Raw genomic sequence first — 68,106 nt, 5'->3', positions numbered from 1 at the left:
TTGTTGTAAGCCATCATGCCTTTGACATTAGTGCAGTAAAACGTATTAACCCATCACTCTCACACTGCCCGCCACACTCTAGCACAGCCAGAGAATAATTTCCCTATCAGTTGCAACATATGTTCATCTGTTAGACAACGATAGCCTTCCGCTGTGAATTGCTGTGGGTGTGTGTGTGTGTGTGTGTGTGTGTGTGTGTGTGTGTGTGTGTGTGTGTGTGTGTGTGTGTGTGTGTGTGTGTGTGTGTGTGTGTGTGTGTGTGTGTGTGTGTGTGTGTGTGTGTGTGTCTGTGTGTGTGTCTGTGTGTTGTCTTCTCACTTCTCTATTTTAAATGACTGCTCAGCCAATTTCACAACAATCACAGGCAGGCAAGAGCACACACAAACATGCATGGATGCACGCACACACACCCCCACACACACACACACACACACACACACACACACACACACACACACACACACACACACACACACACACACACACACACACACACACACACACACACACACACACACACACACCCACACACTCCCTCGTTCTTCAACTTTCAAAGAGGAAACAGTGAGCGAGTCTGCATGCATGCATGCGTGTGTGAATGTGTGTGTGTCTGTGTGTGTGTGTGTGTGTCTGTGTGTGTGTGTGTGTGTGTGTGTGTGTGTGTGTGTGTGTGTGTGTGTGTGTGTGTGTGTGCGTGTTCTCTCCCATCTTCCCTGTATTCTGATGGTCTGGGGTACACCTAATTGTTCAAAATGAAAGTGAACCAGAATCCGACTGCACAGAGATCAGGTATGGGGAGGTCACGGACACACGGAGACTTTAGAGCTGAGAGAAGTAGAAGTGGGGAGATAAGAGGGAGACATAAACTTGACATGAACTGTTCTTCACCTCAAAACAAACAAACTGTCCACTCAACGGAGAGGGGGGGGGGGGGGGGGGGGGGGGCAGACGGGAGCCTGGACTGCTCTGGAGTGTGTGTGTGTGTGTGTGTGTGTGTGTGTGTGTGTGTGTGTGTGTGTGTGTGTGTGTGCGTGCGCGTGCGCGTGTGTGTGTGTGTGTGTGTGTGTGTGTGTGTGTGTGTGTGTGTGTGTGGTACTGCTAGTGGTAGACCACTACCATCAGGATCAGACTACTACCAGGAGTAGACCACTAGGAGTAGACCATTAGGAGTAGACCACTAGGAGTAGACCAGGAGTAGACCACTAGGAGTAGACCACTAGGAGTAGACCAATAGGAGTAGACCAGGAGTAGACCACTAGGAGTATACCACTAGGAGTAGACCACTAGGAGTAGACCACTAGGAGTAAACCACTAGGAGTAGACCAGGAGTAGACCACTAGGAGTAGACCACTAGGAGTAGACCAGGAGTAGCACAACAACAGACATAGCTCAGCAAATGAAGATCTGAAGTTGGGGAGAATTAGACAAAGCATTCTTATTGCTTTCCATAGTGGTTTAACATAAATAAATAAATAGAATAAATAATATAGATAACTTCATACAGACTATATGATGTAACAGATGGTGACTAACCTTGACCTCTGGCTGTATGTTCATGGTTGGATGGACCAAAGCATTGACACAACAACGATAAGGCAGCGAGAATGAGAACAGAAGTCATCAAGCATCAAATATATTTGATTGACCTTTGTTCTGCAGTGGGACTGCAGTAAGGCGCTGGATCGTGCTAATTGAAACAAAGACTGGTTTAACGAATACTACGAGTTTGGACTCACTGATGCCTAGCTGATCTTACAGGCGATTAGAAAATAGAAAAAATAAGAAATACTGTGAATGTGGATGGAATACAGGATAGTTGTTTCCATGGTTGAGGAGAAAAGTTCAGAAAATGACCCACATGCTATTAATGTCTCCCTCTACAGGCTTCTGTGTATATATTATTTATGAGGATTTACAGACGTCTGAAAAATTATGTTGTTTTTAAGCCAGGAATGGCTAGCCTCCCTGACCAAGCCAAGTAAAAGCATTTAAACTCAAATGTCGTTGATTTGAGAATATCTGTCAATGAATACCTGAACAGTAAGGACCTTTCTGACTGTTGACAAGGTGAAAATATATGATTAATATTATAATATAATAATAATCTTTAATTACACAGCGCTTTTCTAAACAGAGTTACAAAGTGCTTTACAGAAAAATTAAAGAAGGCAAAACAACCAAACAAAAATAAATGTCTAAGAACAATTGTATAACAGATCTTTTTCTTTTACAATTATATTAAAAAAGAAGAAAGAAGAAATTAAAAGTGTATCAGGCAAAACATAAAAATAGCATTTTAGGATTTGCGGTACAGGTGAGTCTTAATGAGGAACTTAAAAGATGTCACTGAATCAGCTTACCTTATTTGCTCAGGCAATGCATTCCAAAGCCTTAGGGCTAACACAGAAAAAGACCTGTCCCCTTTAGTAGCAAGCCGGGACTCAGGAATAGTTAGCAAACCTTTGCCTGCAGACCTTCATCTGCGAGTAGGACAATTAGGGCACTAGTATTTCTGAGATGTAACTAGGAGAAAGGCCATGGAGAGCTTTAAAAGTCATTTTAAAATCAATTCTCCAGCAAATGTGGAGCCAGTGAAGGGATGCAAGAATTGCTTGAAGGGGAAGGGGAACCATGTATAAGCAAAATAAAATAGGTCCAAAAACAGACCCCTGTGGTACACCATATTTAACGGAAGAATAAGAAGACATGCAGTTGTTTACAGAAATACCAAAATTTCTATTTGACGAATAAGATGTAAACCATTGCAATGCAGTACCAGATAACCCCACCCACTGCTTCAGCCTGTCTAATAGTCTATTAGTCTTATTAGTAGTAATACTAGTAATAGTATTAGTATTATTATTGCTGTCAATATTTTTATGCTTATTTTATAACATTATTATGGATATTATTAATACCTATGATATTGATAATGAATATTTTCTGAAATTACTATCAATGTCTGCATACTTTAAATACATAATGCTTTTTATTTAATTATATTTATATCAGTAATCTGAAAGGATTTAATTGCCAGGAATTTGGCTTGGTGAATAAGGTGCATACATTAAGACAATAACAATGAACAATGAACAAACAGTGATATATATATAACACCATATAAACAAGCACACAAGCAGGGACATAAGAGATCAATTGAAAATATGATAAAATAGAATAAAATAGAATAGATTAATAAAATAGAATAATATATTACACTATTATTGTATAATTTAGCGTGCATTTTTATTTTTAAAGAGATAAGTATATAGTATGTGTATCCTTTTTATTTCCAAGCTTTACTCTAAGATGTACATAAATAAATCCTATGTATCTGTCCTGGCCTGTCGCACACTCTGTGCAAACAACAATAAGATCTCATTTTCATTTGTCCATTGAGCCGATTGATTAGACATACAGATATAGTTGGTGCTATTACAGTGTTAAAATGAGGATGATGAATAATGATATGATTTAAAAATATAGACTAATTTTAGTGGTACTGAGTTATTTAAAATGACACATCAACAAAGTGAGTGTTGGAATTTTGTGTGTCCATTTTGGATACATTTGTTCCAGTCAGGAGACTTATGAGAAGACAGAAGACATTTGAAACAGCAGGATTATTAACAGCCCAGACCTGCTGATTGCCAGGTGGACTCATATGTAAATGGCCTTTTTTGGGTTGGCCGTAGAAAGTGTTTTTGTTATCCACAGCAGTCGTACTTGCACTGAGTTGCATCATTGTTGCTCTTGAACTTTAGAAAGTGTGGTGGGATTTACTGAAGCACTCTGATATGATATCTACTAAAATCGTTGGAATGCACTACCACTTATACTTTGTATTTTGCTACTGTGCCCCCTGTCCAGTTGTTTTATTAACTATAGTCTGTGCTGCACAATGTGCTTTTTGGTACTTCAATTTCTATCGCCTGCGTTTTTCTGACTTTGTTTCACGACTAAACCAAATGTATTCGCTAGTTAATGCCCTGTGACATGTGACATCAGGACTCCCAATCCTGGCTGTATTTTCTTCAGCCTTTTCACTGACAAAAACAAAGGATGTTCATAAAACATAAAGAGTGGATTTGAAAGAAAGGAGAAAGGCTCCAGTTTCAGCAGGGAGCAGGGGTCGTTTCCAGGTGCCCAGGTCAGCGGGCTGCACATCCAGAGGTTTGAGTCGTCTGGCTTCCTGTGGCCCTGTGGTTACTTCCTGCCTTTCTTTCTGGAGCTGTGTTAAGCTATAGCTGCTGACAGCCAGGGTATCCGCCTGGAGGCTGACCCTCATTGTGTGTGTGTGTGTGTGTGTGTGTGTGTGTGTGTGTGTGTGTGTGTGTGTGTGTGTGTGTGTGTGTGTGTGTGTGTGTGTGTGTGTGTGTGTGTGTGTGTGTGTGCTTGTGTACACAATCTGTCTATCCGTCTGAATATGTGTGTCGGTTGCTTTGTCGTCCTATTGTGTAACTTGTGTTCATCTGCGTATCGGTTCCTGTAAGTCTGACAAATGTCCTGGGCTTCAGTTTGTGTGTGTATATGTGTCCATGTTTATATATTTACAAATACATGTGGAACATTATTTCACCCACCACCAAAATAAGAATTGAGAAACTGCAAATCAAAGGGAATGAGTTAAAGCTCTCTGTCAGCAGACGACGTCGTGCATACTCATCTCAGCCTTCTGAAACATTGCTTTATTTATAGACACATTTCACAACGTCTGATGCTGCAGCACTGACCTTTGATTGACCACATTTGAGATTAGATTGAGTATCAGTTGAGTATCTGTTGAGTATCAACTGAGTATCAATTAAGTATCTGCTGAGTATCAATTAAGTATCAGCTGAGTATCAATTAAGTATCATCTGAGTATATGTTGATCAATAAGGTTATCGAGAACCACATAATCACACATATTAAATTAAGTGTTATCGACTATGAACTGAGTTTCATTATATAATCATCAACATGTCAAGTGATAAGCACCCATCCATTTACGACATGTTTCAGTTGAATATCATGTTGCATGCCTCACATGGGTGAGTTTCATATCTGGTGAGATTTGAAGTGCTATCAACTAATATTTCAAATGCAGGGCTACTGAGTGACATTAAGAATTCAAATAAGTATCATATGATTCTCATCACCATACAACATGACACTGGACAGCAGCATGAGTGAACAGTGCCTGTCTTTGGTCTGTCAGTTGCATATCAACTAACTATCATTTGGACTATACAAATTGAAAGACTCCCTGTAGTTGGGTGTTTATGAAATATCTTTTGATCATCTAAGATAACCAAAGGTAATGTAATTGAGTGTCAAATGCATACTCCACATAAAGTAATCTATAGTTATAAAGGAAAAACAAAGGTTAATTATACCACCTGGTGCGGTGTTGAGTAAAAGGTGTACATTGTCAAGGTGTACCTTCTAGTGACAGATGGGAACATTGACCAAGATGTTTGATGGACAGATCAACCTTCAAATTGGTACAGTCCACTGCAGACTTGTAGGCTGATATATTCATAGCGATCATTAATCATCTACAAATGTATTTCAATGTTTTATAAATTATTACTTCATCATGAATTTGAGGCTTATAAATGACTAATATTACTTGCTTGTATTACTATGTCTGTCATTTATGGCAACAATTGCACCCCTGACCATCCCAGGAAAGAGGGATCCCCCACTCTGCAAATGTAAATGTAATGTACTATAAATGCAATTTGCTATAAAAAACAAAGATAAAACAAAAAACATGTAATGTTCTATAAAAAACAAAGATAAAACAAAAAACAAACAACAAAAAAAAAGTAACAATGATAGATTTGAGACGACGATAATAATAGTAACAATAGCATTAATAATAATAACCCTATACTCTATATACTCTATAAACTCTGTGTTCCTGTGAGACTCTACCTGGGATTGAGGGAAATACAAATACAATACAATTTAATTTAAACTTATGACTGAACATTATTAAAAAAGTATTACCGAAACTTGTATTACTAAAATTGACAAAAAAGGCAAAGGTTAAAAAAAATGTATACATTTATTAATTATAAAGAGTAATACTTTAAGGAAACTTTATAATATTGCCATATTGCCATTTGTCTGATGTGTGGCTATGGCATCTCTGACAACTCAAATGATAGCTCTTGACTGTTAAAGCACCTTGCAACAATGTACCAAGTACTTTTTACCTTCGTTTTCATTGCTTTATTGATAGTCATCAGGGTCTCACATTAATGTATCATAATAATATTGCATCATACCGTGTCGGATGGAGCTCCTAATATTCAGATAAAGATAGGCTATAGGCCTAAAGGTTCTGGGCCACAGCATTCAGCCAATCACTAGAGGCTTATTAATGTAATCCTCTAATAAATCTACATTGATCATTTGAGTGTTCCCAAAATGCATTCAGACTATTAGCTTCGTGAGATCCTGATATTGATGTTGGCCGCCTTAATGCACAGGCTTACCTGGGCTGAAGCCCCAGGGCCTACGACTATCAGGGGGCCTAAGTAATCCCCTCCCACACACACACACACAAATCTTCATTGTAAGATCCCCTCTCAGTGGGCCTGCGAACACTCTCAGCCCCAGGGCCCAATGGCAGTTAATGCACGCCTGATGTTGATCTTCATAGAGAACTACAATAAACTGTGGAGCTCGGGATGGTTTCAGGACGCCAACTATGTTCGGGTACAACGGTTGATTATTTAGGAAAACACCCCCATCTTGTGGCCACCTTTTGTACAATAATTATTGACTAAATTATATTAGTACACGTGTCCCATGATTGAGATCTCAAACTCGGGATATTGTTTTCAACGCGTGACGGGCGTCTCGTTACGCTAATAAAAACAAACAAACCGCTAATAATCCCACTGTAGTGGGCCCAGCTACTAAATTATTGGTGGAGCTATTCCCCACCATTCACTTCGCCTTCGGTGAATAATTGCTAAATATATGAATAAAGAATCGTCAGAATGACGTATGTATTTTGGTAACATAACAATACTATGAATTAGGCTACATATTATCTATTTATATGGATTTCTAATTAAATATTATTATGAATGACTGATTGATCAATAATATGAATGAAAGCCGATGCAACGATAGATCGCTATTTATTATTTATTTATCATTTATTAAGGAGAAATGGAGTATAATGAAATGAGTGTGACGAACATTGAATTTGTTTTTGTACTTGACCATCTTTGACCTCAGAGTGCTGTTTTCAAAGTTCTGTTGGTCACAAGTTCTCTGTTTCCTGTTGCTGCCACTCGTTCTGCTGACAGAAGCAGGTGTCCTGCCCTGGAATTTAAAATACACACACACACACACACACACACACACACACACACACACACACACACACACACACACACACACACACACACACACACACACACACACACACACACACACACACACACACACATCGAGGAGTTCCTTTCGTCTTACTGAATCATTTAGCAGCAGAGTTGTAGTTCTCTGCGGTATAAGCCACCACAGACAGAAGTCCCACAGCGGGCATGGAGACGGAGGGAGGGAACACAGTCTTACCTGATCCCCCAACTCAAAGGGAAAAGGACATCAAAGAAGAAGATGAGAAGGCATATGGAAATATATTCACTGAGCTGGAGTCTGTTGATCTGCCACTTGGAACCACCTTAAGGTAGCATTCACCTGCTCTGTAGTCAGTCATTTATTGGATCAACTGTGGTCACTAGAATCAATGGTTGTTCCTCTCAATTGTGTGTGGAAACAATAACTAGACTAGTTAAAAAATATATTGATACTGACATATATATATATATATATATATATATATATATATATATATATATATATATATATATAACCTATTAAAGTTTAAAAACACAGGCCTTTCTTAATCCAGCATTTAGAGTAGATTTTAACAATTGCATACTTTATACCAGCTAGGAGACATGTATAATTATATTCAGCACTACAGGAATCTCCTCCGGCAGCACTGTCATATGCCCACAACACTACTACTAATGTATACTACTGCTAGTGTATACTACTGCTAATGTATACTACTGCTAATGTATACTACTGCTAGTGTATACTACTGCTAATGTATACTACTGCTAGTGTATAGTACTGCTAGTGTATACTACTTCTAGTGTATGGCCTAATACTACTATGAATGTATACTACTGCTAGTGTATACTACTGCTACTACTAATACTAATGTATACTACTGCTAGCCTACCACTACTTATGTATGCGGATATACCACTACTACTACTACTACTACTACACTAATAATAATAACAACAATATAGTAAATTGAGCAAATTCCAGCCCAGATATTTTCTTGTAAAGGTAAAATACACATCATTATTGAACCTTAAATGACCAAACAACCTGTACTGTGCTAAGAGGTGTTGGTTATTAGATGACTGTTTGGTGTCCTGAACAAATTGGGGACAATTAGGGGACAATTAAGTATTTATTTTTTTAACTTGAATGGAGCCAACCTCAGACCTCCAGGAACTGCAACAAGGCACAAACCCCCGTTACCCTGGGGTCTGAACCCACAGGTCTCTGTTACCCTGGGGTCTGAACCCACAGACAGGTCTCTGTTACCCTGGAGTCTGAACCCACAGACAGGTCTCTGTTACCCTGGGGTCTGAACCCACAGACAGGTCTCTGTTACCCTGGGGTCTGACCCCACAGGTCTCTGTTACCCTGGGGTCTGAACCCACAGACAGGTCTCTGTTACCCTGGTGTCTGGCCCCACAGGTCTCTGTAACCCTGGGGTCTGAACCCACAGGTCTCTGGCCCCACATGTCTCTGCTACCCTGGGGTCTGAACCCACAGTCAGGTCTCTGTTACCCTGGGGTGAACCCACAGACAGGTCACTGTTACCCAGGTGTCTGGCCCCACATGTCTTTGTTACCCTGGGTCTGAACCCACAGACAGGTCTCTGTTACCCTGGGGTCTGAACCCACAGACACGTCTCTGTTACCCTGGTGTCTTCCCCAACAGGTCTCTGTTATTCTGGTGTCTGCCACCATAGATAGGTCTCTGTACTGCGGGTGTCAGCTGCGCCGAGCGGCGGCTTTCCGTACTGCGGGTGTCTGCCCCCAGCGGCGGGTCTCTGTACTGCGGGTGTCTGCTGCAGCTCTTCCAGGTCTGAGGTGAGAGATGCTCACATATACAACCATCATGGCGGACAGTGAGACCCTGGAGTGTGTCACGGAGCACGAACGGATCCTGCAGGAGATCGAGAGCACTGACACGGCGTGTGTTGGTCCAACGCTTCGGTAGGGAATCGAGGCTAACCGCTGAATGTCAGCGGTCGTTCTGTACGTGTCACTGTCTGCGCTCAGTACACTGGAGACCTCTGTTAGCTGCCCACCTAGCAGCGCCTACCTGCACGGTAGCTGGTTTAGCCGAGCAGCTAACAGCCGAGCTAACGGGCAGGTTAGGTTGAATGGGGAAGCTAACTAGCCATCCGGCTAGTTAGCTGTTAGCTGCTCGGCTAAACCAGCTATCAGCCGAGCTAATAGCAGTTTAGGTTGAACGGGGAAGCCAACCAGCCGGATGGCTAACCTCTCTTCGTGACAGCTAACAACAGAAGCGGAACCGTTACATGCATGTCTTGTACGTTTTGTCCGTGAGCAGCAGTCTTTGAGAAGTCTGCTGTCAGGACGGAAGACGTGATGAGTGGTGTGGCTCTAGGTTGTTATTTGTCGCTCAGGTTAACCAACCTCTTTAGCTATATGGGCAAGTGCTGCTGCTCACGTCACAACATTTGCATATCTTATTATACACTCACTGAATGGAGAAATCCTGCATTGTAATTCAATTGTATCACGTTTGTTTGCAGACCAGTAGTTAGTAACGAATAGCTGAAAGGCAGTTTCTAATGCATTAAAGTCATGCGAGGCTGCTGAGGTTAACATCAAGGGGGCCTTCCTGTCAAACCTGGGAGCATGGACTATCTATCATAGGACCTGTCAATCAAGCCTGACTTTAGACATGCCTGCAGGCGGCCTTTTTTTTTTTTTACAGTGATCAGTCAGCCTCTGTTGACGTAGATGAGTTATGAAAGGAATGGAAAACATCTATCTTTGCATTTTTTTTAGGGAACATATTTTTTAGATTTAACGTCTTGTTCGTCGATGTTCACATGGCTCCCATGGATTTAATAGGTTTGTTGTGATTTTGAGAAGCGTGGAAATGAATGCATTTAAACTTGGTTACTCTTGCCTCTGATTCATGCTGACAGGAAAAGTGAGGTCTATCATTGATGAGGTGTGATTCAGTTTAAAATATTACAATACAATTAGTTAAACATTACACACACACACACACACACACACACACACACACACACACACACACACACACACACACACACACACACACACACACGCACGCACACTTTCCTTTGGTTATTACGTGAAGCAGATGTTTATTGGGGGGTTAATGTCAAATGATTGCAGTTGGTTCATTGTGAAAAATAAATATCCTTGATGTAGTGAACTACTGTTGCCATGTTGCATTAGCTCAGCTTGCTACATTTCATCAGTGTAGGGAAGCTTCTTTCAATGTAGAGTAACTGGTTGTCAAATTAAGATGTCCCAACACGGCGATTATCGTTATAACATATTACTAAAGATGGCTTCCCTCATCATTAAGTTGTTACTTTTGATATCCTAGCTATAAAGATGAACTTATTAGTGAGGCCCACAGAGTAAGGGGCGCTAGACCCATTGGGCCCGGTATGGAGAATTCCAACGTCCACCATAAGCTTTGTTTTACCGTTGGGTTTCAGAACGAATATCAAAATATTGGGTTAGGGTCCATTCATAATGCAAATCTTTCACTTCCTGTATGTAAATGCAGCAGGGGATGCGACCGCTGCAGAATTAGGTTTTATCAACTGATCGTTTTCTAAAGTGGTACAATTGGTTAAAAAAATATTATAGTATTAATAATGCCAAATAGCAAAACAACAATATCACGTCAGTCGCTTTGGGATATACAGTCTGAGATTGACCTGGTTTCAGCAGAGCTTCAATGCAGCCTAAAATTGTCCTAGGCCTACTTCATATAATCACAAAGCAAATAGGGGGTTTGTACAGTTTGCAAATACATTTGAAATGAGTTTCCCGGCAGGACGAGTGCTATTTACCCTGTGATAAATCACTTTATCGCCATAACGGAAAAACATCTCTTCCTGTTCTATTCATGTTCACTAAATAACCAACAAGTTAATACTATTACTAAATTATTAATAGTAGGTGGAGCTTTATGGTGTTCTCAGACGTCCAGCGCCATTACATATATTTCATGACTGTGATACTTGGACGACATGTTACTTAGCCTTCTGCCCGACATCCCCAAACATGCATAGACATTAAAAAACATGAATATGTTTTGTATACAATTTTTCCATCGAAACAAAACAAATTTCCGAATACTGAATTGAGATTTGAATAGCGCCCTGACGAACGGACATCCAGATGTTGTATTACTCAGGCTCAGCCCTGGTTGGCCGATGGGTTCTGTGTCAGGGTTGTAAGAAAGTTACTCTTCCACATGATGCTGTAGCCTTGGGACTGCACCAGTCTCACCAGCTCATGTTTCATTGGCTCCTCAGATACGGCTCCCAATACACAAAGATTTCTGACCGGTACGAGATAGACCTAGTAATCACAACCGTTTATCTAGCATGAGGCGGGATAAATCATAGAAGCTGTAGAGGTGTCAACAACAACAAAGATGGCTGCCGCTGTGTAAAATGCTCTGTTGATATGCCATCGAGACAGAATAACTCGACATCGCTTTCCTCTCAAACCAACTCCTCGCCGCCTCCTCCTATATATATTGAATACATGATCTACCTAAACATAAGAGGGGGTAAGGTCATATAGTCCAGTTGTGATCTATTGTTTTCCTTTTCTGGTAATCCGCATTTCAGAATAGTGCATAATATATTATATATATATATGTACATTATTCACCAAGCACCAATTCATTATTTAGGAGTTTGTTGCATTAGAACATAAATCACTGAAGGGGTATCATGGGGTGGAAAAGAGCAGGAGAGAGCGCTTTTCCCTCAGCTCTCCCAGACGGTCATATAAAGGCAGCCATAGCATCAGTTTTAGCACAAATAGATGTTTAACAGCCATCAAACACCAATGTCAAAGCATCTGCAGTTTTGTCAGAGGAAAAGTGATGCAGTGCAAGTTGGCTTGGGGCTACATGCTGCCATGTACGAGTTATCTCCCTGAGTGCGTATCGTGATGGCTGGTTTAACCCGTTGCACACTTATTAAGCGCCTTAGAGTACTATATTAAGCGCTATATAAATTTCATTTATTATTATTATTATTATTATTACTCGATGTACAACCGGTGTGGAGCCTCACCTAGCCCCAGGGTCCAATCAGACTCAGCCAGGTGAGGCTGATTAAGCCAGCCATCATCCACACACACTCCCACACGCAAAATGTGTGCTGGTGAAAGTGCCAGATGTTCTCATGTGACATGAATGTTGGATTCCAGGGGCTACTCTGGAGAGTGGCATCATTTCCTGTGTCCCTAGGAAGCAGGAAGACTCTGACCTATTGGTTGCAGCTGCTAGCTGCTTCATAGTGATAATAACAGGAAATAGGAAGCTCATAAGGGAGTATGCAGGCTGCAGATTTCTTTATCCCTCTCCCCTTTGTTATGTGTGTGTCTGATGTGTTGTCTATAGCACTGGTTCCAATCTGAGCTTATCAAATACCAGTCCCCTCCTCAACTACATGCAATATGACCGTAACTTTCCTTTTCATGCAAATATTAACGGAAGAATCACTATTGTTAAAGAATCACTTTCACTGCGGCAGCTATTGGCTCATGATATGAGAAATCAGTGGGAGTATTGTTGATGAGTAATACCCTAATTACGACCTCATGAGTTACAACCGCACAGTAGAGAACACCACGCTCATCACAGTAGAGAACACCACGGTCATCACATTAGAGAACACCACGCTCATCAGAGTAGAGAACACCACGCTCATCAGAGTAGAGAACACCACGCTCATCACAGTAGAGAACACCACGCTCATCACAGTAGAGAACACCACACTCATCAGAGTAGAGAACACCACGCTCATCACAGTAGAGAACACCACGCTCATCACAGAGGAGGAAGGAGGAGGCTGCTGTAATGAAGTGTTGCTCAAATGAAGCCTTATATGTTGGGTACCGTTCACATTTGAACCCACCGGAACCAGGGGACCCACCGGTACCAGAACCCAACGGAATCTCTTGGGTGGTTTGCTCTCTTGGGTGGGAAGAACTAAAATGTAACTTTAGTTTTTTGATAATACAATTTCAACATCTCTCCTTCCCAAACCCTCCAAACATCAGCCTTCTCTCTACTGGCGGTCCGTACACGTTAGATCATGTGTCCCGGTCACTTCACTGACCGTGTTCAACATCTGTTCAAACACAGCTTTTAAATCAGGAAGTGTTTTCTGTTGCTGAAAGTGAAGTACATGGAAATGCATGATGGGAGGAGCCATGCAAATATGCAGCGTATTTCCATAAAGGTGCATTGGTCTTACTGCCATTCCCCGTGGTTCAGCCCTCTGCTGGTGGAACCAGAACCAGAACATATCTGCAAAGATCCACACGGGGCCCACAAAATCAACCTGCATTTCTCTGTCGCATTAATGTGTACACAAGGGGGCAGTATAGCGCTTCTTGCCCCGAATGTACGACCCGGTAGTGGAATCGTGAGTCTCTCGTACTGCCCCATTGAAAAATAACCTTGAATATTATCTTATAATCAGATTATGGTTTATATTTGACCTAACACTACTTTTAAGACGGTTGGTGGGTAGGCTCTCTGTTGTTTACTCGTTGGTACCCTTACTATGAGCAGTGTGTGAGTAGTATATAAACTTCATACAGGTCTAGTGGGGACATTAGAAGTGTGTGAGTAGTATCTACACCTCATACAGGTCTAGTGGGTGTTTCCATTTCTCAATGGAAAACAACCATTTGCCTGACCCATGTAACTTATGATTCTTTGCATGGTTTTATTGTATCTCTCGCTAACATGGGGGATTTCAACTAACCAATTCCACTGTGATCCAATTTAAAACACATTAAAGATCTTCTACTGTAACGGTGAATTGCATGAAAAAACACATATGTTTCTGAGTGTAATACAACTATTAAGCGATAATATTTAAATGTGTTATTCATTATTGTACATTTTCAAGGTGTAAGTGTAAAGATCCTTTATAATAATCCTTTGTAATCCTTTATCTCCCACACACTCCATCATTGGAATTGTGACTGCCAGACTCATACAAGTCATAAAAGTCGTTTGAATCATGTCTAAACAATATTTCAGAGCAACGGTTAAGAGCCGAGCTGAAGCATTAAGTGTAAATATTTGTGTAAATGTGTTAAAAAGTAAGGAGTTTTGAAAGTGTAGTTCTCAACATGCCACTCTGTTTGGCCGACACTAGGTGGTGCTAACGCCTTGTGGTCGCTTTACAAAGACTTTTGAATGTTTTTTGTTTCATTTGTGATGTTTCAAAAATGAAAGAAGCTTTCCACCCCTTTTTGTTCAAGTGTCAGAGTTATTATATTTGAACAGAGAAGCTAATACATTGATATACATATTATACCCGTGTTCTATTCTGGTATTCTGTTGTAAAGCAAGCTATTCCATAGCTTGCTTTACAACAGAATACCATTTATGCTATGGAATAATATTTGTATACTGCTTCCCAATTTATTTAATCATCCTTTTAATTTGTCTCCTATGTTTCCTTTAGAGTGTTAAAGAGTGTTAGTCTATTACTGACAACAGACATTAGAATTAGAATGCGGCCCGGAACAGTCTAAATAGCACCACAGTCTACCATAATGCAAAATGAGAAAGCCTCACGCACAAAGACAGTCTATTCTATTTTATAAACATTGAAAGCGACAGAAACGTTGTTTCATCATGTTCCATTAGCAGATTATACAGAATGCAGTTATAAAAATGTAAGTAGGTATGTAATGGAATGGAAGTAATTAGGTATGCTTTGGCGTAATGTAATTATAAATCTCACTGATTTTGTAATAAAGAGAACCATCTACTGCAGCGAAAACGATTAAAACCAAATTTTTGAAAGAACCCGCTCATCTCCACCAGTGGCTTTGGTTATTTCAGATCCCTAACAGTGAACGAACCAATCAAGAATCCAAAAGCAGCCTTGTTACTCTTGAACCAAACAAGAGGCTGTATCGCAGCCCTTGTTATTAAGCCTGAGTGTGCCTGGAGCAACGCTGAGGAGAAACTCATGTTACGATGACTTAGTTAGACTTTATTATCCACCCGTTTTATTGATCATTAGCTTGTGTAACCCAAAACAGATCCCGTGTTCCAGAAAAGTGATGGCATAAGACAGATGATTCACGTTTCTTTAATGGCCAATGGCTAAACTGACAGCGGAGTAGGCCTACCTAGGGTCTCAGCAAGTGCTCTCTTCTGTGTTACGAAAAAAATTAGAAACACTCAACATGCAAAGGCTTACATGACGTAAAATGTCAGCCATTATCGCAAGCTGCCAATCAATCCTTAATTGCCATTCTCATGGAGCCGTTATATAGTCTTTTAGGGACCTTTTCCTGAAACACTTTAAAAAAGAAATAATATTAAAAATAGCCTAAATAGTTTGGCCTTCAGTATTGTGCATACGGCAAACATCTCCACCCTTCCTTCCATTAGTCACCCAGATCAACCTGTTCCTTGGCCTGCAGATGACCTTACTCATCTTCTCACCCTGTTGTTCTCAGGTCAGTTTATGATGACCAGCCCTACGCCCACAAGCGCTTCATGGAGAAGCTGGATGCCAGAATACGAAACCACGACCGTGAGATCGAGAAGATGTGCAACTTTCACCATCAGGGCTTTGTGGACGCTATAACCGAGCTGCTCAAAGTCCGTGCAGACGCAGAGAAGCTCATGGTGAGTCGCTGTACCCAGGGCGGCTTCCTGATTGGCTGTGTTTGTAACTCGTGACTTAAACATGTCCCGGCTACATAGGATGTTTCAACAGTAATGGGGAGCCTTTCATAATGCAGCCATGTGTATATATGCATTTTTTCATTTAGACGTCTGATTTAATATTTTTTTTCAATTCAGTTACTTTTGCGATTCTGTACAAGTTGCTATATGTGATTGTGATTTCTTTATTTTTGGTTGACCATATGGATTTTAACACTGTGGTTCGAGTGTACAGGGCTCTGGGTGTCAGCCATTGATTTTTGTATTTTGTGTGGTGATACAGAACAGAATTGATGAAAATCAACCAGGCGAATACAATATAGCACCCTCTGTAGGGCGGTACCATTTAGGTTTCCACAAAGATGACATCGTTTTTTTAGGCTTTATCGTTTTGCAAAAAATAATTGCTGTCCAATAGGGCTGGGTATTACCAGGTACCTCACGATTCAATTATATTCTTAAAGTCTTGATTCAATTAGATTTCGATTTTATATTGATCGAATTGCTCGATATTGATTCAATAATACGTGCAGATGACAAAAATACCTAAATATTATTTTGAATTAACCATTTAAAAATGAATTAACCATTTCATTCTGCTTTAACTAGCAAAAAAGGGAATACACCATTGTATAGAATTGTTCCTGAGCTAAACTTGCGGCATAAAAGTAATAATCATAACATGGACAAATGTAAAAGGGCATGCACATTTAGGCATACTCGCTTCTAGATTACAATGACTGAGCGTGCTTCTTTTTTTCTTTTTTTTTAATGGAAGTAATCGAAAAAATCTGAATCGAAATTAAATCGAGAACAAATAAATTGCAGTGCATTGATGAATCAATATTTTTACCCTGCCCTACTGTCCAACAATACCGGTCTTCAATCAGCAGATGTATCCAGCTGAATTGTGTTTCATTACGGCTAATGTTTCGTGCAGAGTACTTTGTAATGCCCCGATTGTGAAGGAATACTGACCCAACGATGGCCCTAGAGAGGAGTGCTGCTGCTCGTCTCCTGAGCAGGTTAACACCGCAAGACCCACTCAGACCGGATCAATTCTTTAGTTCAGTGTCACCTCGCTAATTCAGAGAGTGAATATCTTTTGAAGAGAAAACTAAATCCCGAAAGTCTCTGTCCTCGGTTGCAAACATGCAAGTTGAAGATATTTATCTATGCACACAATCATATTTAGGAGCATATGATGTGCAATCCAGCTGTGGCACTGTACAGCCCTGAGTCAATTTTGGGGCACGCCCAAGAGAGAGTGAGGTTTCCAACAATCTTCAAATATAACGCCACAGTGGGTGTGGAGACAAGCTTCGTCCGACCAGTAGGTGATTCTGATGTCCGAATCCCAGAGAGGGTTATGCTTGTCGGACACTGATAGTATGACGCCACGGTGTGGGCGGTGAATTTAATATTAAACATCAGGCTTTATAACGGCCCTTCACAACAACGGAAAACTAGTATCCCAAACGGGACATAGCCATGGGGACTACAGGTCCCCGTCCTTCCTTTGACTTTTAGCCTAAACATTCATTTATAATGCGTTCTCTCTAGTGCCGAATGTCCATTCTAGGACACTGGAGAAACATGGAGGTGCAACATGGTGGCCCCCATGAAGACAGCCCGCTCCTTAATTAGGTATAAAGAGTTTATTGCAAGTTAACAAACAGAAGGATTGTTATTTTCATGGGATTCTACTCTAATCAAATCATAATTGAATTCAGACGTGAATATTTGATTCCATTTCTGCCAAGTCGGCTCCACTAGATGCCACTAAGCTCTACACATTGCCTCTTTAATATAAACTATGTGTAACTTTTTAACGTCATACACAGGCCAAATCAACTATGATTGACAGAGTGTATCCGTTTAGAAAGCGTTTTCGCTAAAACGCTTCTACGTTCTCTCATTCAGTAACTTAAAAAAAACACATCACCAAATATTTCCCATACATCACAAATAAGAAATCTATATTTTGTGATAAATATTTCCGTAAAATTATATATTTTTCCCTCCCCTTTTATTGGGCCATTCAAATCGGGCAAATAAAATATGTTCCTTTTTAAGTTTAATGAAATTTGAACTGTAGATTAAATTCTAATATGTTGATGGTTTTGAAATAAATCAGGTTAAGTTTCATAGTGCTGGAGCTAATTAAGCTTCATGCCACCACACCCAGACTCAGCCAATAGACGGGCTCTGTCCGGGCCTCGTGTCCTGCCCTGTGGTTGCCCTTCTCTTTACCCTCCACTTGTGGAGCGTATTCCCTTTGAAAGGGGCTGTCATCGGAAAGCCCAGTGGTCAATTGGGTCATGGCTCTTAGACGTTTGACAAGAACCAAGTTCAAAAATCCCCGTCCAGAATCGAGAAGTTTGTCACTGAATCTGTGAGAAAGGGCCTGTCACAAGGCATTAGCCGGAATAAAGAGCCCCGTGCACTGAGCACCAGTTCAGGGCCTCACGGCCTGGGGACTCCAAAGAGGCCGCATTGTCCCTGCCCTCTCATGGACAATGAGCTGATTACGAGGCTGAGTAGTGGCTCGGTGGAAAGCTACAGTGAGAGAAAGTAAGGGACGGTAGAGGGACATAAGGGAGGGGAGGTACATAAGGGAGGGGAGGTACATAAGGGAGGGGAGGTACATAAGGGAGGGGAGGGACATAAGGGAGGGGAGGGACATAAGGGAGGGGAGGTAAAGGGACATAAGGGAGGGGAGGGACATAAGGGAGGGGAGGGACATAAGGGAGGGGAGGGACATAAGGGAGGGGAGGGACATAAGGGAGGGGAGGTACATAAGGGAGGGGAAGCAGAGGGACATAAGGGAGGGGAGGTACATAAGGGGGGGAGGCAGAGGTACATAAGGGAGGGGAGGGACATAAGGGAGGGGAGGTAAAGGGACATAAGGGAGGGGAGGTACATAAGGGAGGGGAGGTAAAGGGACATAAGGGAGGGGAGGGACATAAGGGAGGGGAGGGACATAAGGGAGGGGAGGGACATAAGGGAGGGGAGGTACATAAGGGAGGGGAGGCAGAGGGACATAAGGGAGAGGAGGTACATAAGGGAGGGGAGGAACATAACGGAGGGGAGGTACATAAGGGAGGGGAGGGACATAAGGGAGGGGAGGCAGAGGGACATAAGGGAGGGGAGGGACATAAGGGAGGGGAGGAACATAAGGGAGGGGAGGTACATAAGGGAGGGGAGGGACATAAGGGGGGGAGGCAGAGGGACATAAGGGGAGGGAGGGACATAAGGGAGGGGAGGCAGAGGGACATAAGGGAGGGCGATAGACAAGCCCCTGCACTACATTCAATAGTTATCTATTCAACACTATCACAGTGATCAAAGTCATTGCTTATGGCAGAGCTGACATCTAGAATCGTTACAGGCTATTCTCCGCGCTTTTAATAAGAACAATTTTAATTAATTACCTTTGGTAATTGCAGTCTTTTACAGGTGGACCATTGATCCTTATTCTCATGCAGGCTGTAAGCCCCCAAGTTGTTTTTTTTAAGGCGGCAGGCGTATGTTGCTTAGGCGGCCACCTAAGCTGTACAATGCTGTGGGAAAAAACCTGGACTGACCTTTTAGAAGAAGTAGTAGAAATGTGCGGGTAACGGTACAATTCAAGTCAATCGTATGCCATACTTTATGTTACTTGTTAAATGTCTTACAAATGTAGACCTTTTGGTCTTGTCTTGCATGTAACTGCAATATTGGGAACATGACTTGATTGATGTCCCATGCACCTATGGAATGTGAAACACCAGGACAAGAAGTTTTATTCTGATATTCAGGAAAACTGAAGGGCTGTAAATAAGACCATGTCATTGAAGCATTGTTGAAAGCAAGAGTGATTAAAAGATCAGCTATCTCAATAAAAGACTGCTTTTCTTTCTCTAGGGCCAAGTGACGGACACTAATCGGAGATTACAGGAGGCTGGAAAAGAGGTACACACACACAATAACTATCCTCTTCCTCGTTTGTTCACGGGGGCAATTACCCTCCAACCATGGTTGTGTGTTCGGATTCCTGTGTGGCCCTCGCTTTCCCCCTCGTCTCTGTTGTTTCCGACACCCTTTCCACCGCTGCACTGGTCCCTATTGTTCCAGGACGGACGAGCGTTGTGTCTGTTCCACAGGTGACGGCCCGCACAGAGGAGGTGGTCTGCTGTCGGCTCCAGCAGAGGAACATGGCCACCACGGTGGAGAGGCTGCAGCTCTGCCTCCCAGGTAGGAGAGCGCTGGGGAGAAACCAGGCTCCTTGATGTATGGGTGAACGGGTTATCTTGAGTTCACCAAGGCGGTGCAAGTAATACAGTTAGCATAACCCCTCAGAATCTCTAAGTATTTAACAGTCAGTATTCTACAGAAGATATTGTCAGTTTGTGCTGAGCACCCTGCGAACGCTGCAGTGATGAAGCCTCTATGTCTGGGGCGGCACGAAAAAATATTTTTCGTGCACAGATGCACAGATTTTTGCAAGCCCATGTACTGCACTCGTGAGAGCAATACCAAAGCCTGTAAGGACAATATATTCATTGAGGGTACAGGAAGTGAAGCAGTACCAAACGGACGCCCCCACACCCATCTATAGTCCAGGACATATAAACACTGTAGTCACTGTAACGTAGGTGGTAAGTGTAGTGATGAGGTAGCGATTGTCGAATGAAGTCTAATAAATCAGTTTCGCTGTATATCTGTATATCTGTATTTATATATCGTAGTTAAAGCTTAATAGATACAAGCTCCCTTCATGAGGACTTCCCACTGCAGCATTTCAGGAATCAGAGGGATCAACGTCTAAATGTGATACCAATCGGTACCAATCACGTTGAGGGATACAATAGCCAATCATATCATGTATACAATGGCCAATCGTGTCATGGATACAGTGGCCAATCATATCATGGATACAGTTTGGTGCTGCTTCACTTTATGTGCGCGTTCAATGAATTGTTTCTTCCTCACAGGCTTTACTATATCTATCACGACCAGAGAAATTCTGTGTGCGAGTGCAGTACAAGTGCTTGGGAGTAATGTTTTTTGTGCCGTGTATGTTAGGGAGGAGGAAGTCATTTGGCAGACATGTCTCCGTCTCTGTGTCTCTGGACGGCACATCAGCTGCCTTGAGCTGAAGGTAGCAGTTTGGCCACACCAGTCCTTCCCTCCATTGCCCAGACTAAACCACCGGTGTCCTTGTTGCACGTTAGCTTCTTCACCAGTGTGATGCATTGTGGGTAAAATCCCACAGAGTCCTGCAGTGTGTGTAAAGTCCCTTCTCTGTGTACATGGATTCTAAATATTGATTTTGGCTGTAGCTTACGGCAACTGATATATCTGCTTTCTTATTTTACAGTTCTGGAAATGTACAGTAAACTAAAGGAGCAGCTGCAGACTAAAAGGTACCCTTCACATGTTGTTGTTTACGTCAGACTGATCAGTCTTACTGTTGGTTTCTCCTTCTCACATGTTGTTGTTTACGTCAGACTGATCAGTCTTACTGTTGGTTTCTCCTTCTCACATGTTGTTGTTTACGTCAGACTGATCAGTCTTACTGTTGGTTTCTCTCTTTCACATGCTTTGACCCAAAGCCTGGCATACTGTGTATCTGATTTCAAATCAAATATTTGTAATCAGGTCGTCCACTCTAAAGCTTTCAGCCCACCTGACTGCCTCGTAGGGCCGCTTGTACTTCCTCCCGACCCCGTGGAGTTCACGACCGACGCTGTTGGGCTCGTACTTACACATAGATCTGTCATCATGGGCTGCAAGTCCACATAGGACGGGACACTAATGACCCTCCCTTGTTCATCACAGACTACCAGGGCCCCCATAAAGGAGCAGGCTATTCACTGGGGGGACAATTGACCCTCAGTGTGCCCTTGTTAACGGCAGAGCCCCTAACCACGGCCCCCCCAAGGCTCACCGCCAAGGCATAAGACGTGTGTGTGTGTGTGTGTGTGGGCCTGCATGCATGCATGTGTGTGTTTGTGTGCGTGTGTGTGCGTGTTTGTGTTTGAGCGCCTGCATGTGTGAATACGTGTGATTGTTTGTGTGCGTGCGCTTGAATACGTGCGTGTGTGTGTGTGCTTGCGCGTCCTCTTCAACAATGCATATTTCTTCATATCCGTTCCATATCCCTGCCTATATGCCGACGGAAGGGATGGCCGCTCTGCATGCTTCGCGAGGCCGGCTCTGAGAGCGTGGCTGCGGACCTCTGTATGATCACCATGAAGCCACCTTCTGTTCAAGTGTATCCAGCTCGCTTTATACTCATTGACCGACCAATTAGATAACTCTACTGGTTGTCCCTGGTTTTAATGATGGGAGTTGTGGCCGTTGACCGGGGGCTGAACCCGGGATGATGCGTGCCCCGTTTCAAAGGCCCACAATGCCTCAATTCACCAACCTAAGTTGTTGTTTTTTGTGCGAGTAAAACAGTGAGGTTAGGAGGTTGATTCCAGGAAAAGATCTTTAAAGGCCAGGGTTCATTGTTCTGATGACAAGGTGAGGCCATTAGTGGAGAGCCAGCGGGACAGGGGGCCGGACGTCTTACCCAGCAGAGGGACCGGCTCTCTGCTCTAGGAGAGGACCGGCTCTCTGCCCCAGAGGACCGGCTCCCTGCCCTGGGAGAGGACCGGCTCTCTGCCCCAGAGGACCGGCTCTCTGCCCCAGGGAGAGGACCGGCTCTCTGCCCCAGGGAGAGGACCGGCTCTCTGCCCCAGAGGACCGGCTCTCTGCCCCAGAGGACCGGCTCTCTCCCAGAGTTTGTCTTAACATCTGGGGGGATAGGGTCGGGGGGGGGGGGGTCATAAATATACGCCCTTTGACACTGTACCTGTGATTAAGGGCTACGCTAATAAAAATAATGGAATAAACTGAATGTGATTTGTCATGTCCGTGTGTCACTTCAGATACTATGCTGCATTAAAGACCATGGAGCAGCTAGAGAATGTCTATATCCCAAGGTATGATCCCTAACATCTGGACAGCCATTCTTCTATCATATGGAATGGATACAGCCAGCCTGCTCTGTTTGAGAAGTTCAACCTATGAAGAGATGTATTGTGTGACCCAGGGTGGGCCAGTACCGCTTCTGTCAGATCATGGCGGAGAACCTGCCCCGGCTCAGAGACCAGATCAAGGAGATCTCCATGTCCGACCTCAAGGACTTCCTGGAGAGTATCCGGAAACACTCGGACAAGGTCGGGGAGGCGGCCATGAAGCAGGTGGGTCCAGGAGGACGCTATGGGAGGACCAACGCCGCAGAGGAAGACCTTCAGATGGTCTCTGCTATGGAGGGGCAACTTTCAATATCTGTGTGTGTGTGTGTGTGTGTCTGTGTCTGTGTGTGTGTGTGTGCCTGTGTGTGTGTGTGTGTGTGTGTCAGGCCCAGCAGCACAGGACCTTCAACAGTGCGGTGGCCAGGCAGGCGAGTGCGGGCCCCTACAGCAGGCCCCTGTTCACCCTGAACGGGCGGGGCCGGGAGGCGCTCAACGGGCAGGCACTGGACGACATGGTGGAGGAGGAGGAGGAGGTGAGTGTCTGTGTGGTGGAGGAGGAGGAGGAGGAGGTGTGTGTCTGTGTGGTGGAGGAGGAGGAGGAGGTGAGTGTCTGTGTGGAGGAGGAGGGGGAGGAGGTGTGTGTCTGTGTGGTGGAGGAGGAGGGGGAGGAGGTGTGTGTCTGTGTGGTGGAGGAGGAGGGGGAGGAGGTGTGTGTCTGTGTGGTGGAGGAGGAGGAGGAGGTGAGTGTCTGTGTGGTGGAGGAGGAGGAGGAGGTGTGTGTCTGTGTGGTGGAGGAGGAGGGGGAGGAGGTGTGTGTCTGTGTGGTGGAGGAGGAGGAGGTGTGTGTCTGTGTGGTGGAGAAGGAGGAGGAGGGGGTGTGTCTGTGTAGTGGAGGAGGAGGAGGTGTGTGTCTGTGTGGTGGAGGAGGAGGAGGAGGAGGTGTGTGTCTGTGTGGTGGAGGAGGAGGAGGAGGGGGTGTGTGCCTGTGTGGTGGAGGAGGAGGAGGAGGTGTGTGTGGTGGAGGAGGAGGAGGGTGTGTGTCTGTGTGGTGGAGGAGGAGGAGGAGAAGGTGTGTATCTGTGTGGTCATGGAGGAGGAGGAGGAGGGTGTGTGTCTGTGTGGTGGAGGAGGAGGAGGAGGGTGTGTGTCTGTGTGGTGGAGGAGGAGGAGGAGGGGGTGTGTCTGTGTGGTGGAGGAGGAGGAGGAGGAGGTGTATCTGTGTGGTCGTGGAGGAGGAGGAGGAGGAGGTGTGTGTCTGGTCATGGTGGTGGAGGAGGAGGAGGAGGAGGAGGAGGAGGGGGTGTGTCTGTGTCTGTGTGGAGGAGGAGGAGGAGGGTGTGTGTCTGTGTGGAGGAGGAGGAGGAGGAGGAGGAGGAGGAGGAGGGTGTGTGTCTGTGTCTGTGTGGTGGAGGAGGAGGAGGTGTGTATCTGTGTGGTCATGCTTCATAAAGCAGCTTGTTCTCCCGATTCAGCCCAGCTGTAGCTTCTCAGATTGACAGTGGCAGTTGTGGAGCTAGGAAGCTTATTTGTTGTGTGTGTATTTAGTTTTTTAAGTGTCAGAGAATGGGCGGCTGGCTTCGCCGTCCTCCTATTGAATTCCATTGTAAAAAATAATATTTTAAATAGGAATATCTTGAAAAGTTTAAATATTTAATAAATGTTAATGGTAGCGCATGATTCCAAGCATATCTTGACATTTTTTAATTGGACGGGTGTCTCTAGGTTTTGAATTGTGGAAGGAGATAGGTCCCAAAGTTTGTAGAGAATAATAATAAAAGAAAGAAACAAAGAATAATACCTAAGAAGAACAATAGGTGAGCGCTGCAGGCCGCACTCACCTAAATAGGAAATGTAAACTAAATGAGCTCTTGGTCACTAGGTGAATCCACTCTGAGACTCCACGGTTGAGGAAATGTGAAGTTAAAACTAGCTAAAGCAGGGTGACCTCACACGCTCTCCAGGGCTAATGGAAGACACTAGACCAGGAACCGGTTCATTCTTAAAGTACGAAACATATGGAAAATCTGGGTCGATAAGTATAAAGTTCAAAATGGAATGTTTAAAAACGAAATGTACTGGTTAAAAATTGGCAGTTATGAAATCTGAAATAGGTGAAGTCTCACAGCAAATAACTGACGACTTCAGGAAGACTTCCATTACAAAATATTATTTTTAAAGTTTAATATTTTTTTAAGTATACAATATGTAAATATTTTAAGTGCACGATTCCAAGACAAGATTACATTTTTTAGTTGTATTTCAGTCGGTATGTGAAAGATTGTGGGAGGAGTCAGGTCAATAACAAAAAGCAATAAAGCATAATAAAGTAGATAATGAGCAGTGCTTAATAAAACATAATAAAGAGGAGATAATGAGCAGTGCTTAATAAAGCATAATAAAGAGGAGATAATGAGCAGTGCTTGATAAAGCATAATAAAAAGGAGATAATGAGCAGTGCTTAATAAAGCATAATAAAGAGGAGATAATGAGCAGTGCTTGATAAAGCATAATAAAGAGGAGATAATGAGCAGTGCTTGATAAAGCATAATAAAGAGGAGATAATGAGCAGTGCTTACAAAAACATAATTTAGAGTAGATCATTAGCTGTGCTCTGCCTAGCAGCCCTCGGCTTATCATCATCAGGAGATGTGCAGACGAGAGCTTCTGAAAGACTTCCAGTCCCACACCATAACTAGTCTCGGCGTGCCGAGCAATCATTGTAAAACACATTTTAAATCCCATTTGTATCCCCACGGGTCTGTTTCTGCAGACATACCTTTTCGGGTTCACTACTCGTGATTGGTTGGGCCTCCTGTGTCCCAGACTTCCCTAGTGGACCAGACCGTAACGGTATAAGGTGTCTGAAGAGGACACCCGGGATGGTGATGGTGTCTGTGTTTCATGTGTCCGTCTGCAGGTCCTTACAGCACAGGACCTGGTGGACTTCTCCCCGGTCTACAGGTGTCTGCACATCTACACCATCCTGGTGGGTCCCGGTCTCACGCTTCACTCCAGACTCTGGGGCATCGTCAGCTCTTTATGGACACCTTACTCTGGGGAGACGCATGCTCTGCTCATCGTCCACCGCCTGAGAACACACACACCATAACACTACACCCCCTCCTTGTGTTGGCAGGGCGACCGGGAAACCTTTGAGAACTACTACAGGAAACAGAGGAAAAAACAGGCCAGGCTGGTTCTGCAGCCGCAGGCCAGCATGGTGAGTGCAGGCTCCCCTCCATCCGTCCTGAGCGCTGTGTTTGGGGGTCTGGTCTGGTGGACCAGTCCCATCCCAGCAGCCTTGACCACGCATTTGGAACGTTACAATATGAGTCTCTATGGTGTGGGGTCACATGCAGCTCTGATTCATCATCATACATAGCCTAACACTGTGGGCCAGAGGTGGTAATAAAAATAATCGATTCTTTGATGCATCACGATTCTCTCTAGAATGATTCCGTCTCGATGCAGATAAATTAATAATCTGATTTTTATTTTTTTTATTGGTTCACCTGCTGCAACATTCTGTCTAATTTATCTTCAGTGTGTATTGGCCAATCTGATTTGTCTGGACACGATTACGATTCAGCCTACGCATAGCATGCATGCAAACTCACAGCCAGACACAAGAACTCCTTCTAATTCAAGGGCAGCTCTTTCTTTAATGACATAGAAAAGAAAGATTGGAAAGAAAAGAAAACTGACAGAAATAATGTATTGCTTGAAAGATAATTCATTGTTATACATTTTTGCGTATTGTATTGTCTCTTTTTGAGTTATTTGGATCCAAACCTGTGTGTGTGTGCGTGTGTGTGTGTGTGTGTGTGTGTGTGTGTGTGTGTGTGTGTGTGTGTGTGTGTGTGTGTGTGTGTGTGTGTGTGTGTGTGTGTGTGTGTGTGTGTGTGTGTGTGTGTGTGTGTGTGTTTCCAGCATGAGACAGTGGAGGGCTACCGGAGATACTTTAACCAGATAGTAGGGTAAGCTGGTACCCTGCTCCTATGTATCTCTACATTTATTCATTCAGTAGATTTCTAGTCTGACCTCCGGCCCTCTCTGGTGTCTGTCTGTCCGTCTGTCTGTACGTGTGCGTGTGTGTGTCAGGTTCTTCGTGGTTGAAGACCACATCCTCCACGCCACACAGGGGCTGGTGACCCGGGCCTTCACAGAGGAGCTGTGGAACATGGCTCTGTCGAAGATCATCGCTGTGCTGCGAACACACTCTGTAAGCAGCCTGGACACACACCCCAATACACATCCTACAGCACGGAGGAATAGAGGAATAAACCCTGACAAGTTTATTCATTTTGAGTTGTTAGACAGCAGAGGTGTCTGTTATTGAATAGTGATGCACACCTAGACCAATCAGGATGAAGACCTAACAAGGGTGTTTTATGATGAGCTTTGCTGTACACCACAGCATTGTGGAATCATTGATTCTGGTTGGTCATTTGGTTGTTTTGAACAGTGCCTAATCAATGTTTTACAAATCCAACATGAACCACGAGTGTAAAATCAAAATCAACTAGTGTTTCCTTGACAATAAGCTCAAATCCCGCTTTAGCACAAGCAAGGATTTGAAGAGTACTTTGATAACAGTAGAATAGGTCAATAAAAAAAACCACCACTTAAATCGTTCAAAGTAACTAATATGTTGGCTGGTATATGTGGTATTCAGGACCCCCCAGGGCGTAACGTCAGGGGAAGTTAATGTACGCAGGGTGGTGATTCAGCCCAGTCCAGCCCTGGGTCCTGACCACCACCGAAGTACATCACGCTACGAAGACATGGAAAACAAACCTCTAGTACGACTATAGCTGGAGACCGGCCCGAGGGCCAGTGTGATTGAATGCAAATGGCAGAGAGACTTCTCTCAGTTCATTAAGATAATGGGGCTCTGGTGAGCCTCTGTTTAGCCTATGGTAACCAGCCTCCATTCACAGGAACAGTTAGAAAGGAGACCACATTCAGAGCTCACACACACACACACACACGCACGCACACACACACACACACACACACACACACACACACACACACACACACACACACACACACACACACACACACACACACACACACACACACACACACACACTCTCTCTCAACACACACACGCACACACACTCTCTCTCAACACACACACACACACACACACACACACACACACACACACACACACACACACACACACACACACACACACACACACACTCGGCACACATTGAGGACAAGCAAAAGGTCAGTGGGTCTTAATGAGGGACAGATTGCAACAATAACAGCAGATTAAGCCTGCATATTCCTCACCACTGGGCTCCAGTCAGTTGTTAATCAGACCAGGGATTATGCTAACAGCCCCCAGACAGTTGCACAGCCTGGGGTAAGGTGTTTCACAAAGGCCCGGCCTCAACCTCCCAGTTGACCTCAGCTCCCAGCCCTGTCAGTGTCCACCGGCTCCCCAGAGAACCCCCATCACTCCTGTTTGTGGAGCACATCTCCCCTGAGCACCATGATGCCCCCAGAGCCAGGACCTGAGTCAGCAGCGTTCAGGGTTACAACAACTAATGCGTGCAGAAAGCAAACAACTGAACAATAATTAAACTACAAAATGTGTGTCCTGCAGAAAATGCGGTGCGTGCTGTAGGGAAAAGTGAGTGTGAGAATATATTTTAGTAAAGCCACGTTGTTTAAGAAGTAGAGAAATGTTGAATTGTTCAAATCTTTTCACTGGATTTAAGCCATCCAGTGAGTTCACAACTCTAAATGGAGTAAACAATGTAAACTTGCACAGAATTTAAAAATATGTTAAATTGTTGAAAATACAATTTGAATACATTTGAGTTGAAGCATTTTTGTTAGCATTTAGCTTCTACCGGAAGTACAACAGATATTTAGCATGCACCTTGTCTCTAGCCATATAAACCGGGGTTCCCACAGACAAAATAATGTAAAAAATAATGTTTTAAAAAAGCTAAAAAAAAAACACCTAAAAAATTTATGTTGGCATGTAATTCCAAGCTAACATGAACATTTTAAAATGGAATGGAGTCTCTAGATGACAAATTGTGGAAGGAGTAGGGTCACAAAATGTGTAGAGAATAATAAAGAACGAAAGAAAGAAGAAAGCCTAAGAAGAGCAATAGTTGAGCACTGCGCGCAGCACTCACCTAATTCTTTAATTACAAATATGGATATGCTAAATATGAAAATAGCAATGTAACATTGCTCCTATACGACGTAGTAAGAATGCTAGGCACACCGCTCAACCCGAGCTCCGGCAGTGGGTCCATGGTGTGAGGAGAAGCCGTCGCCATCTTAATGACAAAGCAAAGCATAATAGGGCTTATCCCCTCAATGCTCTGCAGGGCCACAGGCACTCAGACCCCGCTTAAACCCCTTTCACCTAGGGTGGGGGGGGGGGGGGAGTGTGTGTGTGTGTGTGTGTGTGTGTGTGTGTGTGTGTGTGTGTGTGTGTGTGTGTGTGTGTGTGTGTGTGTGTGTGTGTGTGTGTGTGTGTGTGTGTGTGTGTGTGTGTGTGTGTGTGTGACACTGCCTTATGAACTCTAATGAAGCTAGATGAATGGTATTAACACAGATTTTCTCTCCAGTCCTACTGAACTGTAATGAAGCAAGATTAATGGTATTAACACTAATTTTCTCTCCAGTCCTACTGAACTGTAATGAAGCTAGATTAATGGTATTAACACTGATTTTCTCTCCAGTCCTACTGAACTGTAATGAAGCTAGATTAATGGTACGAACACTGATTTTCTCTCTAGTCCTACTGTGACGACCCAGACCTGGTGCTGGAGCTGAAGAACCTCATCGTGATCTTTGCAGACACTCTGCAGGTGAGCAAGGCAGCAATATGAATGTATAGAGTACAAACCAAGTCACACAGGTGGCTGCAGCTCATAAAGAGGAGCTACAACACATTACAATGAAAGCTGTGTGTTTCCAGGGCTACGGCTTCCCTGTGAACCGCCTCTTCGACCTGCTGTTTGAGATCAGAGACCAGTACAACGAGACCCTGCTGAAGAAGTGGTCCCTGGTGTTCCGGTGAGTTATCGGGGGAGGTGGGCCGGGCTCAGGGTAACCCTGTACATACTACTGGGTTATTGAGTTTGTTCACGTCTTCTCATAATTATGGCCCGTTTATAGATGTGGACATTAATACAGTTATATAAATGTGTGTGTTTCTACACAATACATTTACATTTTACATTTAGAGCATTCAGCAGTCGCTTTTATCCAAAACGTGCATTAGTCAGAATAAAGAGAAACAACAATATATTGCTTTCTGTACAGTAAAGATGTTCATAGAAACAAGTGGCAAGCACTAACAATCTCTAGGGTTAGTAACCCATTCCCCGTCTACAACAGAGATAGCTAGGATAAGAGGCTACACAACTTAGTACTATAGATAGAAGCCAAGAGTCCAGTTGAACCCTCGTTCTGCTCTAAGCGTCTCTGTGTACATGGCCGGTCCCCCTCAGAGAGATCTTCGAGCTGGACAACTACAGCCCCATCCCCGTGGAGACGGAGGAGGAGTACAAGCTGGTCGTCAGCCGCTTTCCTTTTCACGACGCAGAAATAGAAAAGGTTGGCAGTCTCAATGTCTTTGACACACACACACACAAACACACACACACACACACACACACACACACACACACACACACACACACACACACACACACACACACACACACACACACACACACACACACACACACACACACACACACACACACACACACACACACACACAGAGAGAGAGAGAGCAGGGATGCAAACAACTAGCATTTCGGCGAATGTAACTTTTCTGACTCAACTTTGGGTGACTATGGACGTACGCCAAAGAGAGGGCAGATGCTGAAGCTTGCCAGCGTGTTGTTAACATCGGGCAACCAAGAGGCAGCCGAGTGCAGTCATTCCCACCAGAAACGTGCTTTTGATGCATTTTAAGGGAGTGTATTATGTAGAAATACAACGCGATAGTTCTTAGTATCCAGGGCCTCTCCATATACAGACCTACACAGGACCTACGCTCTCTGTATAAAGACCTCTGAGACCTATGCTGTCTGTATAGAGACCTATACAGGACCTATGCTCTCTGAATAGAGCGCATAGGTCTATTCAGAGAGCATGCAGGCATACAGACCTATGCTCTCTGAACAGAGACCTATATGGAGAGCATACAGGTCCACAAACAATCAGGAAATGCGACTCAGTGTGAGTCTTCACGTAGTGAAGTATTCTGCTGCTCTATAAATTCTGTCGTACTCTTTCAATAACCGCAGCTGACCGCTATTAACCCATTTGATTTATCGCACGGCTAATACATGGCTAAGAAAGATATGGCTGCTGATTGAATGGTCCTTAGTAGGGATGTCCGATATTGGCTTTTTTGCCGATATCCGATATGCGATATTGTCCAACTCTAATTTTTCGATTCCGATATCAGCCGATACCGATGTCGATATTTGGGTTATTTATTTTTCCTCAAACCTAATTTAGGTAACATTACATATCTCCTGTTGTGGAATTAACACAACATGCTTAATGTTATTGTGATGCCCCACGCGATGCATTCTTGAATGTAACAAGGCTTTCCAAATGTTAACATTGTCTGTGCAAAATAAGAAAAATACTTCAACTTAATTTAAGGGAAAAGTGCCATGTTTATTTTTATTTTTTTAATGGTCTCAGACAACAGTTTGGATTACACTCTCCCTGAGATAATCTTGACAATGCCCACAACAAATAGGGCAAACTTGACTTCACAAATGATAAAACATTGTACCTGAACAACTATGTGCAACATAGCAGTATGTTTCTTTAACTAAAACTCAATAACCTTCATTGAATAAATGCACAAATATGAGTCAATTACAATGTGCACTGTACTGCACAATTTTGAAAACATTTATTTGAGCTATAAATAAAAAAAATAAAAAAAATAAAAATAAAAATCGGTTTAAGGCAAAAAAAATCCGATACCGATATTGACCGATATTACATTTTTATGCTAATATCGGGCCGATAATATCGGACATCTCTAGTCCTTAGCCATCAGCCTGTGAGGTATGGATCAGAGGCTTGACCCCCTGTGGATGATCGGTGGTCCTTCTGCTGGGGACCCCGGCAGTCCCTAAGGCTGACCCAGCGTAGGCTTTATCCAAATCGGTTTTAACTAAAGTTAGTTAACAATTGGACCAGGTCATTATAGTCTCAGCAATAGCAGTAATAAGGAATTAATACTATACACAACCGAACACAAACAAAAAAAAAAAAGATTTGTTCCCCTCCCTCTGATGAGAGTTGAGGGTAAACACTTGTTTTATTCAGCGTTGTGACAGGGTTAAGGGGGTCACGGGTACATTGGTAGAGTCCTCACCTGTTTGACGGTAGTTCTCACTAGTTACAATATTAACTCATTGTATACAATAGGTTGCAGATTCACGTGGAACAGATGAATAGAAAGCCCTAGTTTCTAAATGCCTTGTGTAAAGAAAGACACAGAGTGAGGAGTTAGGAGACGGGGCACCGGGCCGTTCATTACTAGGGTTATCATGTTGCCTGATTTTACTTTGCTGTCTTTATCCCCTTCATGTGTTCAATTCCACACATCTTTTGAACGCCCCACTGCCATGAAGTCATGAACGGCTGAAGGTGTTGACAAACCATTACGGGGCGACAGTAGCTCCGGAGGTAGAGCGGGTTGGCTGTTTAACCTGAAGGTTGCTGGTGCGATCCCCGGTAGAGTGTAGAGTTGATGATGGTTATAAAGATAAATCGATATACAAAAATATACTATAATATAATATATACTGCGGTCTAATCAGTGAGATGAACATCAGACCATTCTGAAAAACTGATATACTTTATATATATTAAAACTTTAAATACATGAATTCAATACTTTGATGTTATCCATGGGCCTTCAACTGGCACAAACATTACAGTGATGAAGCCACAAGCAAAACATGTTAAGTACAACCTGTGTGTGTGTGTGTGTGTGTGTGTGTGTGTGTGTGTGTGTGTGTGTGTGTGTGTGTGTCTGTGTGTGTGTGTGTGTGTGTGTGTGTGTGTGTGTGTGTGTGTGTGTGTGTGTGTGTGTGTGTGTGTGTGTGTGTGTGTGTGTGTGTTTGCAGCAGGACTTTCCTAAGAAGCTGCCCATGTCTCAGTCTGTGCCTCAGATCTACACCCAGGTCAAGGAGTTCATCTATGCCAGCCTTAAGTTCTCTGAATCGCTGCATCGCAGGTAGGACACACGGTGTGTGTGTGTGTGTGTGTGACCACAGGGCACAGGAACGCATGGGCACAGATGCATACGCAAGCAAACAGGAGCAATCACTCCCTTGACTACTTCTGTTCAAGGCTCTGAATATATCATGATTGCTGTCTGTTATACGTATCGATCATTCATCTCGATAGCAGTCAGTGCTACAAGCCGATGTTTCCTTCTTCTGCGGTACGTGAATATAGGTGCCTTTTGATAGCTAATGGTGGGAATTTTTACAGTTTGAACAATTTTGTTTTGGATACCAACTTGAGCATACTCTCATATTCACTGGCTATACAAGGTTGAGGGTTAAATCAAAATGATTTTATTGCTCCGATTTTTCTCTCAGTATTTCTGGCTTTTTCATGTCCTTTATTTGTCAAATGCCTGATGTAAAGGACCACTATTTGCCCCACCTTCTGGGCTCTTTAGAGCTGGGTTGAAACGCAGACAACAAGGGGCTGGAGGAACCTTTAATCCCTTGGAGTGTAGCTCCTGGGTCTAAAAGTTATTGATCACTCTGGTTGAAACGCGGCTCAGGAAAAACCTGTGGCCATATACTTATGCAAAGGCGTGCATGCAGGCCTTATGCTTATACCCTCCCGCATATGCTGCCCACATCGACATACATCGCATGTGGTCACAACATTCTGTGGGCGCTCACTAACAGAAGAAGCAGATGTTAAACATCTGGGGGTGTGATGATTCAGCATATTTACTTTCACAGCCATATGCAAAGGTGTGCAAGAGAGAATTTAGCATGTAGCACGTCCAAAGAGTAAGTGGCTCCTTCAGAAAATAGACTGGAACTCCCTTCTCAACGGCCCTGCGTAACCAAGCCTTTTGACTCTCAGTGAGATGGCGACGCAAAGAACAGTTGCACAAGAGATGTTTACGTTGATGCTTTCTATACGTTTACAACCGGCTGGGGAGAAGATCCCGTACGCTCACACATAGGTTTACAACACCGCCCTTACTGAACCTGGTTTAAACGTCTGGGAGGCTTATACACGTTTGTATTCAACCCTTCTCCTCCCGTTCAGCTCTACGGAGATAGATGACATGCTACGGAAGTCTACCAATCTGTTGCTGACCAGAACCCTCAGTGGCTGTTTGCAGAACCTCATTAAGAAACCGCACATCGGACTGACTGAGGTAGGACTCCCCCACGACTTCTTCTGCCAACAAACACTGGTTTGACCTTGCTGTCCTTTGGTTAGCATCCATCCTTGCTCCTTCTATTCATTTGTTTATTTATTATGAATTTAGTGAAAAGCTGAAAACATGAGAGATTTAAAACATGACACAGATGTGCTAGATCTAGTGCTTCTAGCCAAGAGCGGTTTGGTGGCGCTTCTCCACATGGAGAAAATGAAACAATAGGAATGATCCATCGTCAGAGCCTGGGCTACAACAACGAGCAACCACGCCTTCTGTCCTCTGAGACGGATCCCAAATGGATCATTCAATATCAATTAATTTCCTACTAAGTCATAAAATAACATGTGTGGAGTTAATATAGATTAATATCAGCCTCTTGTTGATTCTCCAGTGTCCATATAAGGCCATGAATGACCTAGATGGCTTTCTGCTAGAGAAGGCTATCAACGTAAAATAACAAAACACTTTATTGAGATGTTGCTGCCTCTGGATGGTTGGTAACTAGTGATGTGTTGAAGACCTTGAATGTGTGCAGTGTCCTCACCTCCTCCCCTCCACCATGTCTCAGCTGGTCCAGATCATCATCAACACCACCCACCTGGAGCAAGCCTGCAGGTACCTGGAGGACTTCATCACCAACATCACCACGGTGTCCCCAGAGGCCGTGCACACCACCCGGTTGTACGGCCTGTCCACCTTCAAGGTACCACTCTCCCCACGCATTGAGGCTAGCAGGCTGAGCACATCCGCGAGCGGCCAGTGGAGCGTCCCTGTTCTCTCAGCCCCCGATGACTCACCCAGCACGACTCCGGGTCGTTCTCCTTCGGGCCCCAGCAGGTTTGTGCCTGTGCCTGTGGCCCGTGTAGGACTGTGGGTCTGAGCCTCTGTTTGTGGCCGCAGGACGCGCGCCACGCCGCCGAGGGGGAGATCTACACCAAGCTGAACCAGAAGATCGACGAGTTCATCCAGCTGGCGGACTACGAGTGGTGCATGGCCGAGTCCGACGGCCGCGCCTCCGGCTACCTCATGGACCTCATCAACTTCCTGCGCTCCACCTTCCAGGTGTTCACCCATCTGCCGGTAGGTCAGCCCTCCTCTTGTGGATGACACGTGGTCCAACACCGTAGCCCGCTGCGCTGTTCCCTCCAGATGGTTCTACTGACTGTGGCTCCCAAACTGGAAACACAGGTTTAACGGCCGCAGACAAGAATGATGGATAGGAACTTGTTTGAGATATTTAGGCTCATTTAAAGATTCTCCTCTTAATGATGCATTTATCTTTGGAAACAATCTGTTCACTTTCACTCTCCAGTTGCTGATCATAAAGAAACCTAACTCGCTTATAACTTCTGTTTCTTATGAGGTCGATAAAAGATGAGTAACTCTATAGATATTGGTTATGGTCATTTTGTATTCCTATTATAATCAACAGTTTAATAGTTGTGTAAGTTAATTGCAATATTTTTCAATTGTAGATCCCATTTAAGGGTAGATGATAATTTTATTTTAAAGGGGACATATTATGAAAACAACACTTTTCCTGGGATTTGGGGTTTTGTTTTGGTTCTCTGGTGCTTCCACACCCATACAAACTTTGAAAAAAAAGTCTGTACATGATCTTTTGAGTGAGATATGCATTTCTGAAAGTACCCCGCCGACAGTTACCAAACGAGCGAGTCAGTTTCGGCGCCCCCTCCTACGTAGGAAGGGGGCACAGTTGAAATATCCCTCCCACTTCCCCACCCCCCTCTATTCACGGCATAGCTAAGATTTTGTGGACCAGCGGACGAGCAGCTCTGGCTGGGGGAACTCGGCGGCAGCTCAGCTCCAGTACGATCCCTTTCTCTGCCGGTGGCCGCAGGAGCTGCCAGACAGCGACTGTCCGGAGGAGGAGACATGGAGAAGTAAGGGATTGTACTCTCGAAGCTGAGCTGCCGGACTGCCGCCAAGCTACTCCTGCCGGACTTTTCTGCTCCCGGAGGACACCCGCCGGAGCAGCCGGAGAGCTTTGGCGGCAGTTCAGCTCCCGGAGTACACCGCCGGAGCTACCGGACTGCGGCCGAAGCTTCGGCGGCGGCCGGACGGCTTTGATGGCGGCCGCGCCGCTGAAGCTTCGGCGGCAGTCCGGCAGCTCCGGCGCAGGGAGCCTGGCAGCAGTTCGGCATCTCAGCTCCCGGAGTACAATCCCTTTCTCCTCCATGTCGCGGTTCATGGACTTTGGAGAGTCAAGGCCAAAGTTCCTTGCACCCAATTCTTCTCAACCATTGCCGAGATATCCCCCACTACGAGACTTTACTTGTTGTGGAAGTATCAGAGACGTCAGACGTAGTCTTTATGATTCATAATATCATCCGAGGCGCACATAGCTTTTGGCCGTGATATTAGATATAATATTATATAAACACCCAAATATAATATTATTATTATTATGTTATATTATATAGATATAGAGCTCCAGGGGTCCGCAAACGGCAACAATCCCTTCTCTTCCATGCTGACAGCTCATTGGTCAATGGGCAGCAGCTCATTTGCATTCCAGCTAAAGACACCAGAAACAGCGCATTTTGAAGGGACTGAAACAGAGGGGAATAGCGGTAGGCAAGATTATTTTTCCTAAAGGCTATTTCCAGCAAACAGCTTCAAAAACATGTTTTCTGGAACTCAAATACTATGTTTACTTGTTGTGAAAACGACATAATATGTCTCCTTTAAGGGTAGATAATATGAGAATAATCTAGACCTGAATCACAAAGCAAACTGCCACAGAGTTTCTGAACAAGTCCATGAAAAGAACACAACCCATTGATGAGGCACTCAGAGCAGGAGAGTATTGGCTGGTACTCCTAGAGGCGTCTGGACCGGCGGTGGTCAGTGTGTTGGATGTGATCAGGACATGATAGATAGGGTCTGAGAGAGGAGCATGCTTAGGCAGAGCAAATCGCCTCGACCCTGCTCCCAAACAAAATGCATGCCTTCTGTAATGTTTCCAGCTGTTCCTACCCCACCTTCTCCTGTTTTTATCCTTTGCTAAACACTAACCAAACCGTCCAATCAAACCGTAGCCACGTAAGCTTATCCAAACTGATGGCTCTGATTGGCTCAAAGTGCCCACGTCATTTGGCACCATTTTGAACCGGTCATGAACATTATATGTATATTACCGCCCCCGCGGTGAGATCGTTTTCTTCTTAAGATCTATACAAATGATTTTGCAACTCCATTAGCAACAAGCGCTGCTTTTACTTGATTTCTGTTATGATTTCTCATTTGATTTACTAAACGATGGATTCCTAGCTATGCATGACAGACCTGAATATTACATCCTCTTGTCTATTTATTTCCACACTTGTTTTCTTCTTCTTCTCCTCCTCCTCCTCCTCCTCCTCCTCCTCCTCCCTCCCCCCTTGGATCTTGTGTTGTGTTTGTATTGGTTGTGTGGGGGGTGTCCCTGTCCAGAGTAACAACAATGACCATGCGTCTATGTCGGTGAGTACCCTGCCTGGCCTCGTCACGCTGCTACTGCCCACTCAGACCCAGGGAGCATGCTTCTACCGCCCTAGTCCTCTAGACCGTCATCCTGAACGTCTCACTCCATCACTCAGGCGTCCGTCTCAGGACGCTGCTCGGAGGGTAGGCGGGGGGGGTCTTTGCCTGGACCAATCAGGAGCAGATACACGTTCAAAAAGCCACGTTGCGCTCTGTTGTAGATTCCTGATGCAATACTTCTGGATGTTTTTTTACCAAACTTGTTCGGTAGCAGATTTCATAGACTCTAGATTACCTTAGAGGACCCCAGTCCTACCGGAAGGTGAGATGTTGGTTGGCCATTAAGCCCTTTCATTATATACCCTCAAGTGACATCACATGTGGAAAGGTCCATCCAGATGCATGATGGGTAGCAGCCTTGCCCAATCAGCTCAGCTCGCCATGCTGACAGGGCCCTAGCTGTGTTTGAAATCGTTCCCTATTCACTCACTCACTATTCCCTGTATAGTGTTCATGATATAGTGCACTATATAGGGAACGAACAAACGAGAATTCGGACACTACGCTGAACATTTCTAAACGTCATTTGCGTACGGGATAAAATGCATACAGGAGTAACATGTAGGGAACATCGTATGTACACTCAAATTTTTGGTATTTTAAATGCACTATATAGTGCATGAAATCAACCACTGAGAATTGGAACGCAACTACAAAATGGCGAGCACCCTATATCGTGCACTATATCCGTGATAGGGAACGATTTCGAACACAGCTCCTGAGTCACAGAACATTTTTTAGATTGTGGATTCAGTGGCTGATGGACACATGATGCTGCGTACAAAAGGACTGTTGGTCCTTCACCTGTCCAGTCCATGAGTTACTGGCTGATGAGGTGATGCTGTGTTTAGAGAGTGTTGTCTACTAAGGAAAAGGTTTTTTGCTGTGTTTTTGATGAAAACCAGCCCTCCCTGGTTGAACACCACCTAATCATTGGAACCCACAATGCACTTTCTGGACTGAGATTGGTAACACCTCATGTCACTACTGAAATGGTTTACTTACCAATACTTCCTTCCCCGCTGGCCCGCGCTTCAGTGGTCTGCTGATAGTGGCTTCAAATGATAAAGTAAATCAAATCATTGGTGTAGAAGCACTCGCATGCAGTATGTGGGTGATGGCTGGTTTAATCAGCTTTACCAGGCCGAGGCTAATTAGACTCTGAGGCTGCACACCATCGAGTAATTGGTGTGCACAGGTTACACAAACCATCTCCACACACAGTCGGGGAGAGATCTCCTGGATGGCCATTGTAGCAAAGTCCATTGCCACACTTTTCTGTGCTTCTCCAAACAGATGAACATGACACGGGTGTTCCGCTGCCATCCAGGAGATATCGCTGAGTGTATGTGCTGATGGCTGGTTAGGGTTAGCACACTTACTCAATGTGCAGCAGATGCGCAGCCTCGATCAGCCCAAGAGTCCAGTCAGACTCGGCCAGGTGAGGCTGCTAAAACCAGCCGTCCTCCACACAGTCATTGCCGTTTTAGTTGGCTGATGAGATGAAATGTTAAACCCCGGTTGATCGTCTCCATGCGTGAGCTGGTTCTGCCGGTGTGAACTAAACGTAATCCGGTTGAGACCTGTCGCCTCTCCCCTCCCACTCCTCAACTCCATGTGACCTTCCTCCGGACTGTTCCGCAACGGTCTGATATGTGTTAGTTAATAATCTAAAATCAGTAAAGGTGCAATAATAAAATAAATGAGATTTGTGCTTGATGTAACTCAAGGTGGCTGCTTATATTACCTATATTATGTGTTATTAGGAGTGTTATATTGTATATTATATTAACAATGCTGAACAAGGTTTTAGTGTTAGGGTTTAGGAATAGTACTATCAATGCCATATGACAACTTTGATTAAAAATCTCTGATGTTGACAGTGATGTTATGAGTGCATACAATTTTTCAAATTCAACATTGGTGGATTTTTATTCCATTGCTTCCATGTGGCCGTAGGTGTCTACCAGGGATGGGTGTAGACCAGGCCCACCGTCTATTCAGGCCCCATGTAAAGGCCTGAGGCCAGATCTGTTGGTCAGAACTACACTCCTCAGTTGTTGGTACAACACGGCACTTGAAGTTATTGCCGACTTTGATTTGAATGGATTCCACCTGTTAAATGGAATTTCGATTTTTATGATTGGGATTTGAAATATTCACCTTGCCGATATTATATTTATTTATATTGTATTGTTCCTTTTGCTTTTCTGACCGTTCTTTGTTATTATTATTGTTTTTTCCAACATTAGTACTTACTACTTACAAAGCAGATTAATCTTGCTTTTACATGTAAACCACGTGTTTAAGAAGATGGTAAAACTACCAAAGTCAAACATAGGAAAAATATACATCTTAAAGCTACACTATGCAGAAACGTGCTCTAGAATAGAGGATAACTTTAAAGGCTCCAGGGATCTAGGTGAATATCTGCAGCAGGGTCAGCGATATTCACCTAGATCCCGTTTAGAGGACACCTTTAAAGAGAAGTCTTATCTTCGGTTGAACGATGACCGTCTGTCTGGCCTCCTGTCCATGTTTCCATTGGCTGGGTTTGTTGAGAGGTTTATATTAAGATGTATTCAAACAACTCTAGACCTGGTTCTGTGCCTGGTGAATCATAATTTCTGTGTTAACACTCATCTCATCAGATTCACCTCTATCCACCTTTTACCTCCTCACACCTTTCAGAAACATGAATTACCAACAGAGTTTGGGTTGTAATATATGTCTACCATATCATGCCCGGATTTGACAGTTTCTGCACGTCTTGGTCTCAATGTTGTCAGTGGTGAGCTCTGTCTGTGTTTCTGTTGCAAGTCCAACTTAACATGAGTACTACTACTGCATACCACTCACCTCACATGCTCACACGATGATCTCCCTGAAGTGAGCTCCACGCTGAGGCCACTGCAGCATGCTCTGGAGGGGATGGGCCTTGGGTCAAGCCTGGAAGTCTGAACGTGTGTGTGTAGTGCAGGAGGAGGGTGTAAAAGGCTCTGGGCCCTGTAGTGGGATCACGTATTCCTCTGATGTGGACCATCGGGGCGTCTGACTTACAGCTGCCCATCCTGAGCTCGTCACCCTGTGACCGCAGACCCTGGAAGGGGAAGTTTAACACTAAAACACACATTCACACTTCTGTGTTTGTGCAGGGTTTTGTATTTCTTAGAATATCTAACGTCTATTTTTTCTGAAATACTAAACAGACTTGCTTGTTTCTGATGTAATGTCGCCTGATACCGTATTTTCTGTGAATAAAGCAACATTGAACATTGAACATTTAAACAATTTGGTGACTTTTTCACACCAGCATTAGGGCAACAAGTCTTCGGGTTGTGGGCCAATATGTTTAAAAAGATACGATTTATACTACGGAGCACCTTATTAGAGGAAATTTGGAACATGCAACCCCATTTTACCGCGCCTGCATCTTGTAGATGTCGCTTTATTAAAAAAAAATACGGTATATTGAAACCTTTTGACTCATAAATTATAGTTTCCAGTGTAATTCAAAGGATAGGGATTGCTTCAAGTGAAAAAGTAAAATTCATAATCTGATTTTTTTTAATCTGAAGAAATTTCTGCTATCCGTGTTCCCGCTGCTGTGCTTCACCTGCCTGTTTCTAATCTCCCTGCTCCTTGTCCCTCCCTGCTCCCTGCTGCTTCCCCCCCCCCCCCCCCCAGGGTAAGGTGGCCCAGACCGCCTGCATGTCCGCCTGCAAGCACCTGTCCACCTCGCTGCTGCAGATGTTGATGGACAGCGAGCTGAAGCAGATCAGCATGGGTGCCGTCCAGCAGTTCAACCTGGACGTCATCCAGTGTGAACGTGAGTGCGTCTGCGCGTGGTGCATCTCCACGTCCACCGGGATGGAGGCACGAGTCAACATAGTGTGGCTAGGACTTGAACAGGATAAGAGAATGTAGGTGAATCTAATGCTGACTAGTGGTTCAAACTGAAGGCAGTTACCAATGGAGATCAACATAAAGCAACTTCCACCGAATGAATGACCCAGATGAACGAATGACCTTGCATTTAACTCAGCCAGGCCAGGATTGATTCAAAAGTTATATATATAAATAACTACTTTGTTCTGTTAAAAAAAAATAAAAAAAGTTTACTTGTATTTATTTTTAGAAAAAATGGCATGATGCAAAAAAGGCTGGTTTAAAATCCAATGTTTTTCTGGTCAGCCGAATTGTTGGTGAAGGTTGTCCTCTGCTCCGGCCTCAGGTGGCGTCCATTTGCTGCACGTCTCTCATTAGAACCAATGATGTGCACTCGCTTAAAACAGTATCTCAACATGGGTATGGGTTGTTACCATGGGGATTACAAACGCCTACTCTTCGGAGAAAATCCATTTTGATGTTGTAGTGCAACGGGGAAAAGGGGATTCACTTACACTTTAGGAAAGTCTGAACCTCAACCGTTTCTCTGTCTTCTATCTTTCCCTCTGACTCACCGGCTCTCTCACACACACACACACACACACACACACACACACACACACACACACACACACACACACACACACACACACACACACACACACACACACACACAAACACACAGGCCTGGTTTAAAGTGGTTCCATCTTATGTTTGACGTATTGCATGACACAACGTCGGCCAATGACTTCTGGGTGAACCTCTTCTGGTATGTGAAGAGCTGCTGTGACAGACAGACGGACCGACCGTCTCAAACTAATGTATCATCATGTTGGCCCACACAAGGAATACTCTGGGTGACTTCACTCTGGGGTTGTCATCATTCTTCTTTAAGAAGCAATGATGCAGCGTGGTTTACTGTGAAAAACATGTCATCTTTTCTCCGTTAGTTGCGGTCAAATATTTCAAAATAGAACTAAAGTATGTTTGGAGTTAACATTGCAAATGATCTGAGCTGCTGGTGATATAAAGAATGAGTCCTGATGACTCCAGCTAGTGCAGATGTTTGTCTCACCAGTCTGGGCCGGTTGAACAGATTTCACACAGGAAGGACACCGGGTCGTTGGTGATTATCCAACTCGTCCTTGTTAGCATGGTGGTGTTTGGGTTCAATAGAAGATCTATTGATGTTATCAAGATATCATCAAGATATCTACAAGCCTGAGAATGAGTGCTTCGTTAAAGACGGAGAGCTAGTTCACTACCATGAAAGGTGTAATATGATGAATGGATTCTCCTTACTAGACAGCCTCTGTTACAAGTGTATCCATCCTGAATACATAGCCTTCAGGACTTGGGGAAGCGACAGGTGCACTGCTGGCTGGCACTGCTGGCTAGCAGTGTTATCACTGCAAGCTTGCAGTTGTCAGCTTGTGTCTGTTAGCTTGTGGCAGGCTTTCAGCGAGGGCAAGCAGAGAACATGAAATGACATGTAGAAATGTTGAGCATACCACTGCTGAATAGTTGGCAGCGTCAATTCTTATGAAAAGCCAATTTTCCATTGTACGGCGTCTCAAGCAGAAAGATATGTCTCAATAGCAGGCATGTGGTTGGTGCATGTCTGTGAACGCCTCCTTGGTGATCCTCCCTGAAGCTCTCTGCAGGCAGGAGATACTGGTATGCGGGTGCACGTGTGTTCATGTGTAAGTGTGCTGGGTCAGCTGGAGTTCAATAGAGGGATGATTATCCCAAGGAAGCTTAGTCGGGTTTGTTTTAGCGTTCTGTGTGTAGGAACTTTAAAATTTTTACATCTTTGTACCCTAATATGTTGAAGCAGTAGTAACAGAATCATATAGATTGTAGTACTTTTTCCCTCATTTGCTTTATATATATTGAATAGTATATATAAAGAACAATTGATTTTCAGGAGAAACTTGCTCCATTTTTCTATTTTTCGTGTTCTGAATAAAAGGTTTGCTGATATTGTAACAAGTTCCAAATGGATAAGGGTACCTGTAATATTTCTAAAATGTATATTACAATCTAACTCAAACAGTTTTTGAATGGGAATTAAGTTTCATATGAATCCCTCCGCACTGCAGGGAAAATATGTTAGCAGCAGTAGCAGTAGCAGTAGTATATTGTCTTCCATGCTAATTGAACGTTTAGTAAAGGTGTGGTGTTTTGTGTTTGTTTTGCAGTGTTTGCGAGCTCGGAGCCGGTCCCTGGTTTCCAAGGAGACACTCTCCAACTGGCCTTTATTGACCTGAGACAGGTAATGGCTCCTTCTCATCTCTTATCAGCCATACTTTACGACATTTGGCTTGCTTTCAGGCAACATGACACCACGATCTCTTCATCTGGGTGTCCTGAATGTCATTGACTGCAGTACGTTTTGGTGTTGTCTCTTAAAGACGAGGTGTGTTCGGCTCCAGTCAGGTTATAATGATAAGCACTAATTTGAATCACATTCCCGGTTAAAACGTTGCTCTTTAAACCCCGTTTTAGGCCCTGTTCATCAAAAGTGCAATTGATGTTCTCTTACCACATACTCAAATCTTTTAGAGAGAATTTGAGCCTTCATTAAAGCTGGGGTCAGCCGTTTAGAGGAACCTCTCCTTCAGGCCTCCCTCTGTAGCCCCTCCCCCAGAACACATGACTAGCTCACTAGCTTTAGCTACAGGGCTGCTAGCCTTGTGGAAGACTCCAGTGATAGGTAACGAGTCTCCGCTGGCAGTCGGGTCGCTAGGTAGACAGACGGGTAGCTAGGTAGACAGACGAGTAGGCCATCAGATTGGTACAGGCCTGTTACACAGTCCTTCGACAGTCACGGATACCCGATGTTTCTGTTTTTGTCTTAGCATTTCATGTATGCATTGCTGTCGGAATATAAACAGAATCTCAACAAATATGACAACAAAAATGCTTCGAAAATATTTTACCTACCCCAGCTTTAAGAGAGCGTGTGAACTAGGCCTGACAATCAGTCCTGGCTCTCCCCCTCGTTCAATATCTCTTAACCCTCACCTTAGTTTTTAAACCCTCAACCTAGCCTCTAAACCCTCATCCTAGTCTCTACACCCTCACCCTAGACCGTAGACCCTAGGCCTGAGATTCAGTCCTGACTCTCCCACTCTCGTTCAGATCCCAAAACCCTCACTTGCACCTTTCCACCTTTCCCCTCTCCTTAACGTCTCCCTTCCCACTTGCCCTCCAGGACCTTCCAGAACGAATGGCTGCGGCTGCTATCTCCCCACTCACCTAACGTTACACACTCCTCTCCTTCTCTCCCCCGCTCCTTCTGAAGCGCGCACACACACACACACACACACACACACAAAGACACACACACACACACACACACACACACACACACACACACACACACACACACACACACACACACACACACACACACACACACAGAGAGACAGACACACACACAGCGTCCTGGTGGCTCAATGGTTAATGGCTGCTGCCTTGGTATGTGAAGTGTTGATGGGGACTTGAAGTTCTGTTGACCTGCTAAGCTGAGCCTGGGGTTTGGTTCTGTATCAACAAGTCCAGGTCACGTAGAGGTTGTTTCACTGTAATACGCCCACAGATCTGCATGAACATCATCTTTAAACAATTGTCAGACCTTAGTGAAAAACACTAATGCCGAAACGTGGTCCCCCATGGTTATTGGGGTTAGTAGGTGTGCATTCATTCGAGTGTGTGTCTGAACAAAATGGATCCCATGAAAGATAGAGCATTGTTAGTCCCACCAACACAGGATGTTTACAGGCTTCCTCTGGTGGGGCCGTAACATTCACCGGTTAATCTCGGCCTTGGGATAAATAAGGGGTCAGGAGAAATCAATAGGTGGGGGTTAGCCAGAGATCCCCCTAATGTGGGCCATACGAACTCTTTGGAGCTGGGGTTCCTTCACCTTAATGTGGTCATAAGTACTCTGTAGAGTTGAGGTTCCTTCACGTTAATGTGGCTAAAAGTACTCTGTAGAGCTGATGTACTTCACCTTAATCTGTGCCTTTACTACTCTGTAGAGCTGAGGTTCCTTCACCTTAATGTGGTCATAAGTACTCTGTAGAGTTGAGGTTCCTTCACCTTCATGTGGTCAGAAGTACTCTGTAGAGCTGAAGCTCCTTATTAGTTGGTTCACTGGGTTTATCAAATCAACCCTACTAAAGGAACTTCTGTACCATGATGCATTGTTCCTCTTCTCAACATAATGCATTCACATACAATTCCCATGAAGGGAGTTTGTTGGCCCTATCTTAACACATAGACATAGGAATCGCATCCCCTTTTTAATGGATGTTTAATATTCCTGAACTTGAGGTAGGAAAGATGTGAGTTCTAAAGAGAGAGAATTTGATAACCAACAACCAAGAGCATACAGCCTCCTCCCTTCATTTTTTCCACCATTGAGTTGATAACGGCATATGTGATTTATATTGACCAGCGCGATGGATTCCCGCAGCCACAGGGGAGAGATGCTCTGATTGGTCAGACCTGATTAGGGAGCGGTCTAAATCTAAATTGTCTCATCCAGAGGAGGGCATGCAGTCAATTCAAACAGAAATCCTCACAAAGTATTCACTCACTGATGTCAGATGGATGCTATGGCAACTAACCCTCAAATTATAGCTCCTCAATGTTCCCCACATGTTCCCGCCACTGTAGAATGTGTGTTGGAGTGTGTTGTGCGTTGGAGGGAGTGATCCACCAGGCGGAGCAGAGTGAACCTATGTCTAACCCCTGGTTGGTTCATATATGAAACGGATCTGTTATTGCCTGTGCTATTGGCCGTGTTCAGATCCCATTCCCCTCTCTGTTTCTCTGGCTCTCGCTGAGCCAGAATGTTTCCATGTGTGTTGGAGCCTCTCTGTTTGTTTTACTGTCTGTTTAGATCTGCCGTCTCCCATCTTTTATCCAATCTGTCACTCGGCCCCTGTCACAAAGGCTGCGAGCCTCTTTCATGGCGTGGAGATAACAGGACCCTGCATGCCCTGGAAGTCTCCCCCAGATTACATTCTAGGGGTCTAGACTCTAATCCTCCCTACGTTGGGTCGCGTCTCGCGCTCTCTCTGTTGATGGAGGGGGATTGGGTCCCAGCCCCCTTGGGCTACGGGCTGCCTGGTGCCAGCTCTAAGTGGAAGCCACGCCGCATTCTAGTCAGACCTACCTGCTGCATGGGAGAAACATGGACATTCATTGTGTGTGTGTGTGTGTGTGTGTGTGTGTGTGTGTGTGTGTGTGTGTGTGTGTGTGTGTGTGTGTGTGTGTGTGCGTGTGAGACAGCTCCTGGATCTGTTCATGGTGTGGGACTGGTCCACCTACCTGGCGGACTACGGGCAGCCCACCTCCAAGTACCTGAGGGTGAACCCCACCACGGCGCTGGCCCTGCTGGAGAAGTGAGTCCCCCCCCGCTTGACTGCTCCCACCACCGTGACTCAATCAACCCCGGCCGTCTCATTCCTGGTCTTTCATGGACACTGTTATATATAGGACCACCCTATACTTCTAGTATCAAGGATACTGATGCAATACATTACATTTCTCTGCTGTCAGCACATGAAAAGCCTGCCGGATTTCTGGGGAGTGCATGGGAATATATTGTAGGGTAACAGCACACATGTAGTTTAAATCAGCCCGTTGCTCCGAGAGGAACTCCAAAGATCTCCATGTAAAGGATGTCTGTCAGGGCTCCACCACAGCTTGGTGGAGCCTGCTGGCCTGATGAGAGCCTTTACATCTGCATTAATATGAAGGTCACTAGAGGGGTGTGGTGGAGGGGAGAGGGGCGGAGCCGACCCCCAAGCTCGCTCTCAAACAGGCTTGTGTGTGTAGCGGCGTAACAGGTTTTGTTTTAGTCCCAGACAATCAAACAGCGTTCTTCCAGATTGCCACTTTAAGACATTAAATAAACCAGATCAAATCGATAATATTGAGGAGTTGCACATTATTTAAAAACTTTTTCCTAAAGGGGCCCATACACCAGATGCAAAAGTTGCATTGAAACACACTGCGAAGACTACTGCCAACTACACAGTAGCGTGTACGTTCTGCGCTTGCCCGAGATGCAATAAGTCTCCCTAAAGGGGACATATCAGGAAAACAACACTTTTCCTGGGATTTGGGGTGTTGTTTTGGGTCTGTGGTGCTCCCACACGTATAGAAATTTGAAAAAAATCTGTACATGATTTTTTGAGTGAGATATGCATTTCTGAAAGTACCCCGCCTACAGTTACCAAACAAGCGAGTCAGTTTCGGCGCCCCCTCCTACGTAGGAAGGGGGCACATTTGAATATTACCTCCCACTTCCCCACCCCACTACAATCACAGCATAGCTACGATTTTGTGGACCAGCTGACGAGCAGCTCCCGCGGGGGAGAGCTAGGCGGCAGCCCGGCAGCTCAGCTCCAGGAGTACAATCCCTCTTCTCCGCCGGAGCTGCCGGGCAGCCGCCGAAGCTTCGCAGTCCGGAGGAGGAGACATGGAGGAGAAAGGGATTGTACTCCCGGAGCTGAGCTGCCGGACTGCCGCCAAAGCTTGGGCGCCGCCCCCTCGACTCAGGCAGCTCCGGCGGACGTTCTCCGGGAGCTGAACTGCCGCCGAAGTACCAGTGACGTCAGAGGCAGCCTTTATGATTCATAATATCATCCAAGGCGCACATATCTTTAGGGCGTGATATTTTATATAATATTATGGAAATACCTATATTATATAAGAATATTATTATTATTATTATATTATATTATATAGACATAGAGCTCCAGGAGTCTGCAAACGGCAACAATCACTTCTGCTCCATGCTGTTGTTCACTCTGACAGCTCATTGGTCAATGGGCAGCATCTAATTTGCATTAATTTTACAGACACCAGAACCAGCGCATTCTGAAGGGACTGAATTAGAGGGGAATTAGCTATTTCCAGCAACAGCTTGAAAAACATGTTTTCTGGAACTCATATACTATGTTAACTTGTTGGGAAAACACCATAATATGTCTCCTTTAACATCGAGTAGCGCTTGTCTTGTGGCGCTAGTCTGCCCCGCCCACCCACCTCGCTTTGCATGTTGAATCGGACTAGATACCGTCCGCGCGGTTCCAAAGCTTCCACCACACAGAAAAGATTAGTTCCCAAACTCATCCGAGCCTCATATGGCCAACAGTTGGACCAGTGTGTAGCAGCCTTAATACCAAAAGGCAGGCTCAAATCTTAAATCTTAGAAATGGCCCTATTGCAGCTAATTTGAATGTGTAGTTTGTCTTCTGGCTGTCCGGGCCACTGTTCCTTTCCTCACTTGTCGCTCTCCTTTCTCCTTCTCTGTGCTGCTATTGGCTGTCTCACAGAGTCTACAGGGGGTAGGGAGCTGCTCTTACTCTTACTATCCCCACCTTTCTAAATAGACCTGATCTTACTCTTACTCTCCCCACCTTTCTAGATAGACGTGATCTTACTCTTACTCTCCCCACCTTTCTAGATAGACTGGATCTTACTCTTACTGTCCCGAACTTTCTAGATAGTCCTCATCTTACTGTCCCCACCTTTCTAGATAGACCTCTCGATGTATGAACTATTCAAGACAGATCTTCATGTTTATGCTAGTAAAGTTGCCTTGCCTTGCCTAGTCAATAAGACAGATAATGCACGTATAAACTAGTCAATAAGACAGACAATACATGAATAAACTAGTCAATAAGACAGATAATACATTAATAAATTAGTCAATAAGACAGATACTACATGTATGCGGTATACCAGTTAATAAGACAGTTCATCATGTTTATGCTAGTCAATAAGACAGAGACTACATGTCTAAACTAGTCATAAGAAAGCTACTACATGTATAAACTACTCAAAAGACAGATACTACATGTGTAAACTAGTTAATAGGAAAGATCTTCATGTTCATGTCCATCAATATGTGCTCTTCTCTCCCCTTCAGGATGAAGGACACCAGTAAGAAGAACAATATCTTCTCCCAGTTCAGGAAGAACGACCGGGATAAGCAGAAGTTGATCGAGACAGTAGTGAAACAGCTCAGGAGCCTCATCAATGGCATGTCGCTGCACTCCTAGACACACGCACACACAAACTCACACGCACACGCACACTTCTAAATATACTGAAGGGCATGGCATTCTCAACCAAGGTCTCAGTCATTGCCAACAAAGGTTCAGATCTTTTTTTATTTGACACATGGAAGCAATAGTGTTCAGCCCTGTCCAGACCTGGCTGGGTCCAGAGGTCCCCAGAAGTTCTGGCATTGAATTGTGTCTCTTCATTCATCTTCAGCGACCAATTATGTGCTTGGCTTTGAGCTTCTCAAAGTCTGAAAATCCAAGCAAGTCGGGTAGAAAGGGCATCATGAATATGATCAATAGATTGCTGAGCTCCAAATGACCGGTGGAATTGTGATGGGTTTGTATGCCGGTGGACAGGTGTGTGACCACAGCAGAACAAACAGCAGCTTTGCTATAATATGAAACTAGTTCCACCACTCTCTAGCTTTGGACAGAGGTGGGAACTATTGACATATTAAAGTCAAACTCAATTTGGAACAAGGCATATCTAGGACGTAGGTGCAGATGACCACGCAAAGGATGGATTATTGGTCAACCGAACTTGATCTTGCGCTGGTGTGTCTCTGAGCACTTCCAGTTCACCTGACACACATTTCAATGCCAGAGTAGCCAGAGGCAGAGCTTGGTGGTAGAGACGGGCTATTCACCTGAAGTGCAAGCTGTTGTCCAGGGCAAGTGGGATTTTATTTATATTGAGACGCAACTCTTAATGCCTGTTAACTTATTCAATTTGTTCAGTTTGATATATTTAAAAAAAATGCTCCATCCATCCCCCCACGTGTCCCCGGTCCACATCTGTTGTTCTGTTGGTTACACTCCTCTGATGTCACAGAGGTGTAACCTATTTGTTCTGTGGTGGCCTCTTTCCTATTCCGCCTCTGGGGGTCCGGTCACATGGAGACCAATACACACACACACACACACAACACACAAAGTGGAATATCTAAAACAAAAGCTGCAGACTAACCCATGAGTCATGGCATTTCTGCATCACTCGCATACTGCCCCTTCAGTCGAACGCGACTGAATATGAAGTTTCAATGATATACACGCATACAAAGAACGTATATTACCTACTGTTAAAACAGATCACCAGTCAAATGTTCTGAATGTATTTTAACGACTAGGGTGGCTAAACGTGTTGGGCCCATGTTTCAGTGAAAGTGCAATGGTTCCAGGAGGTCTAAGTGAGGCTTGGTACAGCCGGCCCAGTCTACCTGAGTTAGGGGTCAGTCTACCTGGGTTAGAGGGTGTTGCACCCTTAACTCTGCCGAAATACATATTGAAACAAGACGCTTCCCAGTAGGAATAGGAAAATGGTCAGATTGTGTTTGATCAGGATGGATACTCATGATTTTGTATGCCATCCAAGTCTTCACAGAAGCAGCCATATTAGACCTGCCTCATTCTGTACTTTGGGTTATTGGTTGCCGCCATGCATCGGTGTGCAGTGGATGAATGATGACGTCCCCAAAGACTGATGTTCACGTGGAACAGCAAGATGTGTACTCAAAAAATACTATGTTTTTTTTCTTATCTCTCTCTCTCTCTCTCTCTCTCTCTCTCTCTCTCTCTCTGAGCTTCCACTTAAAGTGCAGTGTCAATCCTGTGTGGTCCTCCAGTACCGCTGCTCGGCAGTCTCTCTGGGGGCTTTGAGGCCTAAATTAACATTTTATTATTTAGTTTTCTGTGATACAAAGTGATATTTAATATGAAGCTTTTTCAGCGTTGTTCATTTTTTTATCAGATGAAAACTGGAAAGGAGGGACAGCCGTTGGCCCTGGCTCTGTTCATATGATGAGGTTAAAGCTCAGAGTACCAGACTGAGGTGGGCCGTTGCTCGGACAGGACCAGCAGGGACTTGTGTGTCAGGGCCCACGGGAATAACATTCACATTCTCACAAGAAAAGGTGAATGAGGATGAAGGATCCAGGATGTATAGGGAATCTCCCCTGGTGGGTTGCTCAGGGAAATATGAAAGTGAACATCAAGCAAGTATTGAACATGTAGATCAAGGAATTTTGTGGCACTGCATAAGTCATTTTAAATGCTTTTGTTTTATTTCCAGCATGTCACGCACATGGATATACATATATATATATACATATATATATATATATGTATATATATATACACACACATAATGTCTGAGAAAGAGATTTAAATTAAACAATGGTGTGTCCCAGCCACAGCACTCCAGAACTCCAAATTGCTTGTTTGTTCAACTTGTTCAAACCAGACAAACACAGAAGGCCCTCCTGATAGTCTGCGTCACGGTTCCACATTTCAACACTAAAAACACAACATTGTAACCCTACTTAAACCCCTCTACGTAAACCTCTAACACCCATAATCCTTTGCGCACCAGTGCCCCCACAGGTCGGGGCGACCCAATCACCTACTGGGGTTACAACAGCGCCCCCACTGGTCTGAGTGACCAAATTACCTAAAAACAAAAATCTGTTTTGTCAACTTATCATTTGAAATATGTTGTTCCCCTCTGGGAAATGTAAGCTTTAAGGTCTTCTCCTCTACATGTTCCCGCAGCACAGCAATAACTTATTGGTTAGATTGACCTGCAGGCTAGCAGGTTGTCATGCTAGCAGGTAACCTTAGCACCTATGAATGATTCCCGATGGAAAACTACATGAAAAATGTGATTAAGTGATTGTTTTTATTATGTCACATAACATATGTTGACGTTTTAATGTTTGTTTTGAGGTCTGTGCTTCAGCAGGCATTTTGCACTGTTTTTTAATTTAATTGTTTATTTTCTGTTGCCTTTCTGTTGCTTGTAATCGCCATTGTATATACTGCATCATTCGTACATTATTTGCATTTGAAATTGAATGAATCCTCAGAGTGAATATGTTGTATAAAGTCCTGGTTGATTGGGAGTTGGTGCTGAGGCAGAGCGGAGTGATCCCGTGGTGCATGGTTCAGTGAAGCTGGAGCCAATACTGTTTGACATGAAGTCCTGAAGAACTCATCTTGACCTGTAAACCAATTGTCATCCAAAATAAACATTTTATTGATGGGTTATTTGTTGCTTTCTTATTTGATGAAATGTAAATAAAGGTGGCTCTTTGCCTAAATGACAGCGATAGTTCTAATTTCAACCAGACACATTTAGGTCAACATTCATAGCTCTGTTTCTGTAAAGCTATGGTGCAACGTCCAGCCTTCAGACACATGCTTTATATGGTCAGTCTGATGACATTTTGAGATGCTCAATATTAGACGGAGGGGGGCTGACCTCGAGCTGAACCCCGTGACCCCCTCCCCTATTTGAGTTATTGCCTTGGGTCTTCTAAAAAAGGTGGATTAAATTGACTCACATCACCGACGTCCTGAAGCGAGGCGCCCTGTAGCTGACTTTTAGTCAGACCAATCAGAGGCCGAGGCGTCCTGAAACTGACTTCTAGTCGGACCAATCAGAGGCCGAAACGTCCCGCTGCCTGTAAAGGATGGTACAGGCTGTTCACAGATCCATTACGTCACTAATTAGACGGCATATGCACTGATTGTAACGCGCGCGTGGTAGTTGTGGCTTGGTTAAATGTTAATTGTCAAGTGTTCGAAGCATAATAATGAGATTATTCCATCATTTGACATATGGCTACTTCAACACAGATTTGACCGTGTCGTTCCATAGCTTTTAAACTCTGTATAACAGACGTGTGACAGAGACGCATTACCCCTATCTTCTCACTCTGTCTCTCTCTCTCTCGCTCCCCCGCTCTCTGTCTCTCTCTGTTATTTGATGAACAGTGAACTTGGCGAGACTGTGCGCACTGAGAGTTCACCAAGAAGTCAGGGTCCGCGTGTCCGCGGGTCACCAGCAGGTCAACATGCACGGAAGGGGGGGGGGGGGGTACGCACGGACGCGCGCTCAGGCGGCAACGGGCTTTTGTTGGACGTTCGCTTTCGTGGATTAAAACGCTGACTGTGCACGCTGAAGAACGTGTCCGCCAGCCGCCATCCTTCACGACCCCCCCGCATCTGTTCCAGGCCCCCGCAGGGTCGTACAATAAAACTTTGCGGCACCGCAAAGTTTTATTTCACACACACACACACACACACACACACACACACACACACACACACACACACACACACACACACACACACACACACACACACACACACACACACACGGAGCAAATCACAGGTGGCCATTTGGCTCGCATATGCGTCAGGGAGCATGTACGCATGCGTGTATCTGCACTACAGCGCTGTAGTCCAGGTACTGGCACGCATGCGTACATGCTCCCTGACGTGTTGGTCCGCATGTTATGGACCTTGTAGAGGAATCCGCCAGACGCGGGGCTGTAAACACCCCGCAATGATCCGCTACACTTGAACTTCCGCTCACCCCCCATCTCCCCCAACCCTGTCCTCTCACACCTTAACACCGGAATCCTGTTTCACACCGGAATCCTGTTTCACACGTGCACGTTGTTTCAATAAAGCCCCTCGTGAGTGCAGCGCGTGTACGCCAGATGTACGGCCGTTCACGTGAAGTATGGCCCAACATGCCTCAGTGCGCATGTCGGCCTGAGCCTTAAAGCTGGGTTCTTATCATCCATCTGTCCGTCCGTCCGTCCGTCTCGCCAGACAATGGGCCGTGCTGCGGCCCGCCTGCTCTGTGACCCTGGTAATGATAACTGGACGTCAGTCTCATGGGTTCACCCCGGCCGACAACACTGGGCCGCCGGGGTGAAACTCAGGGCACCCTCCGCTGCACGGGGGTGACACTGAAAGAGAGAGTGTGTGTGTGTGTGTGGGGGGGGGGGGGGGGGGGGGGGGGAGAGAAATCCATCCCTGTAATGTGTTCTTGTAAAAGCTGACCGATTGGCCCTCAGCCTTCCCTGTTGACGACGCAGAAACACGCACACGTCCTCCTGACGCCGCGGCGTAAAAACACGTTCACATGTAGAGGAGGGCGCGCGTCTGCAGCTCTGTGTTGTGGCCCGCGGGTAACCCTGTGTGTGTGTGTCTCTCTCTCTCTCTCTCTCTCTCTCTCTCTCTCTCTCTCTCTCTCTCTCTCTCTCTCTCTCTCTCTCTCTCTCTCTCTCTCTCTCTCTCTCTCTCTCTCTCTCTCTCTCTCTCTCTCTCTCTCTCTCTCTCTCTCTCTCTCTCTCTCTCTCTCTCTCTCTCTCTCTCTCTCTCTCTCTCTCTCTCTCTCTCTCTCTCTCTCTCTCTCTCTCTCTCTCTCTCTGGAGCAGCAAGATGTGTGCTCCAAAATACGTGGTGTATTTTATTATGCTCTCTCTCTCTCCCTGACTATTTATCCCACCATCTCGCTCTCTCCCCTCGTGACCCAGGGCTGAACCCTACACTAGAGAGGAGATACAATTTTATAGGTGAAGTAGACAGGTTGGCGTTGGGCGGGGTGTAGAGGACGTGTCCAAGGTGTAGAAGACGGGTCTAATGTCTAGAGGAGGTCTAGATTAGGTCTAGATCAGGCCTCTGCTATCAGGTGCGTTTCGGTCTACAGCGTCCAGCTAGAACTTAACACTCTGTATTCTCAGCATGCTGGTCGAACGGATTTAAAGTGTGTGTGTGTGTGTGTGGGGGGGGGGGGGGGGGGGGGGGCGGTTCCACCGCCCCGGAGCGCTGCTGGGGGGGAGCGGTACTTCAGATGTGGAGGCGCCGCGGGCGTCGCCGCTGCTCCTCCAGCGGCTCCCAAACCGCCGAGGACCCCAACAAAAGACCCTGGGATGGGGTCCTATTGTCCGGGGAGACTCATCACCTTTTCACAGTTCAATCCGCCGCGGACGGTCCGCGAGCAGCACCGGGAGGTGGAGGGGATTAAAGACGGCGGCCGAGCAAACAAACAAATGGTGCGCGAGGGTAGGCGAGCGGCCAGAGCGGGGGGGCGGGGCCAAGTCACACCCACAATTAAAGATGAACTTTGTGTGAACTAATTGATCTGCTGCGGCGGCGTTGAGGAGGTAGCAGGCTGCCGACGGGCAGCAGGGATCCTATAAAGCCGCGCGCCGACATCCTCCGCATTCAGAAGCGAACCCGCGTCCTGGAGTCTGCAGCAGCCGAGAGCAGAACTAGAACTAGAACCAGACGCAGCCAGTTGTTCCAGAAGGGATTCAATCACCACAACATGGCTCTAAGTACGCTGCTGGCCACCGTGCTGTGCACCATCGTGCTGCCCGTGCTGCTGTTCCTGGTGGCCGTGAAGCTGTGGGAGGTGTACCTTATCCGGGGCCGGGACCCGAGCTGTCCTAGACCGTTGCCCCCCGGCTCCATGGGGCTGCCCTTCCTCGGGGAGACCCTGCAGCTGCTGCTCCAGGTAAACACGGACACATGTCTGCGGGACTCCACTGTATTTAGACACTGCATTTCAACCGTTCATTTAAATGTTGCAATGCACTTATGCAGGTCGGTCTCTATGCATGCATGCATGCATGCACATTTGTATGACGTTATTATAGCGATGGGATATTCCTCACGAATTGACAGTGGCATTGCCATTTGAACACGCAGCCGTGTTTTGTTATTCGGGGGCTGACGTGTGGATGTTTCGATCTGTGCAGAGGAGGAAGTTCCTGCGGATGAAGCGGCAGAAGTACGGCTACATCTACCGCACGCACCTCTTCGGCAGTCCGACGGTGCGCGTCACCGGGGCGGACAACGTGCGGCAGATCCTGCTGGGGGAGCACCGGCTGGTGGCGGCGCAGTGGCCCGCCTCGGTGCGCACCATCCTGGGCTCCGACACCCTCTCCAACGTACACGGCGCGCAGCACAAGTCCAAGAAGAAGGTAGGACCTACACCTGTGTGGTCCGGGGAGGGTTCACCTGTCCTCACGGGTCGTTTAGTGGAAGTGTTACCAATATATCTGATAACTTCTTAGATGTATGCAATGGCCAATTGTACCAACAAAAAACATGCAAGAATAGACATCTAGGAATAATTGATCAAGCGATAATGCCCTTTGACCTTTTGATACGATTTCGGCTGTTCCGTCGAATATAAACTAACGAATGCGCGGACGTATTGCAGGCCATCATGCGGGCATTTTCCCGGGACGCCCTGGAGCAGTACGTGCCGGTGATCCAGGAGGAGGTGCGTGCCGCCGTGCGGGACTGGCTGCAGCGGGACCCGTGCGTGCTGGTCTACCCCGAGATGAAGCGCCTCATGTTCCGCATCGCCATGCGAATCCTGCTGGGCTTCGACCCGGAGCAGATCCGCACGGATGAGCAGCAGCTGGTCGAGGCCTTCGAGGAGATGATCAAGAACCTGTTCTCGCTGCCAATCGACGTCCCGTTCAGCGGCCTGTACCGGGTATGTGGATCCGTTAGACTGCAAGTTGATAAGTTGATTAATGTATATGACACGGGTCTCAAATCAATTAAATGGATTATTTCACATTTACATTCGTTTTTTGGTAATCTACTTTGTATCTATCGTATTTCTTATAATTCAGTTGGTAGACCAAATAACTCTATGATGTCAATGTGATTAATGTGTTTCTTAAACCACACCTTGTGTGGACCACTGTTTAGAACCAGGTTATTTTTCCATTATGGTGTTATGCCGCTGGTGTCTCCCTGCACATCCATCTGCTGCTCATCTGAGAGTGTGTGTGCTAAGCTCTCCTCTCCCCTCTGTGCTGCAGGGCTTGAAGGCCAGGAACTTCATCCACTCCAAGATCGAGGAGAACATCAGGAAGAAACTCGAGGAGGACTCTGAGGGGCTGGGCTGTAAACACCGAGACGCCCTACAGCAGCTCATCGACAGCAGCAAGAACAACGCAGAGCCCTTCAGCATGCAGGTAGGCCTACAGAGCACCAGGCCTACAGAGCCCTCCCTTCGGATGAGGCACGACTCACACAAGAGACCTAGAATGCGCCATTCCATCAGAGCAGGACTTATTGAAACATGTGTTAATGTTTAGACAATATTGCTTAAACTTGACTACTTTTTTTTCTAAAAGTTTGTCTTTGAATACATCTGAAATGGTAAATGCCTTACTATTTCGGTTATCTTAGTAGAAGAGCTCCTCTGACCTTTCCTCTGAATGCATCCAGCCCGTATCTCTGTGCTCAAGCACCCTGAGGTGCTCGAGGGCCCCTCTGCCACGGCGTTGTGTCTTACGGTGTGTCCCTTGTGTCTCCTCCCAGGCCATCAAGGAGTCCGCCACGGAGCTCTTGTTCGGGGGCCACGAGACCACGGCCAGCACGGCCACCTCCCTGGTCATGTTCCTGGGCCTCCACACGGAGGTTGTGGAGCGCCTGAGGCAGGAGCTGGTGGGCCTGCAGGAGGAGCGCGGGGTGGACCTGCAGAACCTCACCATGGAGACCCTGGACCAGCTCCAGTACACGGGCTGCGTCATCAAGGAGACCCTCAGGATCAACCCCCCCGTCCCCGGGGGCTTCCGCGTGGCCCTGAAGACCTTTGAGCTCAACGTAAGCCCCAGACCCCCACTCAGAGAACGTTCTGGAATCTGTTATCATCCAGATATGATCTATATACTCATATATTATGCATGTATGTATGTTTTTATGAGATTAGGAAAACTAATGTGATAAGACAGGGAAATAGAAAGTCAGGTGATCTTTAAAAAGGTGAAATAAATAAGCAGTCGTGACTATCAGTTTGTGTTTTGTACCGTGAATATGAACAACATGGCTTCCTTCTGATCACAGGGCTACCAGATTCCCAAGGGCTGGAACGTCATCTACAGCATCTGTGACACGCACGACGTGGCCGAGATCCCCAACAAGGAGGACTTCCAGCCGGAGCGCTTCATGGCCACGCCCTCAGGGGAGGCCGGCTCCTCCTCCTCCTCCTCCTCCTCCCGCTTCCAGTACATCCCCTTCGGGGGGGGGTCCCGGATGTGCGTGGGGAAGGAGTTTGCCAAGGTGCTGCTGAAGATCTTCCTGGTGGAAGTGGTGACTCAGTGCAATTGGACCCTTCTTAACGGACCGCCCACCATGAAGACCGCCCCTACAGTGTACCCCGTAGATCACCTCCCCACCAAGTTCTCCCCCTACGTCCCCAACTAGTCCTCCTACTACACAGAGAGCCACCTTGTACATATGTTTTCATACTAAGAGATTTAACAGTGGGAAAGAGTATATAGAGTAGTTTTTCTAAAATGTTGAGCCACAAAGTCTGTAATTACACTTTTAATACTGACTGCATTGCTGCTTGTTTTTGGCCTATTGTACAGATGAAAGGTTGTAGATGAAATGTATATAACTATATTTTTGTGTGTGTGTGTGTGTGTGTGTGTGTGTGTGTGTGTGTGTGTGTGTGTGTGTGTGTGTGTGTGTGTGTGTGTGTGTGTGTGTGTGTGTGTGTGTGTGTGTGTGTGGACAAAAGGCACTGACGTGAAACACTTTGAAATGGGTTGTAACCAGCCTTGGTTGTAACTCTGGCTCGGATGTACATTTGTATGTAGAAACAGTTTATATAGCGTTTTTTGTATCACCCCTCAACCTATTTAAATGACATATGTATTACTGTTTGGACTTATTTAATAAAAGTTTTGTTGCTGAGAAACCATTCATTTTGTCTATGAAACAAGCACACGCAGACAAGAACACACAACAAAGCAGTCCATGAACACCCAGCTTCACAGTGTGTAGAGTGATAGAGCCTTAAGGTCGGGGGAGAGGAACCATCTAATAGCCGGCCTACACAGGGCTGAGGGAGATCCTCACTGAGGTAAAGACAAACTAAACATCTGTAACTCAGCATGTTCACTCCATTGTCTCCTCAATGCCTTCAATATTTAGGTCCCTCTTTTCTAAGAACCACAAACTTCACTTTGGCCCTGGTAATGGCTAATGATACTGGAGAATTATAATTAGCTAGCTAGAAACATTTTAATGCTTGTCTTTAAAAAAAAAAAATTATTCATGCTAATTAAAGTACCATAAAGTCATCTAGACCATCAAGGTAAATGTGGAATTTAGACCATGTTTTGTCTTCACAATGTGAATTTACTGGGATTAGAGATGCATTATGCATGATTGATGATCTAAATGTAAATGATTGTTGTATGAAATCACACTTCGTCCAGAGTAGTATATATTTGATTGTATTCAGGATCAGTGTTTGAAAGGTCTGACTGAATGGTCAGCTGTATTCAGAGCGGCCTCCTTCCTCCACCACGGCCTACTGGCTCTGCCTTCGACTGAGTCCTGCCTGCCTCACAGGCTGCTGGTCTTCCTGGAGCCCTGCTGATTTAAACCCTTCCTCCAGGCTGCTCCAAGTTCCCAGGCTACTCGCTAATATGGCATTCGCAAAATGTTGAAGTGATGCGCTTGTTGTGGGTCCCACTGGACCAGGGTGTGGGGGCAGGGCCAGGTTGGAATAGTAAATTGTCGCTGACACCTTTATGCGCGTCCCTCCTATCCGGGCTCCCCAGCCCTCGGACCATGTTCCCTGAACCTCTCTGAACTCGGCCTCCTCTCGGCGCTGTAAAGAGCGGAACTGCCCTCCATTGTCGCCCCTCGCCTCGTTGTGCCGCCAGAGGCCGTTCCTGAGGAGGCTGGCCGACATCACAGTGAATTTACAACACGGCGCTGAAAAGAAGTCTGAAATCTGCGTGTTTCATTCCCCTCAGCGGCCTGAACGCGGGCCGGTGTAAATCAGGGTAATAGCCCTGATGGGCCGAGCGCCTGGCTGCCTGGGACCTTAACGTGAGAGGAGGGGGGAGATAAGAGGGGACTTGATTTACCGTCCAACTCCTAAGTTATTATCGGTATATCATCAACCTGTTCTCACAGAGGAAATCTCTTTCCGTTCAGGAAAGAGGAAAGTGTTTTATAGACATGGAGTAAACTATAAATGTTGGTTTTAGGCCAGGCATAGGGGTGTTCCTGGTGTATCTAGCAGGGAGAGGGCTTTGTGGGAGGGGAAGAGGAGTAGGACACATCTTCAGTGTCTTCATGGTTGTTGATTTGGAACTTCATGTCCTTGTATTTAGCTATGGCATCGTGCAACACTTTAGACTGCCACTAACTCTCCTAGGCGGGTCTCCTGGTCTCCTCTCCTACCACCCCCCTCATTGCAGCCCTCTCTCCTAGGCTCATCTCCTTGGCTCCTCTCCTAGGCTCCTCTCCTACCGCTAGTGTAGGTGCAGTCGGATGTCATTTCCTAAGTTCTTATGAATTCTCCTTCACATCTTTCCTTGACCTCATGACGTTTTCCATCAAGGTCAGGCTCCCTCATGCAGCCCTCTCTCCTAGGCTCATCTCCTTGGCTCGTCTCCTAGGCTCCTCTCCTCCCGCTCCCTCCTGCAGCTCTGTTTCCTAGTCCCCTCCAGCCTTTCCAGTGGTGGTGGATGATGGCCGCTGGTGAGCGCTCCTCCCCCTGACAGCCACACATGGAGGCTGTTGATGGGGTTGAAGGGCCGGTGACGACCCACGTCTCTCTGTGACAGCCCCATCCCTGCTGGATCATATAAGCACCTCGTTTTTCCATTTAGGGCTAAAAACCCTTTTGTGTTTCTGTGCTATAATGTGCTCTGTGTAGCAGGTCAAGCCCTGGCTAATGTCTTGTTCATGGCCCCCAACGTCGGCAGAGACACGGCCTGTAATCCTATCACCGTCTAATCAATGGGAAGAACCACATCGTTTAGCCAACCGGCGGCCCAGATAGAGGAGTACGCTATCTGTCTGTGGACCGGATGCCTTGGAGATCTGTGTGTGTGTGTGTGTGTGTGTGTGTGTGTGGGGGGGGGGGTCATCAAGAGAGGCCTGCTAGATCGCTGGCGAGTCAATGGCCGCATTAATCCCTGAAACTGCGTCCTGTAGGGTAATGTGGCGGGCTCCTCCGACCCCCCCCCCCCACCGCCCTGCAGAAGATATGCGTGGCCCCGTAGGACGAGCTCACAGGCCCGTTAGCAGCCGCTGTGACTGCTCTTCATCTGAAAGGAGCGCATGCTGACAAGTTCAGCGGGTCAGGCAGAGTTCAGCTCAGAGCACACGGCTCGCACTCAATTAGCACGTCTTTATCAGCGCATCACCTGGGCCCCCCCCCCCCCCCCCCCCCCCCCCCCCCCCGGCCCCCCCACCGGGGTCAGCGGGGGCTAATGAATGGCTCTGCATACAGTTTCAATATGCAAAGATCTTCTCTTCAGATAGCCGCTAATTACCTTCCACAGGGTGTTCTCTCACCGCCGGAGTCCTTCTGTCCCCAGCGATGGGCCTCGCGACGGGGAGGGGGGGACAGCGAGGAACGCCCCGCCCTATCCAACATCTCACCAGCACCAGATGAGGGGAAGGTAGTGAGGAATTTGCATCTCATTTGCATATCACTTTTACAGGTGATCTGACAACAAAGGCGTCGGCCGGCTCGCTGGTGATCTGGGAGTCCTGTTGTACAGCAGGATCTCTGACCTCTGACCTCTGACGGAGCTCAGGGCCGGGGGGGCCGAGCTACACAGTGACTCCCCGTTTCCTTATCTTCTCCCCGCTGTCCGAAGAGCATTTTCCAGCCTACAAGGTGTTCATTTGAAACGTTTGCAGACACTTTATTTGTGCACTTGTTCTGAACAGTTTTCTGTTAGCCAATCACACGCTTTCACACCCTGCCTCCAGCATGATGGGATAAACCCATCTGAAGCGAAAGGGAGTCAAACGGCTCGTTTACCCAGCGATCAGAGGTGATATGAATGTAAAGTTTGATTTGGGTGCTAGCTCTATGGAGACACAGCACCCACCTCGATAAAGCCCTAACAAACATTTAAAATGTAAATGCATGGATGTCCATCACATCATCTTAGATTGAATATAACAAGATCACTGTTTTAATACGCAGAGTTGTGTGAAATGCAAACACAGACTCTGAATCGGACTGGAAGGTAACATAGCAAGGATTAACAATACCAAGGCAACAAAGAATAGGGTTTCAAGAGTTAAGAAATGTAACTAACATTTTTAACTAAAATGCTCAAACTCAATCCCAATACCCGCTCTCTCTGTGTGGGATGCCTGAAACACTATCTACAAGTTGACCCCCGAACTGTAGATGAGAAAGATAAAGAGTTCAAGGATGTTTCAGGCAGTCAGAGGCCCAGGCAGCCTTCTGAGAGAGCACCATTTAAAGAGGAATAAGAACTAATGAATAGATCTGCTGAGCAGATCATCATTGGAGCACTGGAAGCAGTTTAAGGTGGAGCAGTTGTTCCATTTTGACGTCAGCTCTGGTCTCGATGCCGGTCGGAGAGTGTTTTGGGAAGGTTCCTAATTCAATGAAATGACCCGCAAGTATCAGTGGCAGCCATGATAAGAGCTGCGTGGATTCTCTAAACGCAAAGGAAAGGGGCTTCAATGCTTCCTTCCATATCTCCTTTAGCAAAGGGTAAACTGGGCCATCCTTTAGGAAATGAAAGGGGAAAATACCGTCCCACCATTTTCTGCGGCAGGAGCATTTAAAGTATGGCACCATCCGGCCGATCAGGGAAACAAACAAGCAACATGAATGACCATTCCTGATCTAGATCCACCCTTCTCAATGGGGTAAGCTATTTATTCCGTTACACTTTGTGACTGGGAGCCTTGTTACATTTTTGTATTTAAATTACAACCTTGGTAATGAACTCCTCTTTTTCACATGGTTATCCTGGTTTATATCCAGCCTGCAGGAAACAACACGGTCAGAAGGCACGGAGTGTCTAACAGCCTTTTGTAGTCCATCTTATGAACATGCAGTTCACCACAGCAGACCCATGTCCAGAATACGCATAGTGACATATCCTAGAGTAGGAGAAGTCAAATAGTGACATAGACTAGTGTAGGTGTAGTCTCAAAGTGACGTAATCTAGTGTAGGTGCAGTCACATAGTGACTTAGACTGGAGAAGGTGCAGTCTAATAGTGACGTAGCCTAGAGAAAGTGCAGTCTCATAGTGAAGTAGTCTAGTGTAGGTGCAGTCGCATGTCATAAGTTCTTATGAATTCTCCTTCACATCTTTCCTTGACCTCATGACGTTTTCCATCAAGGTCAGGGAAAAGAGGGTAGGAAAGGACGTAGGCCGTCATTCTTTTGACCATTGGAGCGCAGCCTCAGAATGTGTGGTGAAGGCTGTTTGATCCTGGGAGCCTTGATTGCCAGGTGTGCAGCCTCACCCATCCCCACAGTCTGGTCAGACTGACTCTGGCCAGGGCAGGCTGATTAAACCAGCCATCCTCCACACACACAATCTTTTGGTATAAGCCATATTTAAGGACAATATCAACCTGGTTGTTGAAGCCATCACAAACATCCGTTAACAACATTATTTGTAATTAAATTATTTTCTTACTTCTATTGTTGCGCGGCTGCCACGCACGTTAACAATGACAATGGAGCCCTTTGGAATCAATGTGCGTCAGTCAGAACGCAGTAAGTGGTCAATATAACACTGAAGTACTTTACAAATGATCTATGCTATATTGCTATTGTTTACAATGGTGGCATGTTCACGCAGAAGGGTCTCGCAGACTCAGCAACACAGAAATGATTTGGACACATTAGATAACAGATGTTTTAGTGAAGGAGAGATGGTTGTCCTTTAAGATTACTGGCTGAATTGAAAGGGAATATTGATGACGATGTTGCATGTTAATAGGCAAGGCAAGGCAAGGCAACTTTATTTATGTAGCACTTTTCATACACAAGGCAGACTCAAAGTGCTTCACATATAAACATTGTCATACAATAAAATAAAATAATAGATAAGTAAAAGAAAAACATATGCAAAGAAATGGGTAAAATAGAAAAAGGCACAGTACAGTAATACACAGAAATGCTAATGTGCAGTAATTCATTACAATTGTTACCTGAGTAAACATGTTTTACCTAGTATAATAGTATAATACAAGTATAATACAAGTATAATACAAGTTCTGAGTGACTATATTTTCAATCGTTACCATATTTACTGTAGTAAAACCTGACGCATCTCTGCCCTTCTCCACCCCTCCCTTCAGCCGTAACAGGCCCTCTAGGTTGTAACCAAACCAACCCCTGAGGGGAGAGGGACCTTTGTCTCACCTGAGATCAGATACCGATGAATCATCAGCTTTCAGGAACATGGCGCGGGTGTGTGGGAAGGCATTTCCAGGATTTCAATAACTATCGCAGTCTTTCCGGGTTCTTCTGAATGTTGAAGGAATAAACCTGAACTTATATTTACTTAATTGTGATTCAAATTGTACTTCTGATTTCTTAATGGTGCAATTGTAGAGTTGTACATTAATCAAACAGAATATCCAGTGATGAAAGTATATTTTAAAAGGAACTAAGGCCATCTATTGATCCATTAACTGAGCGTCCCTGTATTAAAAAGTATTCATACGTATGTGTTCACAACATGATGAATGTTGAAGGCCATTAAAAGTAGTGTCCAAAGACTGAACCTTCCTTCTGAGGTTAAGTGATGCAGGAAATGTCTCTTGAGTATCACTGCGCTCCAATGTTCTCTCACTTGGTGTGGTGAGTGTCAGCCTGAGGTCTTTACGACAGCAATGCAAATGCTGCTGTCCTGTTTCCCCTGAGTCCCAGGAGCAGGGCTCTGAGCCCAGCGGGGGCCTTACACACGGAGACCGGCCCCTGCACCCCGGCTCCCCTCCTCCGCCGCGCACCGCCCTGTCACATACCTCGCCAAGTTCAAAAGTTCAGCCCAACCGTGAACTCTCTCCTTCCTGAAGACAGCCAAACAAACGGCAAGATGTCCCTCCAGATAGGGTGTCACGTTCAGCTAATGGAATTCCTGGTTTCAGGGGAATAATCTGTGTGGTGAGGCGGAAATGTAATGTAATGACGGCAAAGGTCACTTTAGCACACCCACAAACATACGCACACGCCCACACACACACACACACACACACACACACACACACACACACACACACATACACACAAGTGAACACACCCACCCACATGCACAAACATAAAAATGCACAAACATGCACGTGCATAAACACCCAAACGCACACACACACACCACACACACAAACATACACACACACACACACACACACACACACACATACACACACACACACACACACACACACACACACGCACAAACACACGATAAATGGATATTTTTGGATTGGATGATTTCTTAGCATATCTTAATATCTACACCATTTCTAGATAGGATACATGATACATGATACAAACCTTAACTTGAGCGATCTCTGATCCTTATTAATATATAATATAATGTAATAATAATATTAATCCTACTGCCAAAGTCATACGCCAAAGTCAATCCTAATAATACCAAAGTGTTAGAAAGGCTAAGTGGAGACATATTGGAGCTTACTGGGGGCTGAGCTGAGGGTCCTGGGGGCTGAGCTGAGGGTCCTGGGGGCTGGGGTGAGGGTCCAGGGGCTGAGGGTCCTGGGGGGGGTCTGTGTCCCCATCACGGGGGGGTAGGAGCAGCTCAGGGTCTCTCTGATAGACCTGCTGGGGGAGCGTGGAGGTGGGAGGGTTCCTTTGGTCCCTGGTGGAGGACTGAGGGTTCAGAGAAGAGAGGCCGTCTGGCTGGAAGGTTCTCATAGAGCGCACGGTTCATGGTTGGTATGGATGGGGGCTCTTTAGTTTGAGGAACGTTTATTTACTTCTGAATCCAATCTGGGATGAGCTGGGCTGAGTATAACACTGAAGAAGAATGAAACACACAAGGTTTAAAAGGTTTATCCAGACAAATCTGTATTACTTAAAATAACATCAATCCCGTCATACACACAAGTGAACACTTGAGGCTATGAGTCTCAATGTAGCGGGCCTATTCCTGCCTTCATCTAGATTCATACACAGTATATCCACCCGTCTGGGACTAGAGGAAATACTTGTGTATGATGGCAGAATAGTTGGATGTATTATGGTCTGCATCCTAAGAACCCTTTCCCCCTGGCTCCAGTCCAACCTGCGTCACTCCTCCAGTGACTCTGTCTCCTTCTGCCTGAGAGCAGGAAGTGGGAAACAGAACCAGCGCAGCGCTTTGGTCCTCAGGAGTCGATGGGCGTCGCTTCAGGACAAAGCTGATGAAGGTTTGCTGACGTATAAAAGTATTTTATTAAAGGCAACAAAAAGAAAGAAAAAAAGGTGACTACGCGTGTTGCAGGCGTGATGACGCTAGATGCTGTTCGGCAGGACCGCTACTAGTCGTTTTGTAACACTTTACAATAACGGCACAATGATTAGACATTAAAAAACATTTGTTAATGCAGTGACATACGTTAACTAACAATAAACTAACAGTTTATAAACTGTTAGTTTATGTATAAAAAATACATTAAAAAAAGTCAATTAATTGTAACTATACATTATCGAATATGGTTAGGGTTTTATGGGGTTAGAGTTAGAGTTAACTTGAACACAATGAACACAATTAAATCTAATCTATAAATTAATACCGTAGTTAACGTGAACAGCATTAGTAAATTATCAATATAGATTAAGTGAAGTTCATTGACAGCAAATTAATATTCGATAATGCTGTTCACGTTAACTAAGGTATTCATTTGTAGATTATTTAATAGGGTTAACTCTAACTCTAACCCCAGAAAACCCTAACCCTATTAGATAATGTAAAGTTTAAATACTTCACCGTTTTTATTAGACCATAAGTTGTTTAGAAACTTAGTTAGTTAGTTAGCTCATTGTTAGTTAATGCTTAACAATGCATCAACTGATGTTAGTTATTGGTTCATTATTGCACCCTAATGTGCAATAATCAACCATTAATTATACAAAAGATATTAGTAAGGACTGTTTTAGTGAAACAAGGAGAGATGTGTACGATGGATCACACAGACCAGTACAGATGACTTCTAGCCCACAACCCCCTTGTCTCTCCTGGAGGAGACCCCCTTGTCTCTCCTGGAGGAGACCCTCGTCTCTCCTGGAGGAGACCCTCGTCTCTCCTGGAGGAGACCCCCGTCTCTCCTGGAGGAGACCCTCGTCTCTCCTGGAGGAGACCCTCGTCTCTCCTGGAGGAGACCCCCGTCTCTCCTGGAGGAGACCCTCTCTGGTCCCGAGTCCACGAGGCTCACAGTTAGAGCCGTCTGTGTGAGGGGGGTAAGGTA

At 45.3% G+C, this 68,106-nt stretch overlaps 2 protein-coding genes across 11 annotated transcripts; both read left to right on the top strand.

The window, feature by feature from the left end:
• Positions 1 to 7,430: 7,430 nt before the first annotated feature.
• Positions 7,431 to 53,151, top strand: exoc6 (exocyst complex component 6). 10 transcript variants are annotated; one of them, XM_030339802.1, is made up of 25 exons: positions 7,431 to 7,693; positions 15,858 to 16,029; positions 19,975 to 20,022; positions 20,214 to 20,304; positions 21,431 to 21,476; positions 22,989 to 23,042; positions 23,153 to 23,303; positions 23,465 to 23,611; positions 25,996 to 26,064; positions 26,215 to 26,298; positions 27,009 to 27,055; positions 27,180 to 27,300; positions 29,855 to 29,926; positions 30,037 to 30,134; positions 30,572 to 30,677; positions 33,236 to 33,342; positions 34,407 to 34,518; positions 35,093 to 35,227; positions 35,425 to 35,604; positions 37,981 to 38,010; positions 41,758 to 41,899; positions 44,160 to 44,233; positions 47,263 to 47,375; positions 49,317 to 49,328; positions 49,913 to 53,151. In XM_030339802.1, exons 1-25 carry the CDS (start codon positions 7,551 to 7,553, stop codon positions 50,043 to 50,045), a joined length of 2,487 nt encoding a protein of 828 aa, XP_030195662.1. In that variant the 5' UTR covers positions 7,431 to 7,550; the 3' UTR covers positions 50,046 to 53,151. The 10 variants fall into 10 exon arrangements, with proteins under 10 accessions (XP_030195662.1, XP_030195661.1, XP_030195665.1 ...); XM_030339801.1 differs by having other exon boundaries at positions 7,432 to 7,693; positions 33,233 to 33,342; XM_030339804.1 differs by lacking the exon at positions 7,431 to 7,693 and adding an exon at positions 9,152 to 9,314 and having other exon boundaries at positions 33,233 to 33,342.
• A 2,813-nt stretch (positions 53,152 to 55,964) lies between these two features.
• Positions 55,965 to 59,385, top strand: cyp26a1 (cytochrome P450, family 26, subfamily A, polypeptide 1). Its single transcript, XM_030340791.1, has 6 exons — positions 55,965 to 56,361; positions 56,606 to 56,830; positions 57,073 to 57,354; positions 57,689 to 57,844; positions 58,194 to 58,478; positions 58,719 to 59,385. The coding sequence occupies exons 1-6, from the start codon at positions 56,173 to 56,175 to the stop codon at positions 59,076 to 59,078; spliced, it is 1,497 nt and encodes a 498-aa protein (XP_030196651.1). The 5' UTR covers positions 55,965 to 56,172; the 3' UTR covers positions 59,079 to 59,385.
• The last annotated feature ends 8,721 nt before the right edge of the window (positions 59,386 to 68,106 follow it).

The sequence above is a fragment of the Gadus morhua genome, chromosome 18 (assembly GCF_902167405.1).
Source record: "Gadus morhua chromosome 18, gadMor3.0, whole genome shotgun sequence".
Classification (NCBI taxonomy): Eukaryota; Metazoa; Chordata; class Actinopteri; order Gadiformes; family Gadidae; genus Gadus; species Gadus morhua.
This window is presented reverse-complemented; position numbering and strand designations above follow the sequence as displayed.

What these genes read in the sequence shown, in the direction of transcription:
- exoc6 (XM_030339801.1), top strand. Translation starts at nt 7,551, where the DNA reads ATGGAGACGGAGGGAGGGAACACAGTCTTACCTGATCCCCCAACTCAA. An exon ending in TCTTTGCAGACACTCTGCAG is followed by an intron (nt 29,927 to 30,036) that starts GTGAGCAAGGCA and finishes GTGTGTTTCCAG; the next exon opens with GGCTACGGCTTCCCTGTGAA. An exon ending in GGACGTCATCCAGTGTGAAC is followed by an intron (nt 41,900 to 44,159) that starts GTGAGTGCGTCT and finishes TTTGTTTTGCAG; the next exon opens with TGTTTGCGAGCTCGGAGCCG.
- cyp26a1 (XM_030340791.1), top strand. Translation starts at nt 56,173, where the DNA reads ATGGCTCTAAGTACGCTGCTGGCCACCGTGCTGTGCACCATCGTGCTG. An exon ending in CGTTCAGCGGCCTGTACCGG is followed by an intron (nt 57,355 to 57,688) that starts GTATGTGGATCC and finishes TCTGTGCTGCAG; the next exon opens with GGCTTGAAGGCCAGGAACTT. An exon ending in TGAAGACCTTTGAGCTCAAC is followed by an intron (nt 58,479 to 58,718) that starts GTAAGCCCCAGA and finishes TTCTGATCACAG; the next exon opens with GGCTACCAGATTCCCAAGGG.